The sequence below is a fragment of the Arachis ipaensis genome, chromosome B1 (genome assembly GCF_059453495.1).
Source record: "Arachis ipaensis isolate K30076 ecotype BB chromosome B1, ASM5945349v1, whole genome shotgun sequence".
Lineage (NCBI taxonomy): Eukaryota > Viridiplantae > Streptophyta > Magnoliopsida > Fabales > Fabaceae > Arachis > Arachis ipaensis.
This window is the reverse complement of record NC_142436.1, coordinates 10,583,294-10,654,700: the sequence shown is the minus strand read 5'-3', so window position 1 is coordinate 10,654,700 and position 71,407 is coordinate 10,583,294. Positions and strand designations below refer to the sequence as shown.

Here is a 71,407-nt window from a genome sequence, read left to right as displayed (position 1 = left end):
AAACAGTTTTGGCGACTTGTAACACAGCCTACTTCCTTATTATCCAAAATCCTAAGAGGTAAATACTTTAGCAATGGTAATGCTATAACGGCAGAAATTGGAGTCTTACCTTCTTGGGGATGGAGGAGCATACTGGAAGGCCGAAAGATTGTTGAAAAAGGTCTTAATTGGGCTGTGGGTACTGGAGAGAATATCCGAACCTTTGAGGATCCTTGGCTGCCTCCTCCGTATCCTTTAAAGATTTCTGGCATGCCAAATAGACAAGCTATCTCTGAGTTGGTTCCAAGAGTTAAAGATCTAATTACTGAAGATAGGAATTGGAATCAGAATCTTATTCAAGAATTATTTCCCCAAGACGTTGCAAATAGAATTTTTTCAGTTAAAATTCAGCAGAGTAGGGACAAATTGCAATGGGATTTGAATAAATCCAAACAATATGATACAGCTTCAGGTTACAGAATTGGCTATTTATTTTATCATCCGCCTCTGGAGCTTTGCCCTAATTATATGCAACAGAAAAAGCCGTGGATTGATCTATGGAAGTTGAACTTGCCTCACAAAATTAAACTATTTATCTGGAAAGCTCTCCATGGCCGGCTCCCGGTGCTTGCTCAGATTCATCACCGCATCCCATCTATATCACCAATATGCCCCTGCTGTCATGAAGCAACCGAAACAGTCACTCATTGTTTGATCGATTGCTCTAGAATTAAAGATGTATGGTCTCATAGTTATCTTCGTGACTGTCTTCCCCCTCAGAGTCCTAACGACTTTTGGACATGGTGGATTGCATCAACAGAGATGCTTAACCCGTTGAAGAATGCTGACCGTAATCCTCAATTACTTGCCATCATTTGCTGGAACTGCTGGAAAGCTCGCAACCAGTTGATTTTTGAAGGTTCTACTTCAATGCCATCTGCCATTCTAGCAAGCTCTGTCAAGTTGCTCCGTGAAATCCAAAGAACTCCCAGTTTAGGTCGTCATCTCCATGAGGCAAGCTCTTAGTTGCATTCAATTTGATTTATCATTCTTTCTTCTTTAAGATTTTTTTCGTTTTTCGACCACGCACCGTTGGATGAATACCTTCAGTGTAGTGCTTTTGGGAAATCCCCACTTTTCATTATGCTGTCCTGCTTTTGGACATTTTTGTATTTCATTTTTCAATAACTAATGAAATATAATCTACTATCTTTGGGAAAAAAAATATTTATAATTAAGTATACTTAGTTTCTTGAATTTTAGGTAAGTTATCGAGACTTTTTATCAGAATCAATTAAGAGCTAATTAATTAACTTTTCTTAAATTAAAAAAAAATATAATAATCTTAAGTGTGACTTCTCCACTGATAGTTTCAATAGTTATATTCATTCATGTCTATATAAATTTTTTCTATTATCTACTCTCATTCTAAATAATAAATTAAGAATGTATATATCATATAAAAATAAAGACCTAATAAAAAAATTTAAAGGACATCAAAGGTAGTATAATATTTGTATTAGTTTATCATGTGCATTCTAACGATAAGATTTCATTGAAAATCAAATCTCAAAATTTATATTTTTATAAATAAAAATTCAGATAAACTTCAAATAGTGGTTGAATTATTGAAATTTAAAATTTAAAAATAAAAAATATTAAATATAATAGATAAAAAAATTTAAAAATATTTATAAAAATATTTAAAAATTATTTTTTGAGAGAACTCTTAAAATAATAAATAATTTATATTCATATATTTTTTTATTGTCTTAAATTATTGTTTAGAGTGTAAATATTTATAAATAAATATGCTTAGTTTTCTCAAATTTTAGGTCGTTTATGCAAAAAATTTATTTGAACCAATTAAGAGGTAATTAATTTAACTTAAATGGAAAAAGATAATAATCTTGACTATGGCTCTGATACTGATGGTACCAATACTAATATTCATCCATTGTCATATGAATTTTTTTTAATTGTTTATTTCCATTCTAAATGATAAAACAATAGTGTATACATCATATAGAAATGAAGACCTAATCAAAATTTTGAAGGTTCCAAAAGTAGCATAATATTTTTGTATTATTCTATCATCTGTATTCTAACTATCAAATTTCATGATTTTGTTTTTTTTTTTATCTGAAATCAAACCTCAAAATTTATATTTTTTAAATAAAAGTTCAGATAAACTTCATTTAGCTAGAAGATATTAAATATAACAGATTAAGAAATTAAAAAATATTTAAAAAGATACTCACGGATTATTTACTGACAAAACTTTTACAATAAAAAATAACTAAAATTCATATATATCACTTTTATTTTTTTGAATTATTAGTTGGAGTGTAAATATTTATAATTGGGTATACTTAGTTTTCTTGAGTTTTAGGTTGGTTATCCAAAAAATTTGTTAGAACCGATTAAGAGCTAATTAATTAACTTTCCTTGAATTTAAAAAAAAGAAAAAAAACATAATAATCTTGATTGTGGCTTCTCCACGGATGATTTTAATAATAATATTCATCCACGCTCATATAAATTTATTCTATTGTCTACTCTCATTCTAAATAATAAACTAAGAGTGTATATGTTATATAAAAAAAAAACCTAATAAAAAACTTTAAAAGACACAAAGATAATACAATATTTTTATATTATTCTATCGTGTGCACTCTAATAAAATTTTATAATTTTATTATTTTATTTTTTATTCATAAAAATCAAATCTCAAAATTGATATTTTTTATAAATAAAAAATCAAATAAACTTCACATAGTGGCTGTACGGTTGGAACTTGAAATTTAAAAATAAAAAATATTAAATATAATAGATTAAAAAATTCAAAAATATTTATAACTTAAATTATTTATTGAGAAAACTCTTAAAATAATGAATAGTTTAGATTTTTATATATCTTTTTCTATTATCTTGAATTATTATTTGTAGTATAAATATTTATAACTGAGTATATTTAATTTTTTTGAGTTTTAAATAGGTTATCCAAAAAATTTATTAAAACCAATTAAGAGCTAATTAACTTTTCTTAAATAAAAAAAAAACATAATAATCTTGATTGTGGCTTCTTCACTATGGATGATTTTAATAGTAATATATATTCACCTAATTTTTTTATAGTCTATTCTCATTTTAAATAATAAATTAAGAGTGTATTATGTCATATATAAATGAGGACCTAATAAAAAATTTTAAAAGAAATAAAGGTAGTACAATATTTTTATGTTACTTTATCCCGTGTACTCTAAGGATAAGATTTCATAAATTTATTCTCTTTTATCTTCTAATGATATAAATCAAATCTTAAAACTTATATTTTTTATCAATAAAAGTTTAGATAAACTTTACGTATCGTTAGACTGTTGGGATTTTGGGTTTTAAAAATCAGAAAAAATGTTAAATATAATAGATTAAAAAATTTAAAAATATTTATAAACATACTCACAAATTATTTATTGACAAAATTCTTACAATAATAAATAATTTAGATTCATATATATTTTTTTATTTTCTTAAATTATTATTTGGAGTGTAAAATTTTATTATTGAGTATATTTAGCTTTTTTGAATTTTGGATCAGTTGTCCAAAAAATTTATCAGAACTAATTAACTTCCCTTAAATTTAAAAGAAATAATAATCTTTTTGGTGGCTTTGCCACGTACGGATGGTTCCAATAATAATATTCATCCACACTCATATAAATTTCTTTTATTATCTACTCCCACCCTTTAAATGATAAACTAAGAATATACATTTCAAATAAAAATGAAGATCTAATAAAAAGTTTTAAAGACCACAAAGGTAATACAATATTTTTGTGTTATTCTATGATGTGTATTCCAATTATAAAATTTCATGATTTTGTTCTCTTTTACCTTTTAGTCATGAAAATCAACTCTCAAAACTTATATTTTTTTTATCAATAAAAGTTCAAATAAACTTCACCTAGCAATTAAATTATTGAGACTTGGGATTTAAAAATAAAAAAGATGTTAAATATAATAGATTAAAAAATTTAAAAGTACTTATAAAGATACTTACAGGATTCTTACAACAATGAATAATTAACATCCATATATATTTCTTTTATTTTTTTAAATTATTAGTTAGAGTGTAAATATTTATAACTGAATAATTCAATAATATATTAGATCAGATAGATTTTAAATTTTTAATATCATATTAAATTTGAAATTAAATAGATCTAAATTCAATTTTAAAAACTAACTAAAAAAATAAAAGATGATTTGTATTTATAAACTGTTACGGATCCGGCCCACGGATCCCGGACCCACGACTGAACCCGAACCCGGCTCCTCAGGTCCGACCCGTCTCCATCTTCCGGAAGGCCCGAAATCGGTCCTCTAGAGCTCCTAACCGACTTTCGAATTCAAACATCTCCCTTATCTTAGCCAGATAAGATAAGATAAGATAAGAGGCTCACCAACACCTATAAAAGGAGGACCCAAGTCCCTCCAGGTATTCATTCATTCCACACACCTTATACCTCTTAGATCCATTCTGACTTGAGCGTCGGAGTGTCTTTGCAGGTACCTCCCCCCATTGCTCCAGTCAAGTGATCCGGCATCTGCCTCAACCCGCAAGTTCTCGATCCATCTCTCAACCCGTACCAGAGACATCTTGTACATTGGCGCCGTCTGTGGGGAACTTGCGCCAGCCGAGCCGGATGGGGGACGTCCTGGAGGAAACCCCCTCAAGTCAAGATGACTCTCGACCGCTTAACCCAACCCCAGAACACCGGGAGGTCACAAACCAAGCAAGAATAGCGAGTACTGTCCATCACACGAACGACCACGTCGTCACGGACCAACGACATCCCGAGAAAGCTAGGGACAAAGCGGCACAGATCATCCAGGATCTCTGCCTTCGGGTTCAGGAGCTCGAAGGCAAACTGACTAATAGAGAAAAACACAACAACGAACACGGAAGTCAAGCAACTTCCAGGTCAAGATCTCGCTGCGGCAGGTCGCCAACCCGACGACCCGATAAGAGAGACGGTCGCAGCGCCTCACGAGACCACGGTCACGAGAAATCGTCGGAACGGCGGTACAACAAGAAACACAACCGCAGCACTTCCCGAGATCTAAGTCGACAACATGACTCAGACGAAGATCGGAGATACCGAAATACCAAGCGCACAAGAAACGACCACACAATAATGGGAGCTACACCCTTCACAGAAAGAATCTTGAGAGCAAAACTCCCCAAAGGATTCGACAAACCGACCGACATGAAGTACGATGGGACCAAGGACCCCCAGGAACATCTAACGGCCTTCGAGGCCAGAATGAACCTAGAAGGAGCGGCCGACGCGGTCCGATGCAGAGCCTTCCCGGTAACCCTTGCAGGGCCGGCAATCAAATGGTTCAACGCCCTCCCAAACGGATCCATAGCCAGTTTCCACGACATAACACGAAAGTTCATGGCCCAGTTCACAACTAGAATCAACAAAGCCAAGCACCCCATAAGCTTGCTAGGGGTCACGCAAAAGCAAGAAGAATCCACAAGGAAATACCTCGACCGCTTCAAGACGAATGCCTAACGGTCGACGGACTCACGGATTCCGTCGCGAGCCTTTGTTTAACCAACGGACTCATGAACGAAGATTTTCGCAAACACCTCACCACCAAACCAGTATGGACCATGCATGAGATCCAGAATGTCGCCAAAGATTACATCAATGACGAAGAAGTCAGCTAGGTTGTCGCCGCTAACAAACGGCAGCACGACAACACCCAACACGGCAACCCGGCTTCTCGCCAAAATCCACCACCCAGAGAGAATCAAAGGGATCACCCCAGACCGACAAATACAAACCGACCACCAAGAATTGGCAAATTCTCTAATTACACGCCCCTGACAGCACCAATTACTGAAATATACCACCAAATAGCAGATCGAGGCATCATTCCGAAAGCCCGACAACTCAAAGAAAGGACGGGAGGCAACAAAACCCTCTACTGCGACTACCACCGAGGTTACGGTCACAAAACACAAGATTGTTTCGACCTTAAAGATACCCTCGAACAGGCCATACGAGATGGCAAACTCCCAGAATTTGCCAAAATCATCAAAGAACCAAGACGCGCGGAAAGAGACAGGTCGCCGGAAAAAGACGGGCGTAACCCGAGAACCCAAAAGCAACCGCCCAGGGAAAGCCCAGAAGACGACCCGACCATCATCGTAAACGTCATTATGGGTAAGGACATATCGAGCAAGTCGAAACTAACAATGAAAAAAGATCTCAAAGTAATGGCGGTCAGAAACCAGACTCCAACCATTGCGGCCGACAACACGATAACCTTCTTACCAGAGGATTGCCAGCACGGCCCCTCGGCTGAAGACGCCCCCTTCGTCATCTCGGCTAGAATCGGAACAGGACTAGTACGAAGGATACTGGTAGACACCGGGGCAGACTCGAACATCCTCTTCCGAGGAGCCTTCGATAAGCTCGGGCTCCACAACGACAACCTCCAAACACACCGCAACGGTGTCACGGGACTCGGAGACAACTTTCTCAAACCAGATGGCTCAATCACCCTTCCCATCACCATAGGAACAAGCAACCAAAAGAAGACAATCTTATCCGAATTCGTAGTCCTAAAAGACTCCACAGCCTATAACGTGATTTTCGAAAGAAAAACAATCAACGACTTCTCCGCAGTCATCTTTACCAAATACCTCCTCATGAAGTTTAGAACCGACGACGGCTCCGTCGGTACCATCCACGGGGACCGAGAAGTCGCAGCCGAATGCGACAACACCATCCTAGCCCTAAGGAAGAAATCCTGAGACGCGGCCAGGGTATTCCTAGCCGACCTGGATGCTCGGCAAGACGGCCAACCCAGGCCAGAGCCAGAAGGAGACATGGAAAAGCTACAAATAGGGCCAAGCAAAGAGGAATACACCTTCATTAATAGGAACCTCCCATATGATCTCAAAGAAGAACTCTCCCAACTCTTGAAGCAAAACAGAGATTTGTTCGCATTTCCACCAGCCGACATGCCGGGAATAAACCCCGACCTAATGTCCCACCGGCTAGCCGTGGACCCCAAAGCTAAACCAGTGGCACAAAGGAGGCGAAAAATGTCACCAGACCGAGCCGCCGAGGTCAAAAAGCAAGTCAAAGCCCTACTCGAACCAACTTCATCAGGGAACTCCCCTACACGACTTGGTTAGCAAACGTCGTGCTAGTGAAAAAATCTAATGGGAAATGGCGAATGTGCGTCGACTACACGGACCTCAACAAAGCCTGCCCGAAGGACGCCTTTCCCCTACCAAACATCGACGGATTAGTAGATGCCGCATCCGGCCACCGATACCTCAGCTTCATGGATGCATATTCTGGCTACAACCAGATTCCGATGCACCGACTAGACGAAGAAAAAATAGCGTTCATCACCCCAGACGGGACATACAGCTACACAGTGATGCCCTTCAGCCTGAAAAACGCTGGAGCCACCTATCAAAGACTCGTCAACAAGATATTTCAAAACCTGTCCAGAAGCAAACTAGAAGTCTACATAGACGACATGCTCGCTAAGACTGAATCCGACGAACAACTCACCGACGACCTCAAGGTCATAATGAACACCCTACGAAAGCACCAAATGCGACTTAACCCGGCAAAATGCGCCTTCGGGATGGAGGCAGGGAAGTTCCTCGGCTTTATGATCACGCAACGCGGAGTTGAAGCAAACTCGGAGAAATGTCGCGCCGTCCTCGAAATGACGAGCCCAAAAAACCTCAAAGACATCCAAAAGCTCACCGGCCGATTGACGGCGTTATCACGCTTTCTCGGGGCATCGGCTCAAGAAGCGATCCCTTTCTTCAAACTAATGAAAAAAGGAGCCCCTTTTAAATGGGAGACGGAGTGTGAAGAAGCATTCCAGCATTTCAAGAAAGTCCTAGCGGAACCACTAATCCTTGCCAAACCCCAAACAGGGGAAACACTCTACCTGTACCTCTCCATTACGGAAGAGGCACTCGTAGCAGCACTCATCCGTGAAAACATGAAAAAGGAACAAGAACCTATCTACTTCATAAGCAAAGTCTTGCAAGAAGCGGAAACTCGCTACTCACGACTAGAAAAATTAGCTTTTACACTCCTCACGGCCTCCCGGCGCCTGCAACAATACTTCCAGGCCCACCTCTTAACGGTCCGAACCGACCAGGCGGTCAAACAAGTACTACAAAAACCCGACCTTGCGGGAAGAATGTTAGCGTGGTCCATCGAACTATCTCAATTCCAAATCAAGTTCGAACCCTGGTACGCGATCAAAGCACAGGCCATGGCTGACTTTATCGCCGAGATGACCCCAGGAAACTCCACCCCCGAATCGTGGAAACTACATGTTGACGGCTCATCAAACGTCACCTCTGGAGGTGCCGGAGTCATTCTCGAAAGTCAGAACGGAGTCGTAATCGAACAATCAGTACGATACGAATTCTCAGTCTCAAACAACCAGGCAGAATACGAGGCCCTCCTGGCAGGCCTAGCCCTAGCTCGGGAGGTCGGAGCAAAAGTCCTAGAGGTAAACACCGACTCACAGGTAGTCAGCTCCCAAATCAACGGAGACTACCAGACACGAGATCCCCTACTTCAATAGTACCTCGCCAAGGTAAACAAACTAAAAGAAGGATTCGAGCGAGTTACCATACAGCATGTCCCTAGGGAACGAAACGCCAGGGCAGACCTACTTTCCAAACTAGCCAGTACCAAACCAGGACACGGTAACAATTCGCTAATCCAGGAAGTCATCAAGTCACCCTCCGTGTCAACGACAACCAACGCTCATCTGACACTCTCGAACCAAGGATCTTGGACCTACCCTATCCTACAGTACCTCCTTGACGGAACACTGCCACCGGATCCCAAAGAAGGAAAACGAATAAAACGGGAAGCCGCCAACTATACCGTTGTCGCAGGATAGCTATACAAACGCGGATTCTCGCAACCCCTGCTCAAATGCGTCGAACCCGAGAACACGGAGTACATACTCCGCGAAATCCACGAAGGTTGCTGCGGCCACCACGTCAGAGGCAAAACATTAGCCCAAAAAGTCATCAGAGCAGGCTACTTCTGGCCCACGGTTATTCGGGATTCCATACAAATAGTTAAAAGCTGCGACAAATGCCAAAGGCACGCCAATATCCACCAAGCCGCGCCACACCAGCTCAGCATCATATCGGCAGAACGGCCATTCGGCACCTGGGGGATCGACCTCGTCGGACTCTTCCCTACGGCACCCGGTCAACTCCGGTATCTCATCGTCGCCATAGACTACTACACCAAGTGGATCGAAGCCGAACCCCTAGCCTCCATAACGGCAGCCCAATGCCGTAAATTCCTCTGGCGACAGATCATCACCCGATTCGGGATCCCCAAGATCGTTATCTCGGACAACGGAACCCAATTTGCTGACAAAAAGTTCAGAGAATTCTTAGAAGGACTACGCGTATCTCACCGTTTCAGCTCGGTAGAACACCCCCAAACAAACGGACAGGTGGATCCGCAAACAAAATAATCGTCAAGGGACTCAAGAAACGGCTCGACGAAGCCAAAGGACTAAGGGCCGACGAACTCGGATCGGTCCTATGGTCATACCGAACCACACCACAAATGACCACGGGAGAAACACCCTTCCGATTAACATACGGTGTGGAAGCGGTCATCCCGGTAGAAATCGGAGACCCAAGCCCCAGAAAAACGGTCGGCGGTAACGACGAAGAAGCAGAACGAGACCTCATTGACGAGGAAAGAAGCATAGCTCATATCAAAGAGCTAGCCCTAAAACAGAGAATCAGCTTAAGATACAACCATGGCATCATCCGACGAGAATTCACGACCAACGATCTCGTCCTACGACGAAACGACATCGGTCCCCCGACCCCAGGAGAAGGGAAACTCACCCCCAACTGGGAAGGACCATACAGAATCAAGGCGGTAATTGGAAAAGGAGCATACAAACTCGAACGGCTTAATGGCGACGAAGTCCCAAGCACCTGGAACGCCGCAAATTTACGGCGATACTACACGTAGGCCGACCTAACTAGGTCACCCCTTTTTACTTGTTTATGTATCTTTCCATTTTACAACTCTTGCTTATCTTCCCATTTTACAACTCTTGAAAATTGCTTAAGTATCAATCCCGGGTACTCTTTCCCCCCAAAGACGGAGGGTTTTAACGAGGCCCACCCATCAATAAAATTCCATTAAAAGGCTATCCCTAAATTCTTCAATTTTAAGATGTCCCAAATACGGAACACAATTACGGCCACGACTGGGGGACCGATCACCCCCCAGGCCCAACAGACGGATATCCACGAAAATACGACCACACGACGGTCCGCTCATCCCAAACGGAATGCAATAAACCAAAAAACGGAACAGTCTTAAACGGAATATACAAAAAGGCCCGAACGGCCGAAAAAGTCATTTAATGAAATCCGGAGTTACGAAGTCACGGTTACACGGCCCACGGCCAAACCAAAATATCCAAAAAACAAGCCAAGTCTCAAGACAAAAATACAAAATTACAAAGAGATAAAGCTACTCGAGGTCGACTATTCGGCCATCACGAACGGTCTTGAACGCTCCCATCACGGACACGTCCACGCCCGGAGCCAGCACCAGGGCCTGTGCCTTCATCGTCTCCTCGGTAGAAGCAATCGCATCCTTAGCATCAGCCAACAACTCCGTTTTCTCCCTCTTCAAGGCAGCAACCTCGGCCTTCAAAGCCTCCGTCTCACCGAGAAGCACGGCAGCCTGGGAACCCGCATTAGAAGCCTTTTGCCGCTCCTCACCCAGTTGAGAAAGAAGTGAAGTCTCAACCTCGGAAAGCCAGAGAATTTCCGCCCCGGCCTCCTCAGAAGACTTCACTGCCTTTTCCCTCGCAATCTTGGCAGCCTCAAGCTTCTCCTTCAGCTTAACCATTTCAGCCTGAGAGTGACGGAGTTTCTTATCCAGCAAACCAACTTGAGCCATCACGGGCTCAGCCTTTCGAACAACGACAGCAGACCGAAGGAGGGCACGGTACACCGACTTGGCCTGGAACGAAACATTGCAACCATCAAAAAACGACTCCGTACCAGGCATCAAGTGTTGATCAATAAAACCCGGGGCATCAAAATGACGATCCATCACACTAGGCACCAAACCCTCCTCCTCAAAAGTCTCGCTGCTCGGGTCCTCAGGCCTTTTTCTCTTCCGAGAAGCCTCAGCAGCCGTCACCACGACGACTTCAGGAGAGTTCGCAAGACCAGGAGAAACTTGAGCATCGGCCCGCGCACCCGAGGAAACCACCTCCTGAGAAACCGGCTGAGAATCCACGGCAGGATTGGAGACAGGGGTAGAAGGAGACGAAGATCCCTCCTCCCGACCCATCGCGGCCTTCAACCTAGCCAAAGAAGTTAGCCCACCAGCCATCTCAACTGAAAGAAACCAAAGAAAAAATCAAGTTACAAACTCGGGAAAACAAAACATAAAAAATCAGGAAAGAGACAAGGCACACACCGATATACGCCCGACAAGCCTCGGGGTCCCCCATGACATCCCGAGGATTCAACGGATGCTCGCCAAACAAATGCCACAAAATGTTGGCGGCATCCTTATCCTCCTGGGACAAGCCATCATAAGTGAACTTAGTCAAAACCGACGGGCCAGCACGGAAATTCCAGTACGTCGGAAACCGGCGGACGCCCTCCGGCGACAACCAAAACGGATGATGCCCCTAAACGGGACGCACCTTAAAATACTCCCTTTTGAAACCGTGAAAGGAATCCTCAAACAACCCAAAAATTCGGCGATGAGGCTGAGCACGGAATGACATATATCCCTTCTTATGCTTCCCTTCTTTAGTCGGGAGAGTGCATAAGAAGAGAAAAAGAAAAACAGGAACATAAGCCGGAAGGTCGAGATACCGGCACACCAATTCAAAAGACCGCACGGCAGCCAACTATTCGGATGAAGCTGAGACGGCGCCACGGAACACCGACTCAGCAAATCCTGAACAAACGGTGAGAAAGGAAACCGCACGCCGAGCCGTGTAAACATCGACTCGTAAACCCACATCTAGTCCGGAACAGTGGGCGAATGAAGATTTAAATAACAGACACGCTCGTCGGCATCTGGAAGGGCAAGCTCGTACTGCCGCTCCATCTCACCGCCACCACAAATCGCCCCCTGATCACAGAGGCGTTGAAGATCGACCTCCGTCATCCGTGACGGAACGCCCCACACGTCGCTAGTCACCCAAGTGTAGCGAGCGGGGACGCCCCTGGAGGGAGCCACGGGAGCACCAACACCCTCATTTCTCCGCCGATGCATACCTAAAACAGGGAGGAGCACCACCATCAGCCTACCAACCCTACGCAGAAGCAAGAACAGAAACCTACCGCTACTGCCAAAACCAACACGGTGGTGCACCGCCACTACTAACCAAACACAACCACACTCAGCCCCCTCCCCCAAAACTCAAAATACCACCGCAGAAAACACAATGCAGCAAGGAAATAACAAAGTACAACGCATGGCAAATACAAAACAGGCATAGCACAAAACAAAAAAGAAGAAAAGAAGCACACCAACCTGGAAACGGAGAAAAAGATCCTGGGGAAGCTTGAGAAGCAGAAGCGGCAAAAAGCACCAGAGAACAGTAACACAGAGAGAAGAGAAGATTTCTTCGAGAAAGAACGAAAAAAGAAAAAATAAAACAAACGAGGGAATTAAAAGGCCAAAACGGTTACAAAAGGAGGGGGGCGAAAATACACAAATAACCCTAAAACAAGGTAAGGCTCATAGGGGCAAAAGAGGAAAATGCTCCCTCGCATTAAACACCTCCCTCGAAAATAGAAGCTAATAAAGCACGCCTCGAAGAACGCAACAGACGCAGTAGGCTCGGAAGAGTCACGTCAAACCAAAATGGTCAGACGAACCTTCCAGCAAAAGCCGAAGCCGAGACACCGATCTCACGACGGAGAATCAAACGAACACCCAAGAAAAACTAAAGACCCAGCTCGCAGTCGAATACCACACCTCCCAGCGACAGACCGACCTTGCTCGCTCTCCCGCTGCGGGGGCAACTGTTACGGATCCGGCCCACAGATCCCGGACCCACGACTGAACCCGAACCCGGTTCCTCGGGTCCGACCCGTCTCCATCTTCCGGAAGGCCCGAAATCGGCCCTCTAGAGCTCCTAACTAACTTTCGAATTCAAACATCTCCCTTATCTTAGCCAGATAAGATAAGATAAGATAAGAGGCTCACCAACACCTATAAAAGGAGGACCCAAGTCCCTCCAAGTATTCATTCATTCCACACACCTTATACCTCTTAGATCCATTCTGACTTGAGCGTCGGAGTGTCTTTGCAGGTACCTCCCCCCATTGCTCCAGTCAAGCGATCCGGCATCTGCCTCAACCCGCAAGTTTTCGATCCATCTCTTAACCCGTACCAGAGACATCTTGTACATAAACCATCTAAAAATTATATTTTCAAAAAAATGTAAAATTTGTAAAATATACAAGCTAAGAGTATTTCCATTGCTTGATTTTAGTTTTATTTTATTTTGGATCTTACAAAGTGTCATATAAATATTTGTAAGACCATATATTATAAAAGTTAATTTGAAACTCAATGTGAGGTTTATTATTTCAATGCTTAGTTTTATTTTAATTTAAAATTTTAAATTATTTTTTAATTATTTTAAAAATCAGAAAAAAATTAGAATTATGTGAATGTGAAGATTGAGAATTTTGTACATTTGGATTGAAAGAAAAATTAGAATTTTATAAATAACTGAGAAAACTTATGTTAAATTAATTTAAATTTATTTTTTTACTAAATTGATAAGAAGATAATAAAAAATAAAATAATAAAATATAAGAGTATAATTGAATACATATATTTTATTTGAGTATATTTTAATTGAGTATTTATTGTAATATTATATTAACAACATTACCATAATAACATTCTAATGTTCATTTAATGAATTTAATAGATTATACAAGTAATAACATATCACTATCTTTCTTTAAAATAATAAATCTCTCCTTATTAATATGACTATCATTTTAAAAATAATATCTAATATAAATTTTAATTTTAAATTATTTTATTACTATAAAGTCAAAAATAATATCTAAAATTGATTTTATTAAAGTTGCTATAACGCTTAGATTTTAAGGGAATACTCATCCACTTATGGAAATTTTAAAAGTAACTATCATCTTAGAATTTAATTTGATTTATGTAACTGTTAAAGAACATTTTTCCCAAACTTATTCTAACAGCAAGTATTGTAACAATATTTTTTGGGGCAAAATAAAAAGACATTGGTAGTGGGTAACACACGACAAAGAAAACTACTATAAAATTGACTTTCTGTTTTTCGAGGAAAATGACATTTATTAGGTACTAGACTCTACCAATTATTAAATTTATTCCATGCTGATTGGCTAATAAGGTAGAAATAAATTATAGTCTCCAAGTCCCAGAGTGCAATTTCATAAACAAAATAATAATGAACCTAATAAAGAAGAAGCTACTAGCATTGGTGAAAATGAGGCAATGCACTCACATGCCTATCTTGTTGCATGAAATTTGTTAGGCTCATTAAGAAGTTGTTGATATTTTAGTTGGATCTATTTGAAGCAACCATATTTGTGTATACGAGAAGACTGTTGAATCAAGAAATCATTATCAGGACAAAAGGATATGGTGAGTCTTAAATTCAATTATATTGGGAAAGACATGTGTATGAAATTTAGGGAATGCATAGTCAAATTTACGTAGTGCTTATGATTTGATCGTTGATTTTTTTTTTTTTTTTTTATGTACACATCATAATTTTAAACCTAAAAATACTTGAATGCAAAAACTAAGCTTATTATATCGGGCAAAGAATTTTAAAATGGGGATATAACTAGTTAGCATTTTAAACTAAATTATGCAATATATTTAATTAAACAAGCAACACCATTTTTTAAAATTGGTTAATCATAATTTTTAAATCATATGAAGATATAAAACTTAACAGAGTAATGTATCAAATTTCATTATTAATGATTGATTTTGATATGATTGATTAAATTTTATTATTAATTCTTTACAAATTTCATTATCTGTATTTTTTATAGGAAAATTAATACCAAGATATTATGTCGGCATGTTTGGCATCCAAATCCTTCTCATTTTAATATTATTAACGATAACGATGATAAAATAAAACTAAACAATGTGAGCCATCTTATTTCATTATGAAATGTAACTTCTATTCGAAAAGAAAGATATAATAACTATATAAAATTTTCAGTGGGAGTACGTACTCTTCATCTAGCGCCCGACGCTCTGCTAGGGTTTCACTGCGCCGCCTTCATGGTTACATCTTTCTTTGTCTTTTCTTCGTCAAACCCTTTTCCATCTTCTTCTACTTTCTTTTCTTAATTTCTTTTCCACTTAGCTCCCTAATTTTCGTTTTCTCTCCCAATTCATTCCTCTTTTAATTCATTCCGTTTTCTTATTCACTCATTCCATATATCTTATTTCTCTTTGGAATCATTGAATACCAATTCTGATTTTCTCTACACCATGGGCAACAAATCAGAGACTCAGAACTCTCATATAATTGCTATGACGGTGGAGGGTGCCAGCCTTCAAGTGGCACCCAAAGAAATATGAAATTGCTCTCGTGGAATTGTCGGGGTTTGGGGAGACCCCTGACAATCCACATTCTTAAAGGGATTTGCAAATCCTACTCCCCCGAGGTTGGTTTTATCTGTGAAACAAAAAATCAATCTCGACAAGTTGAAGGAAAACTAAGATCTTGTGGTTTCAAGGAATGGTTTATTGTGGATCCGGATGGATTATCAGGGGGTTTGGCAATGGCATGGAGGGATGGTTGTACTGTTCAGATTTTACAGCATGGTAGATTTTTCATTGCGGCATCAGTTCTGACAGCTGGTTCTAATGATCCCTATGGTGTTCTAGGTGTTTATCTCAGTTCAAATGATCAACATAGAATGGCTCAATTTGCTGAATTAACTTCAGTCACCCAACAGTTCGATGGTAAGGTTGTGTTAATGGCGGATTTTAATGCCATTTCTAATCAATTGGAGAAAGAAGGTGGGGGTGCTAAATCTCCTTCTTTTATTGAAACCTTTAATAGTTTTATTGATGATAATTCCTTGATTGATATTGGTATGGTCGGAAGACCATTCACTTGGTCAAATAGACGGAGGGGTGATGAGTTGATACAGGAAAGACTAGACCGATTCCTGGTAGGAGTTGATTGGCAGCAACTCTATCCCAATGCAACGGTTCTTAGACTGTCAGAATCAGGCTCGGATCACGCCCCTCTTCTCTTAGACTCTAATCCGAGAACTGAGATATCTAAACGCCGATTCAAATTTCAAGAAAGATGGTGTTCCAATGATGAAATAAGGCAGATTATTAGAGAGGTTTGGCATGAACAGATTGATGGTTCAGCCATATATATCCTAGCTCAAAAAATAAAGCGTTGTCGGCATAAGATTGTCAGATGGCAGCAAGAACACAGATCTAATTCGAAGGTGGAGATTGATTTACTACAGTCGGAATTAGAGGAACTTCGTTTAGCAGGAATTCATGGAGGCGACATCATTTCAAAAATAGAGGACAAACTTGAAAAAGCATTGCGAAATAAGGAATCTTATTGGAAAGATAAGTCTAGAGTCAAATGGCTCAAATCTGGTGATCAGAATACAGCTTTCTTCCATCAGAAATTTAGAAATCAAACCCGAAGGAATAGAATTTGGCAACTAACTGGCAGTGATGGTGAAGTGGCTACTTCAAATGCTGGTATTGCTTCTGTGGCTGAATCTTATTTCAAGGACATCTTTTCCTCCACTTGTCATGAGAACCCTGAACCTATGTTTACTGATTTTGAACCTAAGGTTACAGCTCACATGAACCGTAGGCTTCAAAGACCAGTGACTATGGAGGAAGTGAAACGCGCAACATTTAGCATTCATCCTCAAAGTGCTCCAGGAGATGATGGTATGACAGCAAAATTTTTTCAAAGCTTCTGGAACATACTTAGTGGTGATGTGTTTCGAGCAGTTAAGAGCTTCTTTTCTGGGGCAGAATCTTGAAGGGTTTTAACCACACTCAGATCTGTCTTATTCCCAAGATTTCTGATGCTAAAGATATGACTCAGGTAAGACCAATAAGCCTATCTTCAGTCTTTTACAAGATTATCTCCAAAGTATTTGTACATAGGCTTTAGGGTATGATGAATAGACTAATTAGCCCTACGCAGAGTGCTTTTATTAAAGGCAGATTAATCTCTGATAATATCCTAGTTGCTCACGAGTGTATGCATTACTTGAAGAACAAAAAAGGGGTCTCGAAAATGAAATGGCGCTAAAATTAGATATGAGTAAGGCATATGATAGGGTGGAATGGCACTTTCTTTGGTTTATATTGGAGAAGTTTGGTTTTGACTCCCGATGGATCATGTGGATTCGAGAATTAGTGACAACTGTTTCTTATTCTGTTATTGTGGAAGGACAACCTTATGGTTTCTTCAAACCAAATAGAGGTATTCGACAAGGAGATCCTCTATCCCCCTATCTTTTTCTTTTCTGTGCAGAAGGTCTCTCCTTCTTGCTACACAAGGCAGAACAAAACAGACTAATTCAGGGACTTCAGATACATAGGCGATGTCCCAAGGTCAACCACCTCTTATTTGCTGATGATTCCATCTTATTCTGTAAGGCTAATCCTGAAGCATGTTCAAATATCCTACATTTATTGAATTCTTATGAAAGTATCAGTGGCCAGAGGGTAAATCTTAATAAATCTGCTGCATTCTTTAGCCACAACACTCCCTCCACTACTCGTACACTACTGGCTAACTCTATAAATATTAATCATATTGGGGCTTAGGATAAATATCTTGGTTTGCCTTCTACAGTCTCTAAATCGAAAAAGGCTTCTTTTAGTATGATCAAAGAAAAGATTCGAAAAAGAATCCAAGGGTGGAAGCATAATCTTCTTTCGTCAGGTGGTAGACACATATTGCTTAAGGCAGTGTGAGAAGCTATTCCTATTTATACATTGTCTTGCTTCAAGTTGCCTGATGGTTTAATTTCGGAAATTCACTCTCTACTTTTTTAGTTCTGGTGGGGACAAAAAGGTTCTGAAAGGCGGATGGCTTGGATTAGCTGGGACACTATGACTCGCCCATGAAAAGAAGGAGGCCTTGGATTTAAATATCTCAGAATCCAAAATCTGGCGCTTTTAGGCAAACAATTTTGGCGACTTGTAACACAGCCTACTTCCTTATTATCTAAAATACTAAGAGGTAAATACTTTAGCAATGGTAATGCTATAACGGCAGAAATTGGAGTCTTACCTTCTTGGGGATGGAGGAGCATACTGGAAGGCCGAAAGATTGTTGAAAAAGGTCTTAATTGGGCTGTGGGTACTGGTGAGAATATCCGAACCTTTGAGGATCCTTGGTTGCCTCCTCCGTATCCTTTAATGATTTCTGACATGCCAAATAGACAGGCTATTTCTGAGTTGGTTCCAAGAGTTAAAGATCTAATTACTGAAGATAGGAATTGGAATCAGAATCTCATTCAAGAATTATTTCCCCAAGACGTTGCAAACAGGATTTTGTCAGTTAAAATTCAGCAGGGTAGGGACAAATTGCAATGGGATTTGAACAAATCCAAGCAATATGATACAGCTTCAGGTTACAGAATTGGCTATTTATTTTACCATCCGCCTCTGGAGCTTTGCCCTAATTATATGCAGCAGAAAAAGCCGTGGATTGATCTATGGAAGTTGAACTTGCCTCACAAAATTAAGCTATTTATCTGGAAAGCTCTCCATGGCCGACTTCCGGTGCTTGCTCAGATTCATCACCGCATCCCATCTATATCACCAATATGCCCCTGCTGTCATGAAGCAACGGAAACAGTCACTCATTGTTTAATCGATTGCTCTAGAATTAAAGACGTATGGTCTCAGAGTTATCTTCGTGACTGTCTTCCCCCTCAGAGTTCTAACGACTTTTGGACATGGTGGACTGCATCAACAGAGATACTTAACCCGTTGAAGAATGCTGACCGTAATCCTCAATTGCTTGCTATCATTTGCTGGAACTGTTGTCTGCTGGAAAACTCGCAACCAGTTGATTTTTGAAGGTTCTACTTCTATGCCGTCTGCCATTCTAGCAAGCTCTGTCAAGTTGCTCCGTGAAATTCAAAAAACTCCCGGTTTAGGTCGTCATCTCCATGAGGCAAGCTCTTAGTTGCATGCAATTGGATTTATCATTCTTTCTTCTTTAAGATTTTTCTTCGTTTTTCGACCACGCACCGTCGGATGAATACCTTCAGTGTAGTGTTTTTGGGAAATCCCCACCTTTTATTATGCTGTCCTACTTTTGGACATCTTTGTATTTCATTTTTTAATAATTAATGAAATATAACCTATTATCTTTGAAAAAAAAAGATATAATAACTATAAAAGTAATGCTAGAAAATTAATCTTTTTTTCGGTCACCATCAATCAAATTTTTTAAAATTATTTTATTTATCTTAAGTTCTAGATACTAAATCATAAACTCTTAATGCTAAATTCTAAATTATAAATATAAATTCTAATATTAACTAACTAAAAGTTAAATTTATCGGGCCTGCTACACATACAAGTATCCAAGCATCCAAGTTGGCCCAGCCCAAATCGAAGACACGCGCATAAGGAAGCATAACATGGCGCGTCAAAATCACGCGCTCAACACAAACGGTTACGTATGGCAGACTCTTCCACTTCCTCCACTTCTTCCACTTCTCAAAACGCTTGGAAACCAAGGAAACGCTCCCATTTTCGAGCAAAAATCAAAGTTCAAAATATACAAATTGTTGTTCGAAACCTCCATCAAAAAACATCAAACTCTCCATGAAGAATCTGAAGAGAAAACGAAGCAAATACACTCAACGTAAGTTCATCAAGATTACTGTATATTTTAGTTTTCTTCTACGTCGTTCTTCTAGGGTTTACTGTGCTATTATTCTTGCTTCTTTGTCACATTGTTCTAAGTTCTACGTCATTCTTCTAAGTTCTACGTCGTTCTACATTCTTGTTCTAAGTTCTCTTGCTACTGTTGTTGATTTTTGGGGCTTTATTCCGTAGATTGGGGGTTGTATACTGTTTGAACTTGTAATGTGACTTGATATTGATGCATGTTTGAGTGATATCTCACTGATATATATGAATGTATCTGAATAATATCTATCTCACTGTTATCAATGGGTGTATCTGATTCTTACATATGGGTGTATCTTACTCTTATCAATGGGTGTATCTGACTCATATATGCGTCTATCTTACTGATATCTGAATTAATTTGATATTGAAGCATGTTTGAGTGATAACTGACTGATATATATGGATTTATCTGAATAATATCTATGGGTGTATCTCCCTGTTAACAATGAGTGTATCGAATTCTTACATATGGGTGTATCTTACTGTTATTAGACCTTGTAATGTTGCTTGATATTGAAACATGCTTGACTGATATCTGACTGATATATATGAATGTATCTGAATAATTTCAATGGGTGTATCTCACTGTTATCAATGGGTGTATCTGATTCTTACATATGGGTGTATCTTACTGTTACTAATGGGAGTATATTTGTGTGTATTTTTTGTTTCAGACAAAATGGCAGCAAGAAACCAAACGAAAGACCTTAAGTGTGCCACACATCTCCTGAGTGATAAGTTCAGAAACATGGCTGAGGAGAAGAAGGCAATTGTCAGGGATCTCGGATTTGGTGGGTTGATGCACGTCCCACCTCTAAGGGTGGATCACCAACTCTTAAGGGAACTGGCAAACAACTTCAAACTTGGGGAGAACAGACTGAAGACAGGATATGGTTCTTTCCAAATAACACCAAAGACAATAGGTGATGCGCTTGGCATCAATGCAACAGGTAACTAGCTCAAAATTATAGGTGTATATTAAGTTCATGCTTGGGTGTATTTAAGGTTGATACTTGGGTGTTTTTGAACCGATTTTGATACTTTGTTGTTTTCTTTTTTGTAGGAAATCTGTTTCCTGAGAAAGTTGAGTATAAGCAACTTTATAAGCAACTTTCTGATGATGACAAAATAATTTATAGAAGATTCCAGGGTAAGACCCTCAAAAGTCTTACCGATGAAATGATGGAAATCGGCGTTGGCAGCGAAGAGGAACGCCTGATGTTCAAGAGGATATTCATCCTCTACATACAGATGGCGTTCCTTTTGCCAACGACGATAAACAAAATATCGCCCGTGCACCTCGCCCCAATTTTTAAGATGGACGGCATATCGGAGAGAAACTGGGGGGCGCATGTTTTGACCTTCTTGATCAAAGGCATCACAGACTACCAGGAGAAGAAGAAGAAGGCAATTGATGGTTGCCTCTTTGCCCTCATGATAATATACTTTCATCTTTCTGAAAACAAAGGCAAGAAGAGGGCTGAAAGACCACCAAAGCCTTGGATTGCCAACTGGACTAAGGAGAAGTTGGTGGAAAGAATGACTGCAGAAAAAGAAGAAATTTTGGTAAGTAAACATAATATGTTGCTTGTATTTTATTTACCTGAATGCTGCTAGCTAAAATATCTCATGTTTCAGGGGATTGTGAAGATGGCGGAGACAAGAGCAAGAGAAAAAATGAAAGAAAAAGAAAAAAAAGAAAAAAAACAAGAAATAAAAAAAAGAAAAAAAAGGAAGGCGAGTCCAACATCGTCTTCGGAGACAGAAACAGCTACTGACAGTGACACTTCTACCTCTGAGTCTGAGACTCAACAAGACTCGGAGGATTCAGCAAGAAAACACCCCATCAAAAAGGGGAAAAAGTAAGTACCATACTTGGGTGTAATTTCTTTTTCGAGTTGGGTGTATCTTGTAGATCACGTTGGGTGTATTTTAGTATGTTCTAAATAATCACTGTTTGCCTTTCAGAATGGACTCCAGAAAAAGAAAGCAGAGGCAAGAGGAGCCAGATTCTGATTCAGAATCTGAATCTGAACAAAGTGATGAGTAATGTCCTGAAATTATTACTCCTTTCTTTTGGCTTCATTATAAAGATTTCGTGTATTAACTGAAGTGTCTGTTATTAACTTATAGGAGTGAAGAATCATCACCTGCAGAGAAGGAGAAGGAGAAGAAAAAAACAAAAACAACACCAAAAAAGTAAGCACTTCTTTGCATAATATTCTGTGATAAAATTAATTTTTTATTTCTGATTGGTACTCTTTTTTTTCCACCCAGAACACAACCAAAAAAGAAAAAAGTTCTCGTGGAGGATTCACCTCCTAAAGAAGACCAATACTTTGACGGGTACAGTACCTCGTAAGCTATATTACCGTCTATCGTCGTAATTATTTTTGTTAACATCTTCCTTTATGAATGTAGTGAGACATATGAAATATCAAGTGACGAACTGGATGAATGGCTAGGGCAAAACGTTGATAAATCTGCTGCAGAGGGGTATGTCTTGATGGGCTGTCTATTTCATATTTTGTTGTGTTTTGCATGCTAATAATTGTTTCTTGTTTCGCAGGGAGAACCAACCTGACCTGCGATCGACAGAAGGTCGCTATGTGTCGTCTGAAACGTAAGAAGCTTTATTATTTAATAAAATCTTGTTATCATGAATTGGGTGTGTCTTGTGGTACCATTTGGGTGTATTGAGTGGATCAAGTTGGGTGTATGTTGTCTAATAAGTTGGAATATTAACTTTGTTGTGTTGCTTGGATCAAATCTGTCTTAGAATACCGGCTGTGAACTTGGGAACTGATGCTCCTTCCTCTCAAGGAAACACAGAACAGAGTAGTGTAAACCAGCCGTCACAGAGCATGTAATTTCTCTTTCAAATAACCGTTACTTTTGTTCTTCTATTACCCTTCTACTTCTAATTCTGTATATATTTTTTTTTAGAAAAAAAAGCCCTTTATTATTTTATTCAAGAAAAAAAAGGCAGGAAAAAAAAGCAAAAACTGCAAGTATGTAAGTTCTCAAAAAAACAAAGCCTGTCTTCTTTTTGAATTGTTCGGGTGTATTTCTTGAATTTCTTTGGGTGTATTTTAGGTTGAGTCCGTTTGATTCGAATATGATGGTTGTGAGGGAACAGACACCGTCCGAAGCGCTTGCAATGTGAGTTTTACAACAATATTCAACCTTATAACCTTATTATTTTCAAAGGCGTTGTTAACCTTTCATTTTTCTTCTTGTTTAGAGTCCCAATTCAGGTTTTTGTGCCGGCATCCCAAACAACCACTGAGACAGATTTTGAACCAACCCCTATGCTACAGATTGAAGGGACTACAGAAACGTAAGAAATAGTATTGAGTGTATATTTGTTTGGAGTTTGGGTGTATATTAGCTAACAGTTTGGGTGTATATTGTTCCTGATTAGTTTCTTTTACGCCGTGATTAATTTTTTGTAACTGTGCAGCACTCCTGAAACCCCCAAACAACTTCAAGAGACCACACCCACGGTTCCCCCAGCTCCAACTAAAGTGTAAGTTCATCAGACTAAAATCAATCTTTGCTTATCATCTGTATATTCTTATTCTTATTCTTATTCTTATACATGATGACGCAGTCATCCAGACGCAGAAGACGCTGCTGCCCTGTTGATGATGGCATGGACAGCTTCCTATGTTCCTAAAACAGATCCAGGGGTGCCATCATTCAGCCTTGGATTGACTGATTCAAGCCAGGAGGGGGCGTCAACGCAGGAGACAGAAAGGGAAAAATCTCCAGAAGCTGCGAATTTGATAGAACAATTGGACAGTTTGGTCCAAAGAATAGCAAGCAGCGCGACGAAGGGAAAAAACACAAGTCCACAAATTCAGAGGGAGACTGGGGGAGAAAGTTCTGCAAAGTTTGAAACTCCTCGGGGATTATATCAGATTACGGATGATATGAAACAAAAGTGCTACATCTGGGGGACGAGACTGAAGGAAGATGCAGATGGCAATACTAACGAGTATGAGGAGATGTGCACTCTGATTGGCCAAGGAGAATACATTTTGATGAGAATGCACCTTGCTTCCCTCCAGGCAAAAAGTGATATAGAATCTCAGGTAATATTAGAATAAGATTACTGTTTTTACACCAAAGTCAATTACAATGCTTATTAATGTAAAATTGATTTCGGCATATATTTCTAGATTGTATCTGCCATCTGCCTCATCCTCAACAACAAAAATGAAAAGAGATTTCAAGAACAAATATACTGTCTCCCCCCCGATATTGTGGTAAGTGTTACTTCTACGAACTTCGGGTGTATTTTCTATATTGATTTGGGTGTATTTGTCACGTTCGATTGGGTGTAAGTTTAGTATTTCATTTCTCGTTTCCCATTCTTGCAGTGCATGGCACTTTCGGATCACCCAAACGGGGAATTCGTATCACCAAAAACGGAAAAGGAATTCAGGGTGGAAGCCTACCCGAGTTTCATTCCCTTCATAGATAGAAAAAAATTGACTTCGCACCCATATGTAAGTTTTCGTTTGCTAAATTTGTTAGTACACTTATTTACTTATTTGCAAAATAAAATAACACACTGTTCATGTGTGGCAATCCTTCAGATTTTTGCCCCTGTCTGCTATGCCGGGCATTGGTGGTTATGGCTGATAAATACAAGAAAGCGGAAATGTCAAATACTTGACCCGCTACACAAAAAAGCTCCCACCGATGAGAGAAAGGCCATTAATAAATTCACTGTAAGTTGCCTCTGTCTTCTTTACTTTAATAGATAGGTCTATTTCGTTAGTTGTGATGGGTGTATATTGTCCATTCAGTTGGATGTATCTTGTCCATTCATTCGGGTGTATTACTGATTTATTTTCGTATTTAAGGGATACGTATTTTCAAGATTGATAACATATGCCGGCGGGGAACCTCTTCAGAAAGGGGAGAGGGAGAAGGAAATTAAATCACCATATGTTAAAATATCAGGCCAAAAAACAAGGTATAAATTTGTGAGTCTGAACATTAAACTTTTGTAAATGAGATTTGTAATTTATTTTCTTCGTTTTCAGCTATGACTGCGCTGTGTACGTTATGAAGTGGATGGAGATAATTGAGCCGGAAAACATCAAAAAGGGGAAGTATCAATGGGATAATTGGCCACAGGTAACTGTCTTTAAAACCATATAACTCTGTATTACTTTACTGAATTAATATTGCTGTTTAAACAGAATATACTTTTTTATTGTAGGAGGAGGTGGACCACTGTAGAGTGGAGTACACATCCCGGATACTATTCAGTGAGATGAATACACAGAGAGATCAGGCAATTAGAGAGAGTAGTGCTATAAGGCTGTCGAAGCCATCCTCTATATTATTAAGTCCATTTTGTCAGATTAATTCTGCTGATATAGAAACTGGGTAGTTTGTAAATTGAACAAATGATGTAAATATTTGCCATTTATCAACAACTTCTATTCCATGTATATTTTTTCCCATAGTTAAACTATCTGTGCTGGTAAACTGTCTGTGATGTATTCAAAAGCTATATTACAGGTGGTAAAATATGAAGGAAAAAATCAAGGCATATATAAACACAAATTATAAACTGCTACACCCAACGCAAGTCTAATAATACACCCAAGGTTGTATAAAATATACACCCAAACTGTCTGCGCTGTATTCAAAATGTATGAATTACATGTACTAAAATATGAAGAAAAACATCAAATCAAATATAAACCCATAACCTGAGAATTTTTACAGCTTTTGTTTTATATATATCTATATATGTGTCTATATCTAAATTGTGAATTAACGAAAATACACCCAAAATAACGGTGCTTTTACACCCATATTCTGTAAAACTATACACCCAACGAGTTATCCCCTGCTGCTGGTACCCTGAACTGATAACTCATAACGTGTCCTTGATATTGGCTGCAATTTGAATGCGCCGCTGATGCAGCATCAAACAGGTTTATCTGAAATATAACACACACACATTACCTAAACTATTAACGAGAAAAATAAACTCAATCGCCACAAATTTAAAGAACATTACTTTTACCTCGCTTAAAACTTTCGTCTTCTTCTTCTTTGTGGCATTTGCGATCTGTTTCTCCAGCTTTGAACCTAGCCTGTTTTTTGGACGTCCTCTTGTTCGAATCCTTGGCGGGCTTTGAAGCTCGTTAACGGATTCCAAGTTGGCGTCTTCGTGGGATAAAGAAGATGTCCCCTTCCTTTTGGCTTTTAATGCTTCCATCTCGGCCATGACGTTATCGTACGCACGGTGCAGAATTGCAGTCAGCTCCTCCGATTCGGAGGCAAATTCGCATATATTTTGCGAACGAAAAACCAATTGGTCGAACCTCTTGCTTCTTGGCTCCATTAGTGGCTCGTCGTGGCTGCTCTTGATGTGTGTGTGTCGCCTCTTTACCTTCTTGCTCCATCGTTCCAGTATGTATCTCGGTGACACTTGGCTTACTTGTTCGAAGCTTAACACGCTTAGTGCGTGACGGCACAGTATCCCTCTCGACTCGAATAATAAGCAATGGCATTTTACCTCGGCTGCAACCGAGTCGTAAGTAACCACGAACTTGTTGAATATTGAGCTGGAAACTTGTTCTCCGACTTCGTATACTGAATAGCCTAGAGCGGAATTCTTTAGTCTGGTGATGCAATTCGCCTTTCCTCTGAATTGCGCTTGGACTTCCCTAAACTTTGCGTGAGTGTACGCATCTTGAAACTGAGCTTCAATGCAAGATTTCGTTGCACACGGTATGACCGTATGAAAATCTGCAGCATCTGATTCTCTCTCTGCTTGCTCCCTGCTTCCGAGGCAATTATCGTATTGTTTGACAAACTGAATAAGCGAGCTGTTCCGGGTGATATACTTGTTAAAAAATGAATGCATGCTCTCGCTCCTTTGTGTGCTTCTCATCCCTGCCCAGAAATGGTGATCCAGATAGATAGGAACCCATATGTGACGGTCTTCGTACAGATCTGCATAATACACCCAAAGACAGTCTATAAATACACCCGAAAAAACATGCAATTTACACCTCTGATGCAGATTTTAAAAAGACATTACCTGAAAGCCACTTGTTGTCCCCAAGACCAAAATTCAGCAGAAAATCGTTCCAATTCCTATCGAATGAGTCTTTGCTGTGAGAGTTCCAAACAACTTGGCTCATTTCTTGTTCGATATTGGCATGTCCCTTGTACCCGTTTAATTTGTTTGGAATCTTCTTCATGATGTGCCAAATGCACCAGCGGTGAACTGTTGTTGGCATACAGGCCTCTAAAGCCCTTTTCATGGATGCGCACTGATCGGTGAGAAACCCTTTCGGAGCGTTTCCTCCCATGCAACGAAGCCAGCTTTGAAATAACCATTTGAATGATTCAATTTCTTCGTTCTTCATCAAAGAGCATCCGATAAGTGTTGATTGACCGTGGTGATTCACCCCGACAAAAGAACCACAGACCAAATTATACCTGAAACAAATTACCATGGTCCAGAATGCAAAATCATTAGCTACACCCTAACAAATGCTTCGCATACACCCAATGAAACAGCCAATATACACCTCTACTGCGGATTCGTAAAAATAAATTAATTGGGCATCATAAACAGGGACAGTTTGTTACCTGTTTGTATTGTAGGTGGTGTCGAATGAAATGACGTCTCCGAAATACTCAAAGGCGGCTCTGCTTCTTGCATCGGCCCAAAAAGCCAGCTTAATCGATTGATCCTCTTCGAGTTGGAGCTCAAAAAAGAAATTTGGATTCTTCTCTTTCATTCTTAAGAAATATTTCCCGAATTCCTTTGCATCTTCTTGTTCGGAAACATTCCGCACTTCCCTGGTAATGTAATTCCTCACGTCCTTTTCGATAAAATTTAACTCGCGGTGACCCCCGGCAGCCGCAACAAATGATTGGTAGGTTTTGCTTGGTCTGATACCGGCCTCCTCGTTATTCTCTATCGTACGACGAATGGACATGCTTAGTTCCCTGTGCTGTTTGAGCATCTCTGCTTTGCTTGGACAGCAGGGGTGTGAATGATCCAGCACAACCTTTGAAATGATCCAAGCACCGACATCCTTCAATGTGTGTATATAAATTCTTGCAGGACAGTTTAGACCGGCTGTCGGATTGGTCTTCTCGGTCGGAGATATTTTAGATTTCCATTTTCCCTCTCTGCTACATGTAATCAGTTGGTTCTTAATCTCGTTTCCCTTCCTATTTGTGCACCGAACTCTTGTAGAGAAACCTGCAGCCTTGGCGTAGTTCCTGTAAAATTTTCCAGCATCTTCAAGGGTGGTAAAGGTCATTCCGACCTTTGGAACAAGCTCGTCATCAACAACTGAGAGAGGCTGCAAAATACACCGTGTCAGAACTGTAAATACACCCATAGATATGATTCAAATACACCCAATCATGTCTAATACGATACACCCTAACCGCAACAACTCAACTACAGAATGACTTTTAAAGCCATAAACTGTAAATACACAGCATGCAGATATAATACAGTTCTAAAAACACACCTAATCATGTCTGTTATAATACAGCTGAACAACAACAAGTAAATTAAAATAACAAAAAACCAGTAAAGTGTAGATACACCCACACTTCTAGCTAAAATACACCCAAACAAGAATTGATCTACACCCGAGCGTCTGCTACAAATTCCAGGTAATTAATCACAACTAATACATTGAATCGACAGATTCAGGTAAACGTGTTACTTTCACAGTAATGTTCAGCAATTTTTCAACTACACAATGCTATACAAATTACTGAAAGAAATTTCATACTAATCCTATGTAAATCAAACCTCAGGGACTTCGTTAGATTCTGACTCATAATCCACTTCGCCTGCATTCAGATGACAATCTGAGGTTGAATGATCCATTATCTTCAAAACGAGATCAAACTTTGATTTCGAAAAACAACAAATCAAAAATAGAAAACGAAGATCGAGTTGCAGAGAGAGACAAAGGTAACCTAAACGAAGAAGATGCTAGTGAGAAAAGGAGAAGAAAAGAACAATGGAGAAGAAGGAGGGTAAACGCGGGAGAAGAAGAAGAACGAAATCTCAAAATAACGAAAACGAAAAGGGAAAGAAATATTTTAAATCTGGTAGTTAGATATACGCGCGATGTTATATAGCGCGTGTAATCAACGTACCTGAAGCAGCGCGTATTTTGATCTTATTGTTTAATGAACTTGTATGCAGAGCTTTTCCGTAAATTTATATACTTTCTCTAACTATAAACCTCTTGTTTTATGGATGTTTTAATGTTATGTCATAAACTACATCTTTGAGTATCGTAAACTATTTGACTCAGATACAATAATGTTAAGGAGAAAAAAAAACAGTTAGAACTTCTTATTTAACATTTATTCATTGTTACAGCAATTAATGAATATTAAATAAAGCAAATTTTAACTGATTTTGGCTAAACCTTTTAGTTACCAAACATTTTCGAATAATTATATATCAAAGTGGCGACTTCTTTTTGAACAAATAATCTTAATTAATGAATGTATGGTGTACAAAAGGCGACATAAGAAGTGTATACCATTACTCTAATGCTTATATACAGAGCTTACAAATGCATCAAACTTATGCATATGTTCTATTATTTACATTCATTTAGAAAAATAGTTCATACCCTTTCCACAAGAACAAAACAGAGAAACCATTTGTGTTTTGATATATGAATTTTATGTGGGTATGGCACTGATCAGTCCACCAACCGTGTGGGGGCGATTTGAATTCGCATCCTGATAGAATTGGTTCCGAGATGTTGTTACATGCTACAACCTTCATAGCCTCGTACAAATTTCTTCTTATGCTGTAGTTTTATGATACATAAGCTGAATGCTGAGTGAGATAGTAGTCTTCTAAGTAAGAAACATCAGTACACACTGCAATCCATGGAGGAAGGTACAAGATATTTGCATTCTGAAAGGCAAAACCATCAATGGTTGGCAGTGCTAATCCTTTCTTCAGTTCCAAGTTAAGGTACGGTATGACAACGGTTTTCAGAGCCGTTGATATTAATGACTGCAAACATTGACAAAAGATGAAGTGTTAAAAGAAAAATATTCACGAATGCGTGGATACATGCAAAGATTGTGATTTAAAAATCATATCGTTGAGAATAGAAATTAGAGTCATCTTTCTAAAACATATGAGATTATGTTAATATGCACTTTCACATTAGTTCCCGAAAGATTATGACGTTGACAATTTAGTCCATAAAAGAAAGAAATTTGTGGTCTCTCAAGGATGAACAATAATTGACAAATATCCCAAAATCTAAGCAGTAGATGGGGCATTTTGTAAAATATTCATATTTGGAAGCCAAAAGTGTATTTCTTTTTCTTGAGAGCTAAACTGTCATTGTCACAAACTTTTGGGGGTTAAATCAGCAGTTTACTCTATAAAATAACAAACCAAAAGAAAAATAAAATGAAATAATAAGAGCATAAAGCCATAAACTATGCTGAAATGTCCTTACAATGATTGTTTTAACTTTTAACTAGCAGAGAGGATATACTAGAGAGTAATATCCCAAATCAGTCTATAAAGAAGAATTTTATGGGTTAACAAATTTTAATCACTTAATCAGTCCCTAACATTTTATTTTGTTAGACATATTAATCCTCAATCAAATTTTGGTAAAAGGATACGCAAATCAGTTCCTGTTATTATTTAATAAAGACGTAACAGTTTTTAAAAATTTTTAAAATTTTCATATCAATTCTTCTATATAGACGAACAATCTGATATGGGGACTGATTTGTCTAACAAAATAAAAGTTTGGAGATTGATTTGGTAATTAAAATTTGTTGAAGACTAAAGTATCTGACTAAAAATTTTTTAAGGACTAATTTGAGATAGAGAAAGTCTAGGGGCCAGCAATTTTTGTGTTTTGTGGTCAGCACTTAACCATCAAAAGAAAAGTGAGTGATCTCCCACTATTGGATGTAATCTCACACCATTAAAAACATTATTGATGGCTAATTGATGGTTACAAAACATAAAAGTTGCTGGCCCCCTAGCACTCCTCGTCGTAGAACAAAGTAAATAACTAAAACAGAAAAACTAACTAAAAATCAAAGTATTTGGTTCAGCTTCTAAATAATAAATAGCTGAAATCTTACCCAATGATTACATCTATTTTCATTTACCTGAATCAGACTTATGTGCAATTTTCCTATTTTGCTCCATTTCAGGTATGCAGAAAACTCTTCCAATTTGAGCCTACCATTGATTTTGTTTCGTATAATGTCCACAGAACACGAAGCACTAATATCCTGCGGCATAACCAAGAATAATTGCATGTGTTAGAATAATGATCATGGCGACCAGTCATATCTGATCAATAGGATCCAAGCATGCAAAGAGCAAGATATATCTTAACTTCAAAATAGGTTTAGATAATAATCTAGAAATCCTTATGTTTCACTGAAATTTCAATTAGGTCTTTATACCTTTGAAGTTTATGAATCACTATAAACAGTCACTTAGAGATTTTGGAGCACTAAATTAACTTCACAGATTAAAAGAAGTTTAAAAATTAAATTCCCTATATTTTGTACAAAAAATGTTTATTCAAGTTCCTACAGTTTCAACATTTCTAATTAAGTCCTATTCCATAGATCCCTTCGATTTGAAAATTTTGTGAGCAAATACATGTATGGCTGCTTTATGCACAAAATTTCAACAAAAGAAAAGGCGATTTATCGTTTAGTATAGGGTTTTGATCACAAATTTTTTAACAGTTCAAATATGTTTGTGCACTATAAGAACTAAATTAGAAATGTTCAAAGTTCAAACTATAAGAATAAGAGTGAAAATTTTGATATAAGGAATTCATTGCAAACTTCAAAACCACTTGAAAATTAAGCAAAATTATAGGGATTTTGGATCATACGTCGATAAGAACAAAATGTGGCTATTGCAATGACAATATTAAGATGAAATTGTGAAAAGTCTGAATTTCAGATAGCTTAATCAGAAAGTTGAAAAGAATGCTTCAAGAATACTATGTGCACTTTTTCCATCAAACTTACCACTGAGATGCAGGCAACAGGTATGACTTCACCAGCTTCAAGAACATCAATCGTTATGTCTACTAAAACAGACGCACGAATATCTTGGTTATCCACTAGTATCACTGGGGGAGAAGATGCAGATATATTAAGCTGCATGTCGTCATTCGGATACTTTTTGTATAGTTGAGGAACTATGAATCTCCATTCAGCAGTGTTCAAAATGGCTTGATTAGGTAGTTCATCAATAATCATTTGCATACTACCTTCCTGAAACCAAAAGAAAGAAGAAGGGCAATTATCAGCCTTCAAAACAATATAAAGAATCAAAACACATTTCATATTATAGAGAAAGAGAAAAAGCTTTTATTTTGTATCATTTAGTTTGTGAAAAATGCTATTTAGACACCAAAAATCAACCACCATATATTTGTGTACAAATACATTTAGTTTTCAATGTATATTTAACTATTTTGTATTTCAATATATATTTTATACAGATGACTAGTTTTTTATGTACATGTAGCATGGTTGTTATTTTATACTAGCAATTACATTTAAAATGTAAAAAACTAGAAGACATCAGTGATTCGCAAAAACAGTGTTAAATCATGAATGGTATAGAGTATAATCTTTCTCTTGCTCTAAGAGCATCTAAGAATTTCTCTGCTCTATAATACAATGTAAAAGAAATTATATAGCTAACTCCACCATATTAATGGTCGTTTTGATTTTTTTCGCACGCTTATGAATTAGTGAATTGGAATACTGTTTGCATCCAAATATATAGATTTATGAATGCATCAAGAAATTCAAAACAACCATCAACATTGAATGAACGGAGTTCAATGTTTCTTGGCCAACAAAAATTCTTGCAAGTGCCAAATGTCAAAGTTAATTGAAGGATCTTGTGAGCAATCTAAGTTCTTTTCAGCTCAGATAATAATCCTGCTGTTCCAAATCCAGTGATAATTAAAAATTATCAGAGCACCTAACCGAAGGTTTCTAATGCAAACTTGGAAAGAGAACCCTTTATTTCACCAACTAAATTTATATATATTTTTGGGATTCATGTAAAGTCAGACACACAATCTCTATCTTCTGCAGTCTCCAATGTCTGATTTGTCATGGCTTTAACAGAAACTGGCTTATTTATATTGACCAATCTTAGCTTTAGATCATATGTAACAGGTTATATTAATAATAAGATAACATAAATCATACATACAAAGAAACCAAATTGAAAAATAAATAAAAAAGAAAAGAAGTGTGATTGGACTAAAGCCTATAAATAAAAAAAGTCAAGATTTGAACTTACCCTGAAGTAAACTAGAGAAGCAGATCTGAACACATTTTCATGGATTGAAACCTTTATCATCTTTGGTAAACCACCACATGCAGAAGAAACCTGTAATCTTTTTCGGTAACGTTGAGGTACTAAAAAGACATTTCTCTCTGTGAATAAGCCGTTAATCGCAATCGCAATTGAAGTACTACTCAGGACAGGATTGCCAACGAAAGAAACATTTAGCTCCGCAAAGTTGTCCACAGAGATTTGCTTTGGAAGAGACTGCAATAAAGTGTCAAGCTTCCCTATGCCTTCACTTACTTTATCTGAAATGCCATCTTCAACTGCAGATGCTATGTTCCCTTGAAAAGCATCCACTAAGCTGAAACAAACACATAAAGAGGTTAATGACATAAATCTTCCTAAATGTATATGCGCGCATAATGTGAAGAAATTCTTGCATGCGCCTAGAGGTTGGAGCACATTTAACGCATGTTCCAGGAACATTCATAACCATTCATTCTTGATTTTTTATATATATATAAAATTTACATTATACATTAAAATGTATTGTTGTGAATAATCTTGAAACACGGATAAAATGTGCTACGATCATGCAAGAATTTCTCCCTAACAAAAGCTAGGTTCATAAATATCATGAAAAGAAAATTATGTTAACAGAAAGATAGGGATCATTCACTTTAGATGTCTTTATGTCTCCAAAAACCAATGTAAACACCAAATTGAACAAGTAATTCTATGTTCCAAGAAGCAAAATTAATGCTCTAAGAAAGAACATTTGAATAGTATCCATTATCAAGAGAATGGCTTAAGAAGATTGCTTACACTTGGTACAGCCAAGATGCTCCACCTTCCAACTTTATAGACAAATCTCCAACATAACATCCATAATCTAAGAGAATCAACTTAAGAGTTCCTTCTTCATTCCTTAAATCTACTGTAAGCCCCACTTGCATACCTTTAACCTTCCAAATATAGCACAACACAACTTAGTGTGAGTGAGCTAAAATTCTCACAGGTTTTTCACTGTCAAATATTGACACAAAATAACAAAAACACACTAATGTTATTGTTCACCTGACTAGGAAATGAATTCAGGAATTTCATTTATGCAGTGCACATACATCAAAATAATTTGTAACAAGTCCCATGAACTAGACAGCTATGGTGTAAAATCCCATTCTAAGACTAAAAAAATTCCATTCTAACCTTCTTTATAGATACCCCAACACAACCAATTCTAACCAAGTTTTAATCAAAATAATCAACTTAAGGTACACAGTTGTTATTTGTTTCAAGGACAAACCTTTTGAAACCAAGCATAATAAAACCGAGTGAACCACAATTCACAGAAGTTGTGTTTGGCAAGTGTCTTGTAATGAAAAAGAAGGAAAAAGATCCTTTAAACTGATGAGATTGGTAAAGTAATAAAGTGAGAGGTTAATTGCAATTGAATTTGTAACTTCTATCATGAGCCCACTATATGGGACTAAAACTAGAGACATGAATACAAAAACTACCCTGTCTCAAAACACAGTTTCTGTCTCATTCTGTCTTTGTATTTGTCTCAAAACAACTCTCCTTTAAACAGGTTTACATCCTTCAACGTTTTGATATTTTTTATCTCGAGACAGTTACTAAAGAGAGCCTAAACAACCCAATTGCAACAATAGAAAAGAACATAAAAGCATGGTACAAACAATAAACTATAAACATATGTAACATTTCTAGCATCATACCTTCACAGTTGCATTTCCACTATCCGAAATCCCAATTGGGATTAACCAACTGCTACATGAATACCTCCACTTCATAGCCAAATCCGCAGTGGCACCAGAAACAACTAGAAAGATTCCACTCTCTCCACTCACAACAGAAGATGAATTTACTTGAATATCCTTGATCGTGATCTCAGAAAGAATCACTTTAGCATTTCCAATGAAAGGGACTTGAACAGATTTCTCAATCTCTGGCAGCTGAAGCTGAACAATGGAGGCAATACCTTGTTCTATTAGTATATCCTTTGCAAAATCAAGACCCTTGTCAGATATAACTCCAGAGATGAAACCCTCTTTAGTTTGTTGAACATAAGAACTTGTTGGAACAAATAGAAGGGATACAAGCACCAAAAGAATAAAGGGTGCCATGAATTTTTCTCCTGAGTGTGTCTTTTAACACATTGAACTTCGAAACAGAAGCAGCTGCTTATTACAAAGTGTGTAAAAGAATGGATTTTGTGATGTTTATGCAGTTAAAGATGAAAAATTTGAGACCCCCATGTGGTGAAAAATTGGTTATATCTGTTATTGGCGGTGAGTTAGTGAAAGGAAAGAGGGAAAATGATGAAGAAGTAGGAGGCAACGTTTTTCATCATTGACCAAATTGAAATACGCAACTTGTGTGGTTCAAAAGTATATTCCTCACATTGAAAACGCATCGTTTATCTCAAGATTCATATTCCACTCATTTCCGTTAGTATCCTTCCCTTGAAAGATTATTTTATTAAACTACCAAAATGCATCCGAATTATTTTTTGTCCCAGTAAAAATAGTTTTGAATTTTGTTATTCTTAAACTACATAAAAACATAATAAAAATACTCTATAACATTTCGTTATTAAAACAAGTCTCTGATTATAATTAAATATTTTCGTCATATTTTTAAATAATTTAAAATTATTTTTATCGATAATAAAATTTAAAAATATTTTTGTCTATATCAAGATAATTCGGATGATTATTTTGGTTTGCCCACTATTTTATCTTGAGCATTATTAATTATATGGAAGAATGGGGATAAGTAAATTAATAAAAAGTGAATTTGATATCATTTTTACATAAAGAAAAGAAGAAAGGAAAAGTAAAAAAAATTATGTCTCATGAAATTTTCTGTAAAAATAACTAACGTAAATATAATACTTAAAAAAAATATATAATACTAAAATTTAACTACATTTGCTGACTAAGATTTAAGAGAGTGATTTCAATTCTACAAGTTTGAGTAGACAAGGGAAATAATTTTGTTGAGAATCTAATATCACAAATATAATAATAATAATTCTAATGAGTTAACATTGACACTAATTAATATAATGGAATCCAATTATAGAAAATTCAGATTTTATCTTATTCTAACTCAAATTTTGGATTTATTGATACCCATAAATATAAACATGGCAAAAGTTAAAGATACGAGTAAGTATTAAATTAAATAGTCAACTTGATGTGTTAATATTAGGTGAGACTTGAATTAAAAGTGATTTTTTTTTCTATTTCAAAGAGGATTTAGAAGTGAAAACTAAAATAAGATAGTACCTGATGGTTCATGTTATTAAATGGAATAGAAGAAGATTAATAAAATATCGGTGATGTTACAGGAATAAGCATTTTTTATAACAAAATTTAGCCAAGTTAGTACAAGTTCGATAAAAAAAAATTACGACGAAAGAAATTTTTTGTTTTCGTACTTCTTCAACACAAAAATTATTACAGAACACATAAATTTTTATACACAGTACAGAAAATTCTGCACATATCACAAACTGATAGATATAGCATAAAAAATTTTGTATATAATACAAAAATTTATTAATATAGCACATAAATTTTTTATGTAATATAGAAGAAGAAGGAGGAGTGGCGATGGCAGCAACGACAATGGTAGCGGCACATGTTCGAAGAAAAAACGCACTATGACTTAGTTGAAGATTTGGTGTAAGAAAACACTAATTTTATTGATAAATAAATGAACAAACAAGTGAACGAAAATTTAATATATGAAAACTGAAAAGCGACGACATTGAGAGAAAAAAAGCAAGGGAGAGGCGTGAGAAAGAGGAGACAGGAGAGGGATTATGAAATGTTTGTGTGTCTTAGTATATCGTCGTTATTATATCTCTTTTAGGTGATTATGAAACCTTTCTTATTTGATTATTTCTGATTGGTCGGTCCCAGTCTTAGCTCCCTGGAAAAGGTACTTATAAACATGTTCGTTTTGGTAGAGAATATATGAAGCTCCCTTATCAACTTATAACTACATGCATTCTTCTAACAAAAAAATGTTGAGTGAACAATGGCGCTATACATGCAAACTATGTCCGCAGGAACAAAAGAATAAAAAAACAAAAAACCAAAAAAAAAAAAAAAAGGAAAAAGAAAAAGTGTTCGTTATAATCACTCCATATTCGAGGGCTATCAATTAAGCTTCAAGATCCAGCTGAACCATACTGAATAAAAAGAAGGGTTAATATAACTAAGCAACTAGAAGAAGAGCTTTCGTAGGGATGCTCTAGATGCAACGTTTGACGGTGTGTTTGAGGACTTAAGGGCAGGGGACGCTGCCTTGCTTTCTTGTCCCTCAGGTACTCTGTCAAGCAGCTTTGCCGCCCTTGGATCCGTTAGTAATGTCTTTTGAAAGGACTGTGAGAAGCCAGTGGCAATGATGGTCACATGAATCTCCCCGTTGTAGCGATCATCGACAACAGCGCCAAATATGATATTGGCAGACGGATCAGCTAAACTTGTCACCACCTATAAATATTAAAAAATGTTTTAAGACATGTGCGCAACAATTTCACAGGATAAAAGAACAAAAAGAATGATAAAATGCTCATTCAACAACGTGCTGAAAAAATTCTGAATTACCTGAGATACTCTATTCACTTCCTGCAGGGTTATGTCTTTTCCACCAGTAATGTTATACACTACCCCGGTGGCTGATTGAATAGATGATCCGATTAAGGGTGCCAAAGTGGCCTGTTCCGCGGCTTCTTCTGCACGGTTTTTGCTGGAGGAAACACCTACCCCAAGCATTGCAGTTCCAGAGTCTTTCATCACAGCTTTTACATCAGCAAAATCCACATTTACAAGCCCAGGTATCTATAAAAAGAAATACCAGTACACATTATATTAAAAATGCTAAGGGCTAGGGAGAGAAATCGCTCGAATGGATTGGGAGAAAGAAGGTGGAGAGAGACTCCTTGCAATCTACCAATCTAGTCGGATGACCAACTTCATACTTAACATTCCATTTACAAGATAGGAAATACAAATAACTGTTTATGAACAACTCACTGTGATGATGTCCGATATTCCCTGCACTCCTTGACGTAGAACATCATCTGCAAGACGGAAAGCATCCTGAAGAGGTGTCTGCTCATCAGCAATGTCAAGAAGACGGTCATTTGGAATCACTATAAGTGTATCCACATTTTTCTGCAGCTTTTCAATGGCTTCTAGTGCCTGAAAGGATGACATCAGAATTTTAACACATCTAAGTGTCCTCAGAGAAGCACAATATCTGGGAATATATAAAAACTACAAAACAAGAAATTCATCAAATATATGGCTAGTTGACCACAATTCATCCACAACAAATATGACTATAACTCATGCATTGTTGTCTACTATTGCAAATCAAAATAAAAATGGGGGAAAAAGGAGAAAGAGAAGGGAACTTCAAAGGTTTACGGACGTATTTAAGATATTGGTACTAAATATAACTCCCAGCAATCCCAATTGTCCACTTATAATGACATGGGTTAAGGAAATTATTAGAAATATCTTGATTTTAGATAAATTGAGTGTAGAATGGTATCCTTAATTATCCAATCTTGAAACTTACTCTCCTTCATATAATAAAGTTGTAGAAAATTTATGTGCCTGCACTTTCTAAATGGACAACTATTTATGACCAAATAAAATTTTAACAATGTACAATTATTTGAACACTTAATAGCTTCTACGCAATATAAGCTCAGTAGCCATATTTTGAACTAAGGAAAGAAATGGCACCTGCCTGCAAGGATCTTTTTCGTCCTTCAAAGCTGAAGGGATAGGTAACAACACCTACAGTCAAGTAACCAGCCTCTTTTGATATCCGGGCCACAACCGGGGCAGCACCAGAACCTGTTCCCCCACCCATGCCAGCAGTTACAAAAACTAAATCTGAGCCTTTAAGAGCATTAGCAATGGCTTCTTTTGATTCCTCAGCAGCTTGTTCACCCAAAAGTGGATTCCCACCAGTACCTGCATCTCTATCAAGCAATTCAAATCAGAGTTCAAATTCTCTGAAGAATACATAATATGCCAGTTACAATTGAGCACAGAAGAATCTAATAAGTGTGGAAGGAAAGTGCCTGACCTAATCCGCGTGTAAGAACTTCTCCGATTTTAATAGGGTTCTCAGCTGCAGATTGCAATAGAGCCTGTGCATCCGTATTTATAGCATAAAAGTCTACACCCTGATAGAAAAAAAATTAACAGAATTTAACATTGGCACTCAATTAATAGCAGCAAAACACCAATTATAGCTCATTGAATAATCATACCATCTTTACCATCATTTGGATATGTATCCAAAATTTGTAACCAAAAAAAACATCCACGAATATTTCATTTAAACAATTTAAAAATAAATAACTAAAATGCCACATTAACAGAAATAACAAAATTTGCTTATGGAAATGAATATAAAACAAAACTTTGCAAAAAAATTACTAATTGCACAAGAGAAAGGTTCGGAATTGCACCCAAAGCAAGCCACTAAAATTCCACATGTCAGAAACCTAAGAGGAAAAAGAAGACCCATTCACATATACACCATTCTGAATTTAAGGATTTGATAACAATAACAATATCAACAAACAATTGCAATAAAAGTAAAACTATTGGTAAGAAAAAAATTTAAAAAACTCACGTGTAATCCGCAACCGATCATGCGATTAACGGCATTGTTGCCACCACCACCAACACCAACAACCTTAATCCTGGCGTTGTCAATAGATGCGTAGGAACAGGTGGCGGTCGCGAAACGACGTCGCATGCGTTTGGGGTTCAGAGAAACGCAAGTTCTCTGAGTGAAGGAAGAAGAGTAAGGCAATGCATTGTGATATATGGGATTGACGATGGAATAGGAAGAAGATGAAAGCATATCAGTGGGGTTTGAAATTGGAATCATGGCTATTCTTTTTCTTTCTTCCTTTTTTTTCCCCTAATTTGAGGTTTATGGGGTTTTAGGGTTCTTCGGATATGGAAATGGAAAAAGAGTGGGGGGTTTAGGGTTTTAGGAGAAGTTGAAAATTATTATTTTCATCTTTGTTATCAGGCAAAGAAGTAGAAGCCAACTGAAATTACCTTAATTCCAAAATCCTGTTTAAGAAAAGATTTTATAATTTTATTTTTTCCTTATTTTAGTTTTTTTTTTCAAAAGAAAATTGAGAACAAAATGAAAATAATTAAATTTTACTATTTATTTTTTATTTTTACAACATTTAATTAAATTAGGTATGGCAAAATAATGTTCTCAGATAAATACATAATTTAATTATGATAAACATTGACAAAGATCGAGTAAATGTTTTTTTCGATTCTTAACCATTTATCCGATAGACATTGCACCTCCTAACAATTATAAAATTACAAATCGGTCCTCATTCACTTTTGTATTTGTTCAATCTAATAATTTCTGAGACCGGTTGACAACAAGTCAATGCTGACGTGTCAGGTAACTGAGTCTATGTGACTTTGTCCCTTTGTAATAGGGACAAATTGACCCTGAGCCCTTCAAGTCTTCAATTATGTCCCTCTCCGCTTTACCTGCTCCCTCACTGCCATCGCCTCCCCCCCTCCCTCCGAAACTCTCTCTCCCTCCTCTTCTCCCTCTTCTCCAATGCTTCTCTCAACTCCAAAACCCTAACCCTCAATACTCCCAATTCGCCTTAACTCTTTTCCGGAATCATCATCAAAATCATTACCACCGCAATCATCATCAAAATTACTGTATTCATATCTCCTCATCCTCATCACAATCATTATCGTTATCAATAATATTATCATCAGAATCCAAAACTTCAAAAACCAAAAACATAATCACACTAAAGAAGTATCATGTCCCTTGGAAAAAAAATCCATTTGTTTTTCGAAAAAATTACCAGAAAAATAAAAATAAAAAGTAAAGTTTGAGTATTAAAATAAATGACATGATGTTGTATCGGTAGTAGTAGTGGTGAGTGATGAAGAGAAATGAAAAAGTAAAAAAAAGAAATGCATAGAGAGAGGAAAGGGAGGAGAGAAGGGAGAGAGAGTTTAAGAAAATATAAAATTTTCATTAATCATCATGCATAAATGGTGGTGATGATATTGTTAATGACGATGATAATTGTGAGTGCAGTGGCGATGGCGAAGAGGGAGAATCGGAGGGAGAGGGAGGAGTGTGAGTGTGGTGACGGTGGAGAAGAGGAAGAAGAGGAAGAAAAAAGAGTTTCAGAGAAGGGAGATGATTGAAGAGTTCAGGAGGCAATCTGTCCCTATTACGAAAGAGACTTACCTGACACATCAGCGTTAACCTATTAACCGATTTTATGAGTTAAATTGAACAAATACAAAAATAAATGAAAAGGAACTTTTACTTCAAAAGATCTGAGTAGGTGATACCCTTGAGGGTTAGTTTTATCTAGTGGAATGAATAAGAGATCGCATCTTTTGCGAAAAAGATTGCCCATAATCGATGATTAACTGTACATATTTTGCACTTATAAGTTACATTATTGATTGCACCTCAGAAACCAGAAAGAAAACATATTACCATTTCAGAACATACAAAACAACGTGGTTAGAATATAATAGAATCTATGATAAATAAGTCATTAAAAAAAACTCTGAGAAGCTTACATAATTTTTCCATGAATTTCAGTATTAGCAAAATTAAATACAGGTTTCTATTCTAGCCTATGATAATTTCTTCAGCACTAAATAACATACGACACCTCACCAAGTTAAGTATACTTTTTCCACATACAATGATACAAAACAAAATCCAGTACTCCAATTTGTGTTACAAAAATACACCTGCTTCAGCTTTTGGAATAAAGGATAACAAACTTTCACCAAATAATTCATACACCGATGACAGTAATTGTCCTGCATCGATGTCATCCTTCCAGGCTTGAGCGAGAATGGAAGATACCTTCGATTGTTGACCGCCAACCTCTCTCCCCATTGTGTTGTCATTAGATATCTGCCGAGCCATCGATGACGCGCCAACATTTGGAACCCCCATCATGGTCGAAAATGCACCTGCTGACCCTTGCATTTGCATGTCAACAGACATGGAGTTCATTGGTACCACACCCCCGGGGGCATCCGTGGCAAGTTTCTTCAATGGAGGTTGCTGCTGCTGCATTAGGTTTTCTGTGCTGGCTTTACGTTTGCCTTCATTAATTGAAAGGTCAAAATATAGAGCATAACTATCACAGTAATGGTTACATTGTAAATATGTAGTTGAAGAAAACATGGGTGCCAAAAAGTCAACTTTTTTCTATGGAGACCTTTCTAGTCATACAAGAGCACAAAGTTGGAAATTCATGCTTCTAATGCAAACTGCAATTAACTTGTATATCTCCTATTTTGGCAATGAAAAGTTTGGACATAAGGGAATTTAACACGTGAAGATTCAAGACATGCAACAAGACTCAGATATCACTTAATTGAATGCATGAGCTATCAGTGAAAGTCCAACGGTAGAATAACACATCTTACAATATTAAGGATTTCAATCTAAGGTTGTGTACTACGCTTTTCCAAAAATAGTCTTACATTATAGATAATTTTGACTTCTTATTGTTGCTCTAAACCCGTGAAAATTAACACTAATGGTATTGGGTATGTATGTAGCCAAACCCACCTTCTGAGACAAGGTTTTCTTGTTTGTTGGTGTGTTTGGAATGTGGATAAAATAGAGGATTAAATTTCATGGATGAGATTTGTGTATTTTCACACAAGCTTCGTGTGTTTCGTACTTTTATCAAAAATGTATATTACTAACCTACATAATGAAAACATATTTGTTCATACTATTTTTATTAGTTCACACTTCATACTTATTTCACATAATCTATTTCGAATCATGGGGTATTAACTAGCTGATTGCTAGTAAGACCTGTCGCATTTTCTTTTTACCTACAATACATTTGTTCATTATCTTCTATCAAGAAGAAAATATTTTCCACTATCAGCCCTGCAATTACCCCCCTTTAGTTTGCATTTCTTTCAAGAATTAAAAATTGAAAAGTTAAAATGAGAGGAAACCAAAGCATACAAGATGCATCGAAAGGTATGCACACAAAGTAATTTATCAAATTCATCCATTGAAGAAAGGACATGCATTATTTTGAAACACCAGTATAAATCTCATTGCAGCAAAGTGAAGTCATACTTGACATAGCAATCATGGCTTTTCCATTGGGTCTAGAAGAAGCACGTGTTGGAGGAGAGAGCAAATTGCTGAAGATTTTGGCCCTTTCATGCATACATTGTCCAACAGCACACTGAAAGATTTATGACCAAGGTAATTAGCTAAAGAGATGTTTCTGGGAAACAAATATATTAATGCATACCAAAAACAAGGTATCTATATATATTAAAACATTGCAACTCACCAACAAGGCCCCATATACTTGCCATGCTTCCTGCCTCTTTGTTTCATTTCTCTGTTTCTCTGGTTGCATTTCCGGCTCGAGGAGAAGCAAATATGGCTCAAGGTTTGGAAGTATAAACAAGCGAACCTATTCAAAGCGAAGAAGAATTATGCACCGGTTGGCACAAGTATAACTAGTTCTAAATAAAAACAAAAAAAATGAAGTTCATCCATTTGACCCCATAGATAGAGAAGTAATATTTTGCTGTTGTTGTGCACAACAACATGGATGGTAAAAAGGTATCATGTTCGTATAAAAAGCAGAGCTAAGAAGATACCAGTCTTGATCCAAGAGCTGCTATTCCTTTAATTGCACCATAGTGCTGAGGTAGAGCTTTAGTTGGGTCCAAAAATGCATGAAGAAAAGTCTTTGTCACTCGTGGCTGAAGATTATGATAAACATTCCCAAATCTGTAAAATTTCACAGATTAGGGAAGTGATATTACAAAATAGAAAATGATACATAACATACAGGATCAAAATTTTCTTGTTTACTATCATTACATAACCCATGGCCAACCACTAGACAACCTCTCCACATGCAATGGTTAAGTTGTGCATAGGTAGTAACCTTGTGCACAGGGCCACCCTAACCAGTTCAATGATGAAAGGGTGTAAGAAAAGAAGTCATGTTTTGTAACAAACCAGGAGAAATCAAATCAGAATTTAACTCCTTTTAAATTTACTTATAGAAGGAGGGGAAAACACGTGACTGATTGAAATTTCAAAATATTGTTACTCCACATGTTTAGGAAAGTAGTTAGGATATGGATATTATAAATAAGGAAGCTGAAAAGCTTTTAGGTAGGGAATAAGTGGAGTGATATTTAGTGGAGAGTTTGGCCTCTCGAATGCCAAGTGAATCTTCTGTCATTACTTGTTCTTTCTTCCTTCTTTTCTAAATAATATTTCCTTGAGAGTATCATCTTGATACCTCAACCCTTCTCTATCCTATCTTCTACCTCTCACCTCCTATTACTCTAATTGCTAATTATCTGCTACTGTACCTCTTGATATTCTGGACTAGTAAGGAAACCCTTAACAATTGGTATCAGAAAACGATCTGGGATTAGTACCCGTGGATGGTCTCTACTCGCACCACCGCTGCCATGGAAGAACGCGTGGATGGCTTGGAAAAACAGGTCGCTGAACAAACCCAATTACTGGAAACAATGATGAAACGAATGGAAGAACTGGTGCTACGTTCACAGCAACCAACACCCGAAGCCGAAGGTGGACACTCACGCAACGATGATCCTGGAGGCGGACGTCGACGACATCCCATTCCGAACAGAGGCGACGGCAATCGCTCTGTGGACATCCCTTCCTTTGATGGATCGGACCCGAGCGGGTGGCTAGTGCAAATGGATCGCTATTTTCGCATCTCAGAAATTCCGGTGGGGGACAAGCTTGAATACGCGGTGCTCGCACTTCATGGAGAAGCCTTGACTTGGTTCGAATGGTGGGAATCCCAATCCACTTTCCACACATGGATCCGCTTCAAACAGGACTTGCTTAAGCGCTTTGAACCTGGCGCGGCGGCCAACCCACTAGCTCCATTACTGCGGGTAAAGCAAACAGGTTCAGTGATGGCATACCGCCGCGATTTCGAACTAGCGGCGCGCTCTCACCGACAATTGGGAGGTGACACCTTATTGTGCATGTTTCATGAAGGTCTCAAATCGACCATCAAATCAGAGTTGAAAGTGGAGGATTTTGAGAACCTCCAAGAGTTAATGGATCGAGCAATGGTTATTGAAGCCAGGAATTTAGCATGGGAAGCAGAAGGAATGCACCCAGGGGGTAAAAAGCAAGATACAGTATCACGTTCAGGGTGGGGGGTTTCTAAAAACTCTAATTGGGCCAGGCCCAATACTCACTCTCCTCCGGCAGACCAGAGTAAGCCCACCATTGTTACTACTTCCAAATCAGACTCAAAGAATGACACTGGCCCCTCTATTACTTCAAATTCTAGTGGATCCAAGCCTACTTCCCGTTGGATTTCCCATGAAGAATGGAGTGAGCGACAACGGCGAGGACTATGTTTTCGATGTGCTGACAAGTGGAATCCGGGTCACATATGCAAATTCCGCCACCAACAGCTGATCCTTTTGGGTGAAGATGACGACGAACCACAAGACCTTGAGGCAGCTCCTCCCCTGGCAGAACCTGATATAGCTCTTCACACACTGTCTCTGCACCTCTCGTCCCTTAGCTACTGGGGTCTCACATCCCATCAAACTCTGAAAGTTCGTGGGGTCATCAATGGTAGGGAGGTGGTTATTTTGATCGACCCAGGTGCTGAGGCTAATTTCATTTCCTCTACTCTAGTCTCCACTTTGGGTTTACCACTGATGCGCCTACCTCCGTTCCACATCGAGGTGGGTAATGGCGCGATTGAGCAGGGGTTAGGTGGATGCGAGAACGTCAAAATTCTGGTGCAAGGAATTTCCATCATTGCAAACTTTTTGGTTATGGACTTAGGACGATCCGAAGTAGTTTTGGGTGCTGGTTGGGTCGCCAGTCTTGGAAAATTTGAAGGTGACTACAACACTTTATCACTTAGCTGGATACAAGATGGTTCGAAGGTTACATTACAGGGTGATCCAACCTTGGGAAGGACTCATGCGAGTAGTAAGGTGACTCTACAAGCCCTGCGAAATGCTGAAGATGGATTTTTGGTTACTCCGCTATTCCGCCCTGATGCCGATGAAGATTCTATCACCATCTCTTCCGAGACCACTGAACTCTTGAGCCAATTCGATGATCTGTTCCAGTCCCCATCTGGTCTTCCTCCTCAGAGATCACATGACCATGCCATAGTATTAAAAGAGAATTCAGATATTCCCAACATACGCCCTTATCGGTATCCTCACTATCAGAAGGAGGAAATGGAAAAGATAATTGAAGAAATGCTTCAAATAGGAATTATCAGACCTAGTACTAGTCCATTCTCTAGTCCAGTAATTCTTGTGAAGAAAAAGGATGGCGGATGGCGATTTTGTGTTGATTATCGGGCGCTCAACAAAATCACCGTTCCGGACAAATTTCCGATTCCTATAATCGAAGAGTTGTTGGACGAATTGGAGGGGGCTGCGGTTTTCTCCAAACTCGATTTGAAATCGGGATACCATCAGATCCGGATGAAAGAGGAAGATATCCACAAGACCGCATTCCGCACGCACGAGGGTCATTACGAATTCCTAGTAATGCCATTTGGGCTTTCCAACGCACCATCTACTTTTCAGGCACTAATGAACAATATCCTCAAACCCTTTCTGCGCAAGTTTACATTGGTTTTTTTTGATGACATCCTAATTTACAGCAAGGATGTGGCCAGCCATCGCGGACATCTGCTGCAAGTGTTGGAACTGTTACGACAAAATCAATTGTTGGTCAACAAAAAGAAATGTTGCTTTGAAAGATCTTGCATTGAGTATTTGGGCCATATCATATCATCAAAAGGTGTGGCAGCCGATCCCAAAAAACTCCAGGTTATGTTAGATTGGCCGCGACCTAAGGACCTTAAAGGTTTACGTGGTTTTCTTGGCCTCACGGGATATTATCGAAGATTCGTCAAAGGATATGGTGGCATTGCATGGCCATTGACCCAGCTACTAAAGAAAGATTGTTTCCACTGGACTGATGAGGCGGAAGGTGCATTTCAACAGCTTAAACAAGCAATGGTTTCAGTACCTGTGTTGGCAGTCCCATGCTTCTCCAAACCTTTCCAGCTTGAGACAGATGCATCGGGAAAAGGAGTTGGTGCAGTTCTGATGCAAGAAGGGCGCCCCATTGCCTTCATGAGCCAAAAACTTTCTACAACAGCTCAAAACAAATCCGTGTATGAAAGAGAATTAATGGCTATTGTATTGGCCATCCAAAAATGGAGGCACTATCTTCTCGGACAGCATTTCACGGTATTCACAGACCAAAAATCTTTAAAATACCTCCTTGACCAGAAAGTGGCAGATGAAGGGCAGCAAAAATGGTTATCTAAGCTATTGGGGTATAATTTTGACATTCGATACAAGGCAGGGACTGAAAACCGAGTTGCGGATGCTCTTTCAAGGAAGTTCCACTTCTCATCTCTTTCTTTTCCCATGGCTGCTGAATGGGGGGAAATAGAGACCGAGGTTTTGGAAGATGATAAGTTAAAGACCATTATGCAGAAACTGTTACAAGGAGATGAGACAGTGTCTGGATTTGAATTAATCAATGGCAAGTTAAGGTATAAAGGGCGGTTGGTGATTGCCAAGACCTCCAAGTGGATCCCTAAGCTTTTGATGGAGTTTCACAGCTCCAAATTGGCGGGCCATTCTGGGTTTTTTAGAACCTACAAGAGAATTTCTTCCATTCTCTATTGGGAAGGTATGAAGTCGGATGTGATGGAGTTCGTAAAAAATTGTGAAGTATGTCAGAAAAATAAACATTCCACCCTTCAACCGGCAGGCCTACTTCAACCTCTTCCCATACCCACAAACGTATGGGCTGACATTTCTATGGACTTCATCGGAGGGTTACCACGGTCTAAAGGGATGGACACAATTTTGGTAGTGGTTGATCGACTCTCCAAATATGCTCATTTCTACCCGCTTGCACATCCCTTCTCAGCAAAAGACATTGCTCTCTTGTTCATTAAGGAGGTTGTTCGCCTCCATGGGTTTCCATCCTCCATTGTCTCCGACCGCGACAAAATATTCATGAGTGCCTTTTGGTCCGAAGTATTCAAACAGGCTGGAACCTCCTTGAAGATGTCCTCTGCATATCATCCACAGACCGATGGCCAAACGGAGGCTGTTAACAAGTGCTTAGAGACCTATCTCCGCTGCCTCACAGGCTCTAAGCCAAAACAGTGGTCCACTTGGCTGCCTTGGGCCGAATTCTGGTATAATACTACTTATCACGGGTCCATTCGCATGACCCCTTTTCGGGCCTTATACGGGAGGGAGCCGCCTCCATTGTTAAGAGGGGGGCTGGAATCTACTGTAGAGGAAGTTAGACTACTAATGGAAGACCGCAATCAGATGCTCGATGAGTTACAATTTCAGTTGAATAGAGCCCAGAATCGCATGAAGCAAGCTGCTGATAAGAAGAGGAGAGATGTCACTTTTGAAGTAGGAGACTTCGTGTTTTTAAAGATCCACCCATACAGGATGCGGTCTCTTGCCACCAGACCAAATCAGAAGCTCGGCGCCAGATTTTATGGTCCATATGAAGTACTAGAAAAAATTGGTGAAGCGGCTTATAAACTTCGGTTACCAGCCTCTGCAAAGATACATCCTATTTTTCATGTTTCACTACTTAAGAAGAGTTTGGGATCTTCAGTGGAACCCCAAAGCCTGCCTGAGTCTCTCACTGAGGAAGGAGAACTACTAGTGGAACCTGAACAAGTTCTGGATAGTCGTATGAGCAACCAAGGACACCTGGAAGTGCTAATCAAGTGGCAGCATCTTCCCGAATTTGAAAGTACATGGGAGCGGGCCGACAAACTGCAGTTGGCTTTTCCATCTTTCCACCTTGAGGACAAGGTGGCTCTTCATGGGGAGGGTATTGTAACAAACCAGGAGAAATCAAATCAGAATTTAACTCCTTTTAAATTTACTTATAGAAGGAGGGGAAAACACGTGACTGATTGAAATTTCAAAATATTGTTACTCCACATGTTTAGGAAAGTAGTTAGGATATGGATATTATAAATAAGGAAGCTGAAAAGCTTTTAGGTAGGGAATAAGTGGAGTGATATTTAGTGGAGAGTTTGGCCTCTCGAATGCCAAGTGAATCTTCTGTCATTACTTGTTCTTTCTTCCTTCTTTTCTAAATAATATTTCCTTGAGAGTATCATCTTGATACCTCAACCCTTCTCTATCCTATCTTCTACCTCTCACCTCCTATTACTCTAATTGCTAATTATCTGCTACTGTACCTCTTGATATTCTGGACTAGTAAGGAAACCCTTAACATGTTTCTTCCAAGGCACAATCTTAAATTAACAAGTTGCAAAGCATGTCAAGGACCTATCAACTACAGTTCTTCTGGTCATTGACTATTCAATAGAGTCAGTTAACTTGGAGTCATCTAGATATAGTGTTCCATTTGAATCTAATTATATAACTAACAGCTCAACAACAACAAGAAATAGCATTCAACACCAGAACTATTCAGATCTAAACAATGAAAGCATATTGAACAGAGAAACCAAAGTAAGCATTTTATTACTGGACTTTCTAGTTGCTCCTGGTCATTGTACTATGGAATAACTATATAAAAATTGGAAAAAAATGTGCAATAATGGTGATCAAGAGGGATAACAATGGCCGGGAACAATCAGTTGAACATTATGTTTAAAGGAGCTCTAATATAGTGGTGATCTAGATCGACATCGTTTAATAGAAAGAAGGTAACCTTTTGCATATTGAAGCAACAAGATTAACACTGAAGTTCCTAAGCTCCCAGTGATTATCAGATAGTCTGTTTCCAATCCTTTTTGCAACAACACAGGTAATGATAGGTGGCATCAATTGATGTAACTAGCAGAATTAAATGAAAAAGAACAGAATTAGGAAGACACAATAACTAAGAGGACATATAACTGCAGTTATAGCTCAAGGTTCAGGAAGGTATAACTTCCCTTCAGTCTTTGCTTCAGTTAAGCATCCAAAATGGTGTTTGTTATTACTCTATTAATTCATTAAAATAAGGAAAGCTGAACCAGTTCACGATACCATAAGAGTTTGTCATATTAGCATGGAAGCAATCTTCAGAAGTTGATAAATTACAGATGTGAAGACATTTTCAATAACAGCATACTTACATAAAGCTCTATATGTATGTGAGGATTTTGTAGAATGCTCCGGACAAGACGCATCAAGGCAAATAAAAGTGTTAAATTATGCAAGTTTTGTGCCACCTGTTATGATATTGGGAAAAAATATTAAAGAAGAGTGTTTAAGTCTCTTTTGTAAAATATGACTATATCATTCAAAGGTTAACCAAAAAAGAATGTCACTGATATAAACTTGTAAGTACCTCATCAGCTACAAAGCGTGAGAAATAAGGAACCAAAGGATGGAGTCCCATGTCTGTTGCCAAACTAATTAGTGCCCTTCTAAAGGGAATAGAAGCAGGCTTATTTAGAACTAGCTCAGTTATTTTGTCAAAGTAAAGCTGCAGAAGAAAAAAAACAAAATTGTTGAAGTTTACCAATAAGGGGGAAAAGCAATCAAACATTCCATAAAATAGTGTATACCTGAAGCTCCTTTGTTATTACGTGTTTAACAGGTAATTTAATGTCAACTGGAATCCCATCTTCCTTATACTCAGACGATTTTCTTATTTCTGTGGGAGCTACAAGTAACGTAGTACAAGCAAAAATGTCAATACTGCGAAAATCAAGCCTTTCAATACAACATACAGCAAATCCATTCCCTCTAGGTGAAGCAATCTATATAGATCATACATCATATTTCCTATCATAAATCACATCTATGACAAACCATTTAAACCTAACAAAATAAGAAGTGCTGTTGATGAGAACAAAATTCAGAGTAGCAGATCATTAATCCAGCAGGTAGGCATACTAAGTAGCAGATCATTATGAGGCAAATAGTAACATATTATACAAAAGATGTGACTTCAGTTTAATCACTAGAAAAATACCTTCAACTGGAGCATTCTCAGGAATTGCAGGTTGTACACCTTCAATAGCCAGCCAATGACTGGTAATTGATGTATCAAGCGGAGCTTTTGGTAACGGTGCTTCAATCAGCTATTCAAATAAGGGGAAAATGTAAGAACATCATATTAGGAAGCAATTCAAATACTACTTTTACAATAGCAGCATTTATATACCTAGTAATATCTTACATCTTTAAATTCCACATCTTTGTCATCAATGTAGAACAAATCCTTGTGTCCAGCAGCTCTTTTGAACCGCAAAGGGTCGTTAGAGGTGAAACCATATATTGGCTGATACATAAATATAAAGAACAATAAGCATAATAAGCAAAATGAAAACAAAATCAAATGAAAAGTTTTTTGAACAAGCTGGGTGAAGAAGCGATTTGGCACCAATTATGTCAATTTTAACCTTAACCAAAAGCAAGTGAAGCAGAAGTGTTTTGCCACCCTAACCGTTTTAAAGCAATATCAAAATATGAACCTGCCATACCAACACATGCCCATACTAAGAGACATGGTAATTTCAAAAAAGCATCTCTTAATAGGCGCACTATCAAAGCTTAACATGCTCCAACTTGAGTACCAAACGAAAAGTTTACTGTGTGAAAAAATGTATGATTGTATTGAAGAGTAATCTCACCAAATCAAAACAAGCATAAAAAGATATAAATATTACAAAATTTGAAATGAAAATTAATCACAAAAAGAGTAAAGCAAGGTTACCTCTAAATTTCTCAATGCAAGTGCACTATCAACATCATCTGCTGTAAGAATAGTTCTCTTTGAGTGACGCATGCATTTTATGGACTCCTGTACAATCCAAAATCAACAAGTGCATACGATAAAGGAGGAAAAAAGAGAAGAGAAGAAAAAGGTTCAATTTTAAACGGAGTATTGAAATTGCGCAATTTTGAACAAAATAGGAAGCACATTTTTGCAATAATAATGAAAGAAAACAGAGAGAAAGGGGGAGGTTTATGAGAGGGACCTGCATGATTTCGCGAATTCGATACTCGAGATCGGGGGCGAGAGCGAAGGCAACATCAGGGGACAGATTCGTGATGCCAATGCTCTGTGCTATCACTTCGATCGTTTCTTTTGGGACCGTGCTCATCTCTCTCTCCCAGATTTCAATGCGAGCAGAGCTTAGGCGGTTGTAGTTATGAACAAAAAAGCACAATTTGAGAGCAGAAGGAGGTGTGGACTTTGATGTCGATAAGCATACGAAGTAGTAACTCAAACTGGGTTCGGTCCTGTAAGGTTTTGTTTCCAATATCCCCGCAAGTATCACGTTCTTTAAGTTTTGCAACTTGATTCAAAGTTACAACTTACATTCCACATTACATACATATACCATGGTATTGGGGTAATTTACTAATTTTGTTCCCCTTCGAAAGAACGGGTTTGGACTTTGGAGAGGTAATTTTGCTTTTCTTTTTTTAAATATAAATAAAAGTGTTCATAAAGATATATTTTTTAAAATAAATATATTAAATTGATTATTTACTGATATATTTTTTAAAACATTTAAATTTTTTCTTTTTATTATTTATAATAATTTAAATATTTTAAATTACAAGACTTCTAAAACTTTAATTTAGACAAAATATAAACTAATTCAATCTAAATCGCGATAATTTGAATCGGATTAAATTAGAAAATAGATTTAAATTAATATAATATTAATCTCAATCCTTTAAATAAAATTGGATTAAATAAAAATCAAATTAATATTATCTAAATAATAATAAATTATATCGATTTTAGTTTTTAAATTGATCTAAATTATACTATTTAGGAGTGACAATACGATATATGTACTATTATCTTTTTAATAATATAAACGATATAAGTAATAAAAAAATATATATCAATAAATAATCAATTTATTTTAAAGTTATTAATAAAAAGTTTAAAAAATTTTATAATAAATATATTGAAAATTTAATCTTTCTATTTTTCTATAAAAAAAAATTAATTGGTAATCTTTTATAGAATAAATAATCTTTTTAAATTGATAATCTTTAGAGATGATTTTGAAAATAAAAATTTTAAAGATGATTTCAATTTTCATTTTTTTACTCACAATCATAAATTCCAAACCAATACTTAACCCATAATCTTACCATATGCCGTAAAAACTTATCTTAGAGTAAAAATCTTTTTTTTTTAAATAATATTATAAAATATGATATTTTATCATATAATATTTTTCCTCACGAGATAAAAAGATTGAAATAAATTATATTTCAAATTTAAGCTAAATCTATTAAAAATTAGTGCCTTTAGGAACATTTACTATTAATTACTTGCATATTGCGCGAGCATTATAATTTGTTTATGTTATAAATAGTGCTTAGATTTATTAATAATTTGATTAAGATTTATAAGCATACACATCATACTTATATATTTATGGATATGAATTTACTAAGTATATATATATAATTTTAATATAAATACATAATGTCATATCAACAAAGATAGTGACATTTTATATTAATAGCATAAATGATCATTTAAATAAAATCAAATATGATTAATCAAATGTAATAAATATTTTATACCATCGATACATTAATATATTCATTGAAAAATAAGTATTTATATAACCCAAAAACGAGTATGAAATTCGGATTCAGACGTACAACGAAGCTGGAACTGATGAAGCATTAGATTTTGATTGATAGGCAATACGTGGCATTAATATTCTCTTTGCACACGATCAATCTGTCACAAAGGAAGCTCATATTTTTACAAGTGAGAAAACCCAGACATCAACCACTTAGAAAACGAAAATTGAGATACAATGCCATTTCAAGACACCAAGAATCAAAGAAACTTGATTATGCTGTTTCAGTACGCACAACAAGAAAGGAAAAGCTTAGTAGGGTATTTTTGTGTCTACAAATATTTGACCAACAACCATATCACAACCACCAAAACCACTATCCCAACCACTGCTAAAAGCATGCACAAGCAGGAGCAACCACCCTTGGTACGTTTGTTTAAAACTGCCAAGTTCTTCTGGACACGCTGTTAACACAAGATAAAAAGAAATGATGAGTTACAAAATAGTGGTGAAATATTGATGTTTCCCTGTTCTAAGAAAAGATATTAGAATTTCGAGGGATTTGGAGCTTTAAAAAGTAAAAGAGAAGATACCATTGGAAAATGAAAAATGGTAGGCATGCATGCAGGAAACATGTTAAGAGTACAAGGGAACCACATAAAAGCTGCATTTGGAATCTCTATATTGTGTCAAAGAGACTAAGACTGAGAAATTGAGACTGGAAGACAAAGATTGAGAGACTAAAACTAAATTAAATTTCTATATTGTGTTTGGTGTAAAATGTGCAGGACTGAATTATGACTCAATATTATGTTTAATTTAAAATAAACATGGAGATTAAGGTTTGGAATTTGAAAAGTTAAATTAAGATATTTTTTAGAAGAAATATTATTAAAGTTTCAGTTTCCATCCCAAAATTTCAGTCCCCTATGTCTCTACTTTCTAGAGGTACTGAAAGGACTGAAATTTTTGGGACGGAAACTAAAATTTTAGTTCCAGTCTATTGCCACTAAACACAATACTGAGTTCCAATCCTCCAGTCTCAATCTCAGTCCCCCTAATCAAATGCTACCAAATAGAACAAGTTATTTTCATCTAGTTTTGCTCATGCATTTGAAATTTTGGAACACCGGCCAAGAGCATATATTATTTTTTTTTCTTCACATTGTGAAATAATACACAAATTGATTAGTGCTAGGAAAAAAAAAGTTTTACCATAACCACAAATCCCTACTGGTCCACATTTGACAAAGCATATAATGTAAAGTATATTACATACCAAACAAATATTAAAGACTAACTATATTAAGAAAAAGACCAACTATATTAAAAAAAAGAATAATAAAAATAAAAACTTCATATGTCCAATGGAAGTATCCAACAAGGGTCCTATCAACAACTTAACTCACAGATTTATGCCACCAAAATTAAGGAATTTATAAACATGAAAATATTGACCCTAAAGAGCACAAAGCGGATATTACTATTGCAAGACCTTAACTGACTGAGCATATTGTAAACTTTGAGAACATTCAATTTTTATATGCCCAAACGGGAGATATGGTTCCAATAAAGTTAAAGGAGTGTTACCCTTAGACGAGAATCTGTAACATCTACATGTTCGTCCAAGTCATCCTAGCACAGAAAGAGAATATTCAATTTTAGAAAGGAGAGGTGAAAATGGTCTGTAGAAACAAGAAAAAAGAAATTTAACATAGGAAAGTAGCATACAATTAGTCTAGTGTGTAGACTCAGCTCTTCATTCACTGCTAATGCAATGTGCTTTGTACTTACAACAGTCTCCTCCAATTTTTCAAGGCCTTCATCTTGCTCTGCTTGAACACCACTCCCCCAAATCAAGATCTAAATTCCAAATTACAGATTACAGATATTATATTTCAATTTCAAACAATTCAAGTTAAGTAACCTTTCATAATTTGCCTTTGAAGTCCAACGAGTCCACTGTTATCCAGGCCAACAGTTCTGCTCATTGCATCTGGTTTTATTTCAGGACCAAATAAACTATCCCTATTTGCAAAGTTTGACATGTTCAGTGTTGAAGCCATTTGGTTAACTTTTGACCTCAAATTTGTAAGTGTTTCCCTGCGGCGATTCATCTCCTTCTCAGATCTGTGCATCATTGAGAAGTGAAAGCATCAGATATCAATAAAGCAACTTCATCATATAACTTGACACTTGACAGATGAAAAGAAGACAATGAATGATTGATAATACAAATTTCCTTATGCTATTATCACATAACTTTTACAATGCAACTAAACAAATCTTAAGAAATAAATATTTAAGATCAGGACAACCCTTAACAATGTACTGGACAATTGCAGTACAGTATTTCAGGTCCTAGTTTCTATGCTGTAATAGCAAGATCTTCCTTAATTAGCATAAACACCAGCTGAACACTCACTTTCCAGGGACTTTAGATAAAAGGGATTGCAAGCTATCAAGTCTGGTCCCTAAGATAGTAATCTTCCTTCTTATAGCAGATGCATGACGCTGAGCTTCTGGTCCAGATGTTGATAATGAACTCCGCTCAGAAATCATGCCATTGATATCATCGGCGAGTTTCACTGCTTCATTATATTCCTTCATCCATGAGTCTGATGACGATGCCATTGGTCTGAAAATAAGTGAAATGGAATAAAAAGTCACTGCCAGACGATTTTTATTGAATAAATCATCAGCAAAAATTCATTTATTCTAATAAGATAATTAACCTTTTCAGCCCTCACCGCTAACAAATATTAAAGTTTAACTGTTAAGAGAACCTCGTAAAACCAATACCTTCATACATATCAAAATATGTCAAGTTATAGTTACCCCCACTTTTTTTAATTTAACACTCTTAGCTTCCTACCTACTCAGCTGCCTCAGGGCAAGCACTCAGCACTCAAACATATATATGAAATGTTCCCTTTGCATACATCACACCAAATGTAAAAGGGCTTTCCACTCACTAGAAATATATACGGCCAACTAATATTTTGGAGATCATAATTCAAGTGCCAACAACATTGACTGAGAAGATATGCATGGTTTTTCCCCAGCTAAAGAAACTTACTAAGATAGAGAGAAAGAAACATTACACTACAAACGGGTATCTTATACTTTTGCATACCTCATAAACACCAGTGCAGGCACGCACATAGAGGGAACAAAACAATAAACAATGTTGGCGGATAAAGATACATTGGAAGAAACAATTGCTGGAAAATAGCAAAATCCTTAATAATTCATCCTGAATTTTAGCCCTCAAAAGTCCAAAGAGCCACCCTTTAGACCGAATGAAGAAAAAACAAAAAGGAAAAAGAGTGGCCAAAAACATGTCACGAACAAACAGAATAGCAACCAGGGTTTTCTTCTCATATGGCTGGGCGTCCTACTTGCCAAAACATTTGAACAATTGATAAAAACAAACATTGAAAGCAGTAAAAATTAAAACCTTTCATCTTGTAACAAGTGCACCCATTAGCTAATCCTATCACATGTTCCCTCATTTTCCACCATTATATCTCTACAAACAATTAGTCAACGGTCACATTTAGCAGCACCATCACCGACATAATTGTTACCCCGATCAAACTTTCAATTCTCCACAGAATGGTGACTAATTCCCTCAGCAACAGTTCCCTCAATTTCAAATCCAAACCACGGTTGCTGTGAACCTCGGAATTTCCAAGCATTTTATTTTACATTCTTTTTTAAAAAAATCAAGTAATAACAAACAGCACAAAGAATCCCTTAAGCTCATCTCATGATCACAGAACAGGGATAACAAAATCACAAAATTCACCCGTCATTGGATACAAATAAACATAACAAACTTAAACATCAAAATTTCACAAAAATACATGATTCTTAAAGAAATTTCAAAACACACATCAAAATCAGACACGAAAACACGAAATTTCGGCGAATTAAAGGTCATCCAGCAGCGCTCAAATTACAATTCAGAAAAAATGAAGAGAAAATCGAATTTGACAAAACTATGAAAGGATCGTAAAGGGAACTCGCTTATACCTACTAAATTTGGGACGAATTATAAGTAGGGTTTCGGAATTAAGAGGAAGGAATCGGGTTTTCTTCCGATGGAGGGTGATGGATACGACGTCGTTTTTCGGGAAGATGGCGATGTACAAAGGAAAGTAGCGTACAAGAGCGGCACCAGGAAGGAGCACTAAAGCGTAACCGTTTCGTCGGACAGAGTCGTCGTCTACGTCGCGATGTTAAGAAAGCCGAAAAGGTCGTTCTGCACAGCGTCGTTTTTGGTGTCCACCCCACTTGCGTTACGCTGATTGTTGTATTGTGTGTTTGTCTTTTACTCCATTACCCCCGGGTGCTTGCTTGCTTAGGTGGAACTAAATCAGTATTTGTTAAAAATAAAAACAAAAAATGAATTGATTTTCACTTTCAAATAGGTAATAAAACTATTATACATCACTAATTTTATAATTAAAATAGGTCACATATCACTTTTTTATTATAATTAAAATCAAATCTTTTTTATTAAAATTAAAGAATTATCCCTTCTTTTTTACTAATTTTACGACCAAACTATACCACATATTGTTCCGGGGGTTACCTGAAACTGTAGGTCGATTTCGGACGAGATCTTCTGTATTGGTAGGAGATGACGTGTCCGACTGGTGAGTGACGGCCGGAGCTGTTGTATCCGACTGGTGGACTGGCTATGCTGTTGATCCTTCGTCACCGGAGGGTGGGGGGTACCTGCAAGGGACTCCGATGCTTAAGTTAGCAAGGGTATTAAGCAGGTTTTTAGTAGATTCAGAGTATGATTTATACCTGGGTGTTCCAGTGTATTTATAATGGTCGTGGGCTGACCTTCTTAGGTAAGATAAGTTAGTTATCTTATCTTATCTTATCTTATCTTTGGGTGAGGTCAGCTTATCCTCAAGGGAACCCCGCCTTTATCTCTATAGGCTTGTACTGCATTTGGATATGGGTCGTGTTCCTCTATTTGGGCCTTTTACTGGGCTTTCCTGGCAATTTGGCTGATCTCTTTGAGAAGAGGTCGGATAGTCTGACCTGAAGAGGTCGGTCGCTTTGAACATCCCGGGTCGGATAGCTTGACCCAGGGTGTGAACAGTGCCCCTGCTCGAGCTCGGTCTTTCTTTTTGAGGTCGAGTCCTAGTTCTTAAGACTTCGATCCTTCTCTGGTGAAGCCGAACTCGAGCATTTGTCGACTTCATTCTTTGCAGAATCTTCCTTTTTGAATGTGAAACGTTTTCTTCTGAAAGCGCGCGCTTTTGTATTAGCGTCCTGTTCTTGGGAACGTGCGAGGGCTTAATACCCTCATTAATTGGTTTTAATTGCCCCGTTTCTCTTAGCCTCTTTATTTTGAATTTCATATTTCAGAAAAACGGTTTCTTTTCTCCGTAACCTCCCCTTTCTTCCTCTCTTTCTGTTTTCTGAAATTTGTGGTTTTCGTATTTCTTTCCTGTGTCGTACTTTTGGCGATTATTAGTGCTTTCCTTACTGTGAAAAGGGGCGACTCTGGATTCCATTTTCTACTTCTGTGAGGCTTTTCTGTTCGAGAGGTGGTTCTGTTCCCTGTCGCTTCTGCTCTCAGCCTTTCTTCAGGGTTTTCCTCCATTTTTTCAGGTTGGTTCTTTCTTACCTTCCTCGTCGCTTGCATTGTGCGTTTTTTGACTTTAGCAAGTTTGAATATTTTTGTATTGCCATGCATCTGCTTGCTTATTGTTGTTTATTTTTCTTCTTCTGTGATCTGCACGAACCCATTTGCTTTTCTCAAAAGGTTGCTCCTTTGATGTTTTGTTGACAAATTTTTGCAAAAGATAACTTCTATTTTTTATTATTCTTGAAAAAGGTTGTGTCTTTGATGACTTCTTCTTGAGCTGTTTATTTGGTTGCTTCGTTTGTTGATTAAACTGGGATTGTGGGTCTGGAGGGTAGTTTATTTTGATGACTTTGCTCGACTTGTGGCTCGCAGCTTTCTTTTCGGAGTGTCACTTTAGTTGCAGATCAAAAAGGAGAGGTAAGGGTTTATTGTTTTTCTGTTAGGATGTATGTGAGCTTGTAGGTTTTCCTGAATCCTTGTTCCATAACTTGCCTCCAAAAGGTGCCCCTAGATCTTTTAGTGTGAGTCCTGGGGTTGCCTTTTGTTGCTTGTATTGCTCTGTGTCATGCTTGTCCGAGCTTGTTCTGATGTGGTTTGTTTTTGACTTTATCGGAGATGTTTCGGGTTAGTAATCTATTTTCTTCTTTTCTTACTGTAGGACTAGTTGACCTCATGTCTTCTCGCAAGAACATTGTTGAGACATCTTCCCAAGTCCCTGAAGGCATGGCTGATTGGGTGGATTCGATGGTTCTTTTGTGTGTTTCTTTGGTTGATTCCGAATTTTGTCAACAGCTTAGGCAATTCCATAGGGTTTGTAGTAGTGGTAGTGAGGAAAAGAATTATGAGCTTGTGCCCCCCACTCCTGAAGAGAGAGTTTGTTTCTCTACTCGAGTTGCTGGAGACCGTCCTTTTTTCTATGCATACGATTACTTTTTTTGCCAGATGAATATCACCATTCCTTTTACTCCTTTTGAGACCAACCTGTTGTGGTCTTGCAATATAGCTCCATCCCAACTTCACCCCAATTCTTGGGATTTTATAAAGATTTTTCAATTACTGTGTCGTGAGTTTGACGTCCCTGCTTCGCAATTCCTTTTCTTTTATTTGTTTGTCTTGACAAAACCTGAGGTAATGAAGAAAAAGGCTGCCTGGGTTTCTTTCCGAGCTTCGCAAGGGAAGAAAGTTTTTTCTATGTATGACGAGTCGTTTCGTGATTTTAAGAACTATTTCTTCAAGGTCCGAGCTGTTGAAGGAGCTCGTCCCTTTTTTCTAGACGAGAATGATGAGCCCACTTTTCCTTTAGAGTGGCAAAAGAACGTTGTTGTGTCGAGGTATTCTTGGGAGATGTTGGACGAAGTCGAGCAGGCTTTTGTGACTGTGTTGGAGGAGAATTGGGGGGGAACCTCCCTATCTTGATACCAAGAAATTTTTAGGGGACCCCTCACTCCTTCGAGATGAGCTGGTAGTGTTCAATTTTGGCTTACCTTGTTTTGTTGAGTTTATTTCTTTACGAGCTTTTTTTTTATTTGTAACTTGGTTTCCTACTGTGATGTTTTGTTTGCAGAGATGATTAAGAATAAGGAATCTATGAAGGCCTTTAAGAGGGCAAGAAAGGCTACTGCAGCTCAAAACATCTCAACTAAGGCGGCCGGTGAGGGATCATCTCAGGTTCAGTCGAAGCCAGCCATACCGAACTCGCCGGGGGTGAGGAAGGTAATCCCTACTCCCCGGGTTCGTTTGGCTGATCCTCCTCAAGTTTCTGTTGCCACTTCTGGTGCTCCTCCGAATAAAAAACAAAAAACAACTGAGCCTTTCAACCTTGATGCCACTGACTTTGATGCGGTTGAGTTTGTCGATCAGCAGATTGGTCCTTATGGTACCATTCCTACCGACAATGTCTCTCTCCTTCGCCACTTAGATTTTATTACTCGGAGTAGCGTCAAGATGGCGCATATGGGAGCTGCCCTGGACCGAACTGCCCAAGACCTCCCTCTTCATGCTACCAAAGCTTTTATGGATGAGGCTAAGCAAGAGTTCGACCGTATGAATGGTTTAAAGGAGGAGCTCCAAGTGAAAGTGACCAAACTGGAGAAGGAGTTGGAGACCGAAAAGGCTAGTTCTGTTGCCTTGGCGGCTTCTGTGAGGTTGGCTGAGGATACCACTTTGAGGCACAAGGATAGCTATGTTATGGCCTATAGGGAAGTGATGCGTCTCAGGGAGGAGTTGGAGTCTGCCCGGGTTGATTATGCTGAGCTCTAGGGTCACCTTGTAGGCAGCGTAAATGCTGCTTATGAGAACCTGAAGGAGCAAGTTCGAGTTCTTGCTCCCGAGGTCGACCTTACTCTCTTCAGTCTGGACAATGTTGTAAAGGATGGCAAGATTGTTCCTGACGACCCTGATGACGACGATGTTGAACCTCCCCCTGTGCTTGCTGCCAAAACCTCTGAAGTGCCGACTTCTTCCGCTCCTTCAGCTGAGGTCGATCATCCCGTGTCAGATCCTGACTGTCAAATATTGAATCGGGATGATGGGACTATGGATGCTGTGCCTATTCAGACTCACCCTCCTTCACCTCGTGCTGCCGAGGAGCCTTCGAGTCTTCCCTGATTGTGCGAATGCTTTATGTAGATAGCCTGTCTTGTGGGCTTTTTTAAACTCTTTATTTTGTAAATGATATTTGCTGATTGTTGACACTCTTTTAGTTGCTTGTTTAGCAACTTTATTTTGAAAAACAAAGTATTTTCAAGCCTTTGGGGCTGATTTTGGTGGCCTCTGAAGCTTGTTATTATTATAACTTTATGCTTTTATATTATGTCTGTCTGCACTCGACTTGGCACCTTTCTAGGTTTTGTGAATGCTGGAACCTTTCATTGTCTGACTTTCTTTGGATAGGCTTGATTCCTTTGCTTTGTATAACACTTAAGGTCTTTCGGGAGGCCGATTTCGTCGTGTCGGTTTCGTCCGAGTTGTTGTTAGTGATCCTCTTTGGACCTTGTTTAGGTCTTTTCAGGGATTACTTTTGTGATCTCTTGTTTTGGGCCGACTTCGTCATGTCAGGCTCTTTTAAGTTATTTTGTAATCCTCTTTCTTGGACCTTGTTCAGGCCTCTTTCAGGGATTATCTTTATAACTTTTGTGTTTTTGGGCCGACTTCGTCATGTCGGGCCCTTCTAAGTTATTTTTGTAATCCTCTTTCTTGGACCTTGTTCAGGTCTCTTTCATGGATTACCTTTATAACTTTCGTGTTTTTGGGCCGACTTTGTCATGTTGGGCCCTTCTAAGTTATTTTTGTAATCCTCTTTCTTAGACCTTGTTCAGGTCTCTTTTAGGGATTACCTTTATAACTTTCGTGTTTTTGGGCCGACTTTGTCATGTCGGGCCCTTCTAAGTTATTTTTGTAATCCTCTTTCTTAGACCTTGTTCAGGTCTCTTTTAGGGATTACCTTTATAACTTTCGTGTTTTTGGGCCGACTTTGTCATGTCGGGCCCTTCTAAGTTATTTTTGTAATCCTCTTTCTTGGACCTTGTTCAGGTCTCTTTCAGGGATTACTTCTATAACTTTATGTTTTGGGCTAACTTCGTCATGTCGAGCCCTTCTAAGTTATTTTTGTAATCCTCTTTCTTGGACCTTGTTCAGGTCTCTTTCAGGGATTACTTCTATAACTTTATGTTTTGGGCTGACTTCGTCATGTCGAGCCCTTCTAAGTTATAGTAATCCTCTTTTATAGGGTTGGCCAGACCTCTTTCCAGGGTTTACTTATAACTTTGGTTGACTTGGTTTGACTTCTTAACGTCGTCCAGTCTTTAAGTTATTATTTAACAATCCATCTTATCAAGACCTCGTCAGGTCCTTTCTCCGGATCACTTTCGATAACTTCTTGCATTATTCTGTTTTCATCTTTGCTGATTTGTAGAAGGTGGGTTCAATCTTTGTTTGGTCGATCTTTAGCTGAATTTGGTTTTCATCTCTGTTGGTCTTTATCGTGATCGTGCAATGAATTTGTTTTTCACTTTCTGCCGATCTGTTGCTTTATAATCGGGCGATGAATTTTTCAGATTAATGCGTCTTGAAAACTTGTAGAACATTTAATATATTTTATTTAAAAGAAAATGCAAATATGTACATGTGGAGTTTTTATCCTTTTAAGTCGGATAATTTGTGGATCTCAACTTGGTGCCTCATTAAAAAACCTTTTCAGGAAAAAGAGTGCATCCTATGCCGAGATCCTTTACCATCCCTAGCTATAGTACCTTCTTAGGTTGCAGGCATGCCACGACCTGGGAAGCTCTCGCCCCTCGAGTTCGGACAGTCTGTAGTAGCCCTTCCCAAGTACTTCTATGACTCGGTAGGGTCCTTTCCAGTTTGCTGCCAGCTTTTCTTCTCCAGGTCGAGTTGCTCCGATATCATTTCGGATTAAAATGAGATCATTCTCAGCGAAGTCTCGTGGCACTACCTTTTGATTATATCTGTAAGCCATTCGACGTTTTAATGCTTCTTCCCTGATCCGCGCTCTCTCTTGGATTTCAGGAAGTAGGTCGAGCTCTTCCCTTTGAAGTTGGGAGTTGGCTTCTTCATTGTAATGGACCACTCTAGGTGACCCTTCCTTAATCTCCACTGGGATCATTGCCTCCGTTCCGTACGCTAATCGGAAGGGTGACTCCTTTGTGGTGGAATGTGGCGTTGTTCGATATGCCCATAGAACTTGTGGGAGCTCCTCAGCCCAGGCCCCTTTTGCGTCCTGTAACCTCCGTTTTATCCCAGCTAATATGACTTTGTTGGCAGCTTCGGCTTGTTCATTGGCTTGAGAATGTTCTACGGAAGTGAATTGTTGTTTTATGTTTAAGTCAGCCACTAACTTTCTGAAGCCTGTATCTGTGAATTGTGTGCCATTGTCTGTGGTGATGGAGTATGGGACCCCGAACCTTGTGACAATGTTTCTATATAGGAATTTTCGACTTCTTTGAGCAGTGGCGTTAGCTAGGGGTTCTGCCTCGATCCACTTTATGAAATAGTCTACCCCTACTATGAGGAATTTAACTTGTCCTGACCCCTGAGGGAAGGGTCCGAGAAGATCGAGTCCCCATTTTCCAAATGGCCAAGGTGAGGTTACGCTGATGAGCTCCTCTGGCGGGGCGATGTGAAAGTTGGCATGTTTTTGACATGGTGGACATGTCTTTACAAACTCTGTGGCCTCCTTTTGTAGAGTTGGCCAATAAAATCCTTCTCAGAGTACTTTCTTGGTAAGTGCTTGTGCTCCGAGATGGTTGCCACAAATGCCACTGTGTATTTCTTCTAAAACTTCCTTTGTATTGGAAGTCGGCACACATTTTAACAATGGTATTGAAATCCCTCTTTTGTATAGAGTATTATTTATGATAGTGTAGTATTGTGCCTCCCGCTTTAACCTCTTTGCCTCCTTTTCATATGTGGGGAGTGTTTCTGTTTTGAGGTAGTTAATTATGGGGGTCATTCATCCTTGATCCTGACCTGTTATGGCTAGGACTTTTTCTTCTTCCGAGATGGACGGACTCTGTAGTATTTCTTGGATGAAGCTCCTATTGTTGCCCCCTGGTTTGGTGCTGGCTAGCTTTGAGAGTGCGTCAGCTCAGGCATTCTGTTTGCGGGTATGTGGTGGATCTCATATTCCCGGAGTTGTCCGAGTTGTTCCCTGGTTTTACCCAGGTACTTTTTCATAGTGGGATCCTTAGCTTGGTAGCTCTCCGTTATTTGTGAAGTGACCACCTGTGAGTCGCTGAAGATAATGAGTCTTTGAGCTCCGACCTCTTTAGCCAGCTTCAAACCAGCTAGTAGTGCTTCATATTCCGCCTGGTTGTTTGAGGCAGGGAACCCGAATTTGAGGGAAAGTTCAATTTGGGTTCCTTGGTTGCTTTCAATTATCACACTTGCGCCGCTTCCAGTCTTATTCAAGGAATCGTCCACGTAGAGATTCCATTCTGTGGGAGTTTCCGGGGTGTCTGTAAATTTTACAATGAAGTCGGCTAAGTATTGTGATTTGATGGCTGTCCGAGCTTCGTATTGAAGGTCGAACTCGGACAACTCAACTGCCCATTGTAAGATTCTTCCTGCTAGATCTATTTTCTACAATATCCCTTTTATGGGCTGGTTGGTCCGAATCTTAATGGTGTGAGCTTGGAAGTACGGGCGAAGTCGTCGAGATGTTAGTATGAGAGCATAGGCAAATTTTTCTAATTTTTGGTAGTTCAGCTCGGACCCTTGTAGTGCTTTACTGATGAAGTATGTAGGTTATTGCCCCTCGTCGTCCTCTCGAACTAGTGCTGAGGCTACTGCCCGACTTCCTACTGTGAGGTACAATATGAGTGGCTCTCCTTCTCGTGGTCGAGTTAGAATAGGTGGTTGTCCTAGGAATCTTTTGAATCTTGGAAGGCCTGCTCGCACTCTATTGTCTATTCAAACTTCTTTCCTTTCCTTAGAGTGGCATAGAAGGGGAGAGACCTTATTGCTAATCCTGCTAGAAATCTGGACAAGGCTGCCAACCTCCCGTTGAGTTGTTGTACCTCTTTGACACAAGTTGGGCTTTTCATCTCAAGTATGGCCTGACATTTATCCGGATTTGCCTTGATTCCTCTTTGTGTGAGCATCAAACCCAAGATCTGCCAGCTTCTACTGCAAAGGTGCATTTTGCAGGATTGAGTCGCATGCCATGTTTTCTTATAGTGTCAAACACTTGGGCCAGATCAGACAATAATGTCTCTTCACTTTGTGTCTTTATTAACATGTCGTCCACATAGACTTCCATGATTTTTCCGATATGATCTGAAAAGACTTTATTCATTAGCCTTTGATAAGTAGCTCCCGCATTTTTGAGACCAAAAGGCATTACGATGTAGCAGTAGTTTGCTTTTGGTGTTATGAACGAGGTTTTTTCTTGGTCCGGTGGATACATTGGAATTTGATTGTATCCTGAATATGCGTCCATAAACGAGAAGTATTTATATCCGGAGGAGGCATCCACCAGAGCATCAATACTTGGGAGTGGATAGGGACCTTTTGGGCAGGCTTTGTTGAGATCAGTGTAGTCGGTGCACATTCGCCACTTCCCATTTGACTTTTTCACCAAGACGACGTTAGCTAGCCATAGTGGGTACTTGACTTCTCTTATGAATCCTGCCTCCAATAGGGCTTGTATCTTCTCTTCCACAGCTTGGGATCATTCTGGCCCGAGTTTTTTTCGTCTCTGCTGTACTGGCCGAGATCCTGGGTAGACCACCAACTTGTGGCACATTAGTTTGGGGTCTATACCTGGCATGTCTGCAGCTTTCCATGCAAAGAGATCGGCGTTATCTCGTAAGAACTGTACAAGTGATTCTTTTATGTCTCCTTTTAGAATCGTACCAATATTGGTTGTTTTGTCCGGGATGTCTCCGATCTGGACTTTCTCTACTTCACCTTCAGGTTGTGGACGGAGTTCTTCTCGCCTCTGAACTCCACCAAGTTCAATTGTGTGGAATTCTTCTCTTCTACCTCTGAGGTTTAGACTTTTATTGTAACAGCGGCGCGCCATCTTTTGATATACTTTTATCGTAGCTTTCACTTCTGCAATTGGGAATTTCATGCATAGATGTGGAGTTGAGACTATTGCGCCGAGTTGATTTAATGTTGTCCGACCTATTAAGGCATTATAGGCTGAACTCACGTCGACCACGATGTAGTCTATCTTGAGTGTTTTGGATTGGTTTCCTTTTCCGAAGGTTGTGTGTAGTGAGATGTATCCCAGTGGTTGCACTGGGGTGTCTCCCAGTCCGAACAAGCTGCTTGGATATGCTCTAAGCTCTTTTTCTTCTAAGCCAAGCTTGTCGAAGGTAGTTTTGAATAAGATGTCGGTGGAGCTCCCTTGGTCTATCAGTGTGCGGTGAAGATTTGCATTTGCCAGTATAATGGTGATGACCATGGGATCGTCGTATCCCGAGATGACACCTGATGCATCTTCTTTGGTAAACGTAATTGTCGGGATGTCGAGTGCTTCCTCCTTTCCCTCGACATGATATACTTCTTTGAGATATCTTTTACGAGATGATTTGGAGATTCCTCCTCCTGCAAATCCTCCGTGTATCATATGGACATGTCTTTCTGGTGTACGAGGTGATCGCTCGGTTCGTCCAACATCCTCGTCCCTTCTCCTTTTTCTTTGCTCATCGTCCCGGGTGGCCAGATATCGATCTAGTTTTCCCTCTCTTACTAATTTTTCTATGACATTTTTTAAGTCAAAACATTCGTTGGTGGAATGCCCACGAACTCGATGGTATTCACAATATTCGGTCCGATTTTCTCCTCCTTTTTTGCCTTTGAGTGGTCGAGCTAGGGGTATTTTTTCTGTGTGGCAGACTTCTTTGTAGACGTCCACAAGGGACACCCAAAGAGGGGTATAATTATGATATTTTTTAATTTTTTCCCCATGTCGATCTTCCTTCTTTTTGGACTCTTTATCCTTGTCCCGGGGGGATAGGTGAATCCAGATTTTGAGGTCTCTCCTAGGCGAGAATTTTCCTCCATGTTGATGTATTTCTCCGCTCGTTCTTGCACTTCATTCAGAGATGTGGGGTATTTCTTTGATATGGATTGGCTAAAAGCTCCCTCTCGTAGACCATTGATGAGGCCCATGATGGCGGCCTCTGTTGGTAGGCTTTGTATGTCTAGACATGTTTTATTGAATCTTTCCATGTAGTTGCGAAGACTTTCCCGATCTCCTTACTTGATTCCTAATAGACTGGGGGCGTGTTTAGCCTTATCTTTTTGGATGGAGAATCTGGCCAGGAACTTTTTGGCTAAGTCGTCAAAGCTTGAGATGGACCTCGGAGGTAAATTGTCGAACCATCTAATTGCTATCTTTGTAAGAGTTATTGGAAACGCTTTGCAGCGAACTGCATCTGAGGCGTCGGTGAGGTACATTCTACTTCTGAAATTGCTGAGGTGATGGTTGGGATCTGTAGTGCCATCGTACAAAGCCATATCCGGAAGTTTGGAGTCCTTAGGGATTTTGGTCTTCATGATCTCCCTAGTGAATGGATCTTGATCCTTGCGAGAGTTGTCCTCAGGAGTGGATTGAGTATCTTTGGTTTTGAGATCGGCTTCGAGTTTTAGAAGTTTATCTTCTATCTCTCGGCGTCGCCTTACTTCCTTTTGTAGATCTTTCCCAACTTCTCGTTGATGCTGGCTTTCTTTGTCAAGTTGCTTTAAACGGTCTTGAAGCGCTTCTAATACTCCCGGATTTGATGAGTTTTTGTCCTTGCTAGATTCTAGGGTATCTTTTAGTGTAGTGTCCGCATTTTTGTGCGGTGTTCTATCTTCTAGATCTGAATCGTGGTCGTTGTCATGGTCGTCCGCCATGGTGATGGGATGACTTCCAGGTCCCCGGCAACGGCGCCAATGTTCCGGGGGTTACCTGAAACTGTAGGTCGATCTCGGACAAGATCTTCTGTACTGGTCGGAGATGACGTGTCCGGCTGGTGAGTGGCGGCCGGAGCTATTGTATCCGACTGGTGGACTGGCTATGTTGCTGATCCTTCGTCACCGGAGGGTAGGGGGGTACCTGCAAGGGACTCCGATGCTTAAGTTAGTAAGGGTATTAAGCAGGTTTTTAGTAGAATCAGAGTATGATTTATACTTGGGTGCTCCAGTGTATTTATAATGGTCGTGGGCTGACCTTCTTAGGTAAGATAAGTTAGTTATCTTATCTTATCTTATCTTATCTTATCTTATCTTTGGGTGAGGTCAGCTTATCCTCAAGGGAATCGCCTTTATCTCTATAGGCTTGTACTGCCTTTGGATATGGGTCGTGTTCCTCTATTTGGGCCCTTTACTGGGCTTTCCTGGCAATTTGGCCTATCTCTTTGAGAAGAGGTCGGATAGTCTGACCTGAAGAGGTCGGTCGCTTTGATACTGAACATCTCGGGTCGGATAGCTCGACCCAGGGTGTGAACACATATCATTTTCTCATTCTCCCTTTCTCTTTCTTATTCTCCCTCTCACTTTTTTATTTAGCTTCACAAAATTTTATAATTATCAATATAAATTTTTTATGCTAATATGAGTAATATCTAATCATATTTTTATATACATAAAGAAAAAAATAGTATTTTTAAATAATAAGTATAAAAATTAATTATTTCTATTTGTGCAACCGATTTAGAGTTATTTTAAATTGGCTTTTAAAAAAAGTACTTATTTTTTTCATCTTTTTAACAAAGATTTTTTTTAACAGACAAAAATTATTTTACATTTGAATAGACTTTTTAAAAAGAATTTTTAAGTATTAAAAACGTCTTTTGCTTTTGCTTTTTTTTATAGCAAGGTATGGTTAACTTTTAGAAAAAATAAATAATTTGTTTTTTTTTAAATAAAAGTACTTTTGTTAAAAGGCATATTCAAATAGGTTTTAAATTAAATAAAAGTACTTTATTTTTTAAGAAAATTACCTTTTTCACTAAAAAAGTCAACCCAAACTAGCACTTAACACTTAATTGAATGTAAAAATATACACGTTAAATTATTTCAAATTATAGATAACGAATGTTAAAATTAATTATAAGTAATAAATTAAACTCTTTCACATAAAAATAATAACTAAAAATCTTATTATTTGATTTTTTTATCTACAGAGACCCTGGTCTACTTAGTCGACGAAATTTTTGTCCCCTACGATTTTTTTATAAAAATAATTTGATTCTATAAATTTTTTGTGTCATAATCTATATATCAAAACAAAAGTGAAGTAATTTTAAAAGATTTAATTTATATTACGAGTAAAAATACTAGTAACTTCTAATTTGAAATATGTTATTAATTCTAAAATTTATATGAATACTAGCTAAATAATTTGTAAGTAAATTTAAGGGTAAAAAATAGAAATAAGCCAAGGGAGGCCAGAAATTACGTAAATCCGCCAAGTTGAAAATTGCTTCATCAATCAACCAAAGCACTTCTCTATGCAATTCGAACCAGCTTAGTTCGAATTGCATTTGTATATAATTCGAACCGAATCAGCTCGAATTGTTTAGCGAAATTCAGACTAATTCGAACCAGCTTAGTTCGAACTAAAAACATACATAATTCGAACTAGATGAGTTCGAATTATATAAGTGGAAACTTCCCAAAGTAATTCGAACCAGGTTGGTTTGAATTACACAAACCATATTTCGAATTAGGCTGGTTCGAATTAGTGAGCACCAGACCTGTATATATATGGTTGTAAACGTGAGTTGCTCTCATTAGAGGGGGTAAGATGGCTAGTGAGGAGAGTTTTGTAGTGTTGGTTCACCACAGAGGATCGATTAAGAGGAAAACTCGTTTCAATGTGAAGTTCACCGATAAGGATCCTCGTTCAGGGCGGGATGTGGACGGGGCTGGGCTCCGCCGAACTGCGGTAGAACCCTATCTATCTGATGTCACTCTATGATGGCAAAGTATATCACTGATGTCACAGACCGCCACAACGCCGTATGCCGAGGCTCCAATACCTTCGGATGCACAACCTGCAGTACCTCGGGGAAGCTATAGGCATCCAGATAAACTGCACAAAGAACTAAACATTGTCAGGCCAATTCATGCACCAAATTCATAAAGTTTGGTTTACTAAATAAACTTAGGCAGTAGTATACTCACATCCT

The 71,407-nt window shown here is 38.2% G+C and overlaps 5 protein-coding genes across 5 annotated transcripts; 1 reads left to right on the top strand and 4 right to left on the bottom strand.

The window, feature by feature from the left end:
- Nucleotides 1–20,640: 20,640 nt before the first annotated feature.
- LOC148575695 (uncharacterized) lies at nt 20,641–24,322 on the top strand. The gene is made up of 13 exons (XM_088500998.1): nt 20,641–21,007; nt 21,121–21,623; nt 21,696–21,919; nt 22,026–22,103; nt 22,191–22,256; nt 22,335–22,403; nt 22,479–22,553; nt 22,627–22,680; nt 22,837–22,923; nt 23,154–23,219; nt 23,302–23,397; nt 23,521–23,586; nt 23,671–24,322. The coding sequence occupies exons 1-13, from the start codon at nt 20,698–20,700 to the stop codon at nt 24,167–24,169; spliced, it is 2,193 nt and encodes a 730-aa protein (XP_088357124.1). The 5' UTR covers nt 20,641–20,697; the 3' UTR covers nt 24,170–24,322.
- Nucleotides 24,323–29,563: 5,241 nt separating this feature from the next.
- Nucleotides 29,564–35,847, bottom strand: LOC107621556 (putative BPI/LBP family protein At1g04970). Its single transcript, XM_016323620.3, has 6 exons — nt 35,160–35,847; nt 34,246–34,385; nt 33,430–33,781; nt 32,133–32,381; nt 31,248–31,373; nt 29,564–30,117 (listed from the first exon to the last, which is right to left on the bottom strand). Exons 1-6 carry the CDS (start codon nt 35,565–35,567, stop codon nt 29,914–29,916), a joined length of 1,479 nt encoding a protein of 492 aa, XP_016179106.1. The 5' UTR covers nt 35,568–35,847; the 3' UTR covers nt 29,564–29,913.
- Nucleotides 35,848–37,438: 1,591 nt separating this feature from the next.
- LOC107621656 (cell division protein FtsZ homolog 1, chloroplastic) lies at nt 37,439–40,515 on the bottom strand. The gene is made up of 6 exons (XM_016323713.3): nt 40,117–40,515; nt 39,562–39,661; nt 39,217–39,446; nt 38,493–38,660; nt 38,064–38,297; nt 37,439–37,949 (listed from the first exon to the last, which is right to left on the bottom strand). Exons 1-6 carry the CDS (start codon nt 40,375–40,377, stop codon nt 37,680–37,682), a joined length of 1,263 nt encoding a protein of 420 aa, XP_016179199.1. The 5' UTR covers nt 40,378–40,515; the 3' UTR covers nt 37,439–37,679.
- Nucleotides 40,516–42,030: 1,515 nt separating this feature from the next.
- On the bottom strand, nt 42,031–52,988 carry LOC107621763 (transcription initiation factor TFIID subunit 6). Its single transcript, XM_016323797.3, has 13 exons — nt 52,974–52,988; nt 52,562–52,882; nt 52,297–52,383; nt 51,760–51,861; nt 51,553–51,661; nt 51,143–51,240; nt 50,923–51,060; nt 50,708–50,803; nt 50,299–50,423; nt 44,172–44,304; nt 43,856–43,981; nt 43,633–43,744; nt 42,031–42,629 (listed from the first exon to the last, which is right to left on the bottom strand). Exons 2-13 carry the CDS (start codon nt 52,685–52,687, stop codon nt 42,253–42,255), a joined length of 1,629 nt encoding a protein of 542 aa, XP_016179283.1. The 5' UTR covers nt 52,688–52,882; nt 52,974–52,988; the 3' UTR covers nt 42,031–42,252.
- Nucleotides 52,989–54,235: 1,247 nt separating this feature from the next.
- LOC107621954 (syntaxin-52) lies at nt 54,236–58,513 on the bottom strand. Its single transcript, XM_016323936.3, has 6 exons — nt 58,184–58,513; nt 56,571–56,783; nt 56,073–56,275; nt 55,877–55,977; nt 55,736–55,780; nt 54,236–54,609 (listed from the first exon to the last, which is right to left on the bottom strand). The coding sequence occupies exons 2-6, from the start codon at nt 56,777–56,779 to the stop codon at nt 54,478–54,480; spliced, it is 690 nt and encodes a 229-aa protein (XP_016179422.1). The 5' UTR covers nt 56,780–56,783; nt 58,184–58,513; the 3' UTR covers nt 54,236–54,477.
- Between the last annotated feature and the right edge of the window lie 12,894 nt (nt 58,514–71,407).

Coding starts and splice junctions, on each gene's coding strand:
- LOC148575695 (XM_088500998.1), top strand. CDS start 20,698: ATGGGAGTATATTTGTGTGTATTTTTTGTTTCAGACAAAATGGCAGCA. Junction 21,008..21,120: donor GCTTGGCATCAATGCAACAG/GTAACTAGCTCA, acceptor TCTTTTTTGTAG/GAAATCTGTTTCCTGAGAAA. Junction 23,398..23,520: donor ATTGAAGGGACTACAGAAAC/GTAAGAAATAGT, acceptor GTAACTGTGCAG/CACTCCTGAAACCCCCAAAC.
- LOC107621556 (XM_016323620.3), bottom strand. CDS start 35,567: ATGGCACCCTTTATTCTTTTGGTGCTTGTATCCCTTCTATTTGTTCCA. Junction 34,386..35,159: donor GTGGAAATGCAACTGTGAAG/GTATGATGCTAG, acceptor TATATTTGGAAG/GTTAAAGGTATGCAAGTGGG. Junction 30,118..31,247: donor TGCACATAAGTCTGATTCAG/GTAAATGAAAAT, acceptor CAATGTTTGCAG/TCATTAATATCAACGGCTCT.
- LOC107621656 (XM_016323713.3), bottom strand. CDS start 40,377: ATGATTCCAATTTCAAACCCCACTGATATGCTTTCATCTTCTTCCTAT. Junction 38,661..39,216: donor GACGAAAAAGATCCTTGCAG/GCAGGTGCCATT, acceptor TCATCCTTTCAG/GCACTAGAAGCCATTGAAAA. Junction 38,298..38,492: donor GAATATCGGACATCATCACA/GTGAGTTGTTCA, acceptor TTCTTTTTATAG/ATACCTGGGCTTGTAAATGT.
- LOC107621763 (XM_016323797.3), bottom strand. CDS start 52,687: ATGAGCACGGTCCCAAAAGAAACGATCGAAGTGATAGCACAGAGCATT. Junction 51,241..51,552: donor TGAGAATGCTCCAGTTGAAG/GTATTTTTCTAG, acceptor CGTTACTTGTAG/CTCCCACAGAAATAAGAAAA. Junction 44,305..50,298: donor GTTGCTTCAATATGCAAAAG/GTTACCTTCTTT, acceptor GAAATTTTACAG/ATTTGGGAATGTTTATCATA.
- LOC107621954 (XM_016323936.3), bottom strand. CDS start 56,779: ATGGCATCGTCATCAGACTCATGGATGAAGGAATATAATGAAGCAGTG. Junction 56,276..56,570: donor TTATCTAAAGTCCCTGGAAA/GTGAGTGTTCAG, acceptor AATGATGCACAG/ATCTGAGAAGGAGATGAATC. Junction 54,610..55,735: donor TTACAGATTCTCGTCTAAGG/GTAACACTCCTT, acceptor TTGTGTTAACAG/CGTGTCCAGAAGAACTTGGC.